A 72,089-nucleotide genomic window follows, 5' to 3' on the forward strand; every position below is an offset into this window, starting at 1 on the left:
CATGCGTGAGTTTTTCCACGCCTGTCGGTTGCATCATTCGCCTGTGCGCAGGCTTTGAGTGAGGAGTGGTCCATCCCCCTCGTCGGATTTTCATTGTCAGGAAATTTCGGAATGATTTGGGCTTTTTTTCCATCAGAATTTTTTCAGAAACTGTTAGAGACTGGCAGCTGGAAACCATTAGAAAAATTTATCTGGCTTTCGGTGAAAATGTGACGGGCTTGGTAGAGAATAAGGAGTGTTACTGTCGCTTTAAGGACGACCCCCAGCGGCTGTGGGGCGCGCTGCGCTCTGAAGCCACCATCGACAGGCTGAACAACCAAGAGAATTTGTCATGGAAAGCCAAGCAGAGGCTTCACGCGTCACGATGGATTCACTACTGGAGCGAGACAAAACCACCTCTGTTTTGGTCTCACAGGACGGCTTTGAGATGGCGTTCAGACAGCTGTCGGTGGTTTTTCCATCGAGTGATTATCCGAGAAATTGTGGATGTGCCTGGACATGCCAGAACATGTCCTGTGAGGCTTCATCATGGCGTTGCTGTGCGCCATGCGGCACCGCTGCGACGCGCGAAGCCTCCGCTCCTCTTTCCATGACAAAAACTCCTGTAACAGTGGAATGTGCCGTTCATTTCCAAACTGGACGCTGTGCTTTATCCGGGACGTCGTCTGACTAGCACAGGAATTGTGAAAAGACGTGGACATCAGCACTTTTTCGGCACATTGAGACAGACGTGCGGAGGAATTCCTCGGATAATCACTCGATGGAAAAACCACCGACAGCTGTCTGAACGCCATCTCAAAGCCGTCCTGTGAGACCAAAATGGAGGTGGTTTTGTCTCGCTCCAGTAGCGAATCCATCGTGACACGCAAAGCCTCCGCTCGGCTTTCCATGACAAAATCTCTTGTTAAAAGTGAAATCTGCCGGAAAATGGTTGATGTCCAGCTCTTGTGATAACCAGAGAAATGGCACACGATCGTCACGGATCCAGACAGCCATCCGTTTAGAAATGAAATGGTCATTCAGCCTGTCGATGGCAGCTTCGGAGCACGGCACGCCCCACAGCCGCTGGGGGCCGTCCTTAAAGCAACAGTAACACTCCTTATTCTCTACCAAGCCCGTAACATTTTCACCGAAAGCCAGATAAATTTTTCTAATGGTTTCCAGCTGCCAGTCTCTAACAGTTTCTGAAAAAATTCTGATGGAAAAAAAGCCCAAATCATTCCGCCATTTCCTGACAATGAAAATCCGACAAGGGGGCTGGACCACTCCTCACTCAAAGCCTGCTCACAGGCAAATGACTTAACCGACAGGCGTCGAAAAACTCACGCATGCGCACGAGGGTTCAAGCTGACGCAATCACACGTGATTCAAATCCATATGGTTTTTGAAAAAAATAATAAGGTCGGATACTTTTCTAATAGACCTCGTATGAGCCATCCATGACATGGCTAAGAATTATTCATATAGTCCAGTCACAATGTCTCTGGTCAGATAATCCATCTTTGCACATTGAAATACTAACAGGCCTCCTTTTTACTCTATAATCTCTAAAATATTGAATTATAAAAATGATGGTGGTTATTCCATGCCAATCTTATGGAAGGGTATATCTTAATGTAGGTCCCCCTCAATAACAATTTGATCAGCACAAACTTTCACTAATTTGGTGGTATAATCCCCCTAAAATTCCATCCACTATTTTGGTGTCCCAGGATAAATGCTAACAAGGTCCTAAACATCCCCAATAATTTTACAAATCATACTATAAGTCTCATAAGTTATTTTAACTATTGTAAAATTTGGATCTCCAGCGGTGAAGTCTGCATATTGTATCCACCGAAAATATAATCTGGATTATTCCTTTATCCAATTTGAGATGTGTGCCTTTTTATGAAGCCAATTTGCAACAATCAAACAATAAAATTAATGTAAATAGCTATTCTACACTCCCCCTTTTAGCCACACGGATAGCGTGTGGCTAACCACAGCAGCCACTTACCAGGGGACCGTCTACACGAAGTCACAGAAGCCAACGCCCAAGGCCTGGGACCCTCACAGACAGTGTCCATCTTGTGAAAGGCCCCTAAAATGAGTCATACAACACTTTTTAGTCTCACATTTCTAATGTTACTGGCTCTCACCAACAGGGGGAGATCTCCCTGTGTCTGAAACTTGGACACATGATGAAGTAAAACTTAACTTATATTTCTCAGAACTTCCAAACAAATAACACAAATAAATAGTTGATAGCTAACATAAATAAAGAATTAGCACAGAGATTATCTGGCATCTCCTTCTTGTACGGTCACTCAGTTTTGAGAACTGTCTGCTCCTCCACACAGATTTACCATAGACTACCATACTGTTTGTATTTCTTCATAACTGATATAAAGTCCAAAACATAATCAGTGACTTCTATCCATCCCCTGACGTGTGTGTGTGTGTTTTACAGGGCAAAATTACATCACTGTCCAATTACTTCTGTACATGATTTATGGTTCTCATGGAACATGAGGACAAAAGAAGAGAACAGAAGATGAAAAACAAAGAAAACTTTGTTTGCTGGGGTTGGTGGGAAGATGGTTATTATCTCACTGTAGGTTTTACAAATATGAAAGTATTTGTGGTACAAGAAGGACATCTGGTGGTTTGCCTGTGACTACAGCAGCACACTGATAAAGGACTTTTCTTTCTTTCTAACCTTTATTTAACCAGAAAATATCCCATTGAGATTAAAAACCTCTTTTTCAAAGGAGTCCTGGCCAAAATGGCAGCGACAAACACAAAATACAGTTACATATTTATACAATAAAAACAGAAGTTATAAACACATTATGAGAAACAAGTGCATATAGTACAACTGGCCTCAGTAACTCTTAGTTTGGATTTAAAAGTGCTCAAAGAAATTAATTCAGCTAGTTTCCAGTCTTTCTGTAGCATGTTCCACGCATAAGGTGCAGAATAAACAAAGGCTCTTTTGCCCAATTCCGTCCGAGCAAAGGGGACAGAAAGCAACAAATACTCTTTTGAACAAAGAGAATAGGATTCAACATTCTCAGAGTAATTAACGAGCAAATGTATGAAGGCAGCAATCCCAAACTTGCCTTATAAATAAAAGTGTAGAGGTGACTAGCCCTTCGAGTGGCCAGAGCAGACCATCCTACTGGAGTGTATAATTCACAGTGTTGAGTAGACATTTTACAGTTCGTAATGAACCTCAGGGCAGCATGATAAACAGTATCAGACTGAACTAAGACCAGGCAAAAAGACATTGTCAAGGCTCGAGGATGCATGGCACAGAATATGGGAGACCACAAAATGCAGACTCGAGTAGAAGGTGTTATCAGCAGAAAATAAGCTTTATCGTTTTCACAAGAAGGGTACGGTACACAGGAAGGCAGGCAGCAAAGCAGAGGTACAGATAAGTGCTAGGCAAAAACGTGATCAAGTGACAGGCTGGGTTCAAAAACACGGTGAGATACTGTATCAAAGCCAAAGGCAAAAACAAGGTCTGGTAAACATAGCAAGGTCGTAACACACTGAAGCAAAAACAAGACAGAATCAGGAGGCTGGAACGTGGATATGGATCACAGCGAACCGGCAGAGGAGTGGAGAAAGTGAAGGCCTTAAATACACAGGTGAGGTAATTAGCTTAACAAGGTGCATGTGTGGATGAAAGTTCCAGAAGGGAGGTGTGGTCGGGTGAATCCAAAAGGAGCGAAAAGATGCAAGAGAGTGAGGGAGTGATTCAGGGGGCCTGTGACAAAGATGAAACATACAAGTGCAAGAGAGTAAGTGAACCTACGAAGAAAACAGAGACAAAGTTCAAACAAGCACGTGCAAGAGTGTAAGTGAACACAAAGAAGCAACAGACAGGTGCAAGAGTGTACATGAAGGAAATGCAAACGGTGACCACAATCAGTGACAATAAAGGAACAAACTAAACACATGGCTAAAGTCAAAAAGATAATAAACATGGCAAAGAACCTATAAATTACAGTCTGAAGTGTAAAACAGAAAACAAAACACAAGATAACCATATAAGCTACGTGAAGAACAAAAGAGGACTGAAACAACTAAAGACTACATAATAAGAATCAGGAGAAAAACCAGAATGCCAATGGAAACAACCATAACTGGACAGAAACAATGACTGAATAAACCACATGACTAAATATGAAAACAGAAAATCCAAAATAAACAGAAAGCAAAACCAGAGACTACAGATTATAGAACAGGAAATAAATGATGAACTCGGAATGAAACTAATAACTAGAATATTGAGCTGTGGAAAGGGGAAATAAGAGAACCAACCCCACTCCGGAGACAGACATGAATTACAAACTAATAATACTGGGAGTGTTACATTTGTTTATTTTTCTTTTGCCCTTTATTAAAAATCAGAATTTAAAAAAAACAACTCATACATCCAATAATCAACCAGTCAATGAGCAATAATCAGCACTGATTGGTTGGTTGATTGAATAAAAGTAAACACATACATGTACACTCAACAAAAATAAAACGCAACACTTTTGGTTTTGCTCCCATTTTGTATGAGATGAACTCAATGATCTAAAACTTTTTCCACATACACAATATCACCATTTCCCTCAAATATTGTTCACAAACCAGTCTAAATCTGTGATAGTGAGCACTTCTCCTTTGCTGAGATAATCCATCCCACCTCACAGGTGTGCCATACCAAGATGCTGATTAGACACCATGATTAGTGCACAGGTGTGCCTTAGACTGCCCACAAAAAAGGCCACTCTGAAAGGTGCAGTTTTGTTTTATTGGGGGGATACCAGTCAGTATCTGGTGTGACCACCATTTGCCTCATGCAGTGCAACACATCTCCTTCGCATAGATTGATCAGGTTGTCCAATTGTGGCCTGTGGAATGTTGTCCACTCCTCTTCAATGGTTTGCGAAGTTGCTGGATATTGGCAGGAACTGGTACACGCTGTCTTATGCGCCGTCCAGAGCATCCCAAACATGCTCAATGGGTGACATGTCCGGTGAGTATGCCGGCCATGCAAGAACTGGGACATTTTCAGCTACCAAGAATTGTGTACAGATCCTTGCAACATGGGGCCGTGCATTATCCTGCTGCAACATGAGGTGATGTTCTTGGATGTATGGCACAACAATGGCCTCAGGATCTCGTCACGGTATCTCTGTGCATTCAAAATGCCATCAATAAAATGCACCTGTGTTCTTCGTCCATAACAGATGCCTGCCCATACCATAACCCCACCACCACCATGGGCCACTCGATCCACAACAATGACATCAGAAAACCGCTCACCCACACAACGCCACACACCGCTGTCTGCCATCTGCCCTGAACAGTGTGAACGGGGATTCATCCATGAAGAAACACCTCTCAGTGTGCCAAACGCCAGCGAATGTGAGCATTTGCCCACTCAAGTCGGTTTACGACGACGAACTGGAGTCAGGTCGAAACCCTGATGAGGACGACGGTTTCTGACAGTTTGTGCAAAATTCTTTGGTTATGCAAACCGATTGTTTCAGCAGCTGTCCGAGTAGCTGGTCTCAGACGATCTTGGAGGTGAACATGCTGGATGTGGAGGCCTGGGCTGGTGTGGTTACACGTGGTCTGCGGTTGTGAGGCTGGTTGTGTTGCCAAATTCTCTGGAACGCCTTTGGAGACGGCTTATGGTAGAGAAATGAACATTCAGACACGAGCAACAGCTCTGGTTGACATTCCTGCTGTCAGCATGCCTGCGCTCTCTCTCTCAAATCTTGCGACATCTGTGGCATTGTGCTGTGTGATAAAACTGCACCTTTCAGAGTGGCCTTTTATTGTGGACAGTCTAAGGCACACCTGTGCACTAATCAGGGTGTCTAATCAGCATCTTGATATGCGCACACCGGTGAAGGTGGGATGGATTATCTCAGGTCAAAGGAGAGTGCTTCACTATCACAGATTTAACTGGTTTGTGACAAATATTTGAGGGAAATGGTGATATTGGTGTATGTGGAAAAAGGTTTAGATCTTGAGGTCATATCATACAAAATGGGAGCAAAACCAAAAGTGTTGTGTTTATAGTTGTTGTTGAGTGTATATGGTCTTGATTTGACAAACCAATCCTTGTGAAGTGTTGAATTACATAAAATGTTCAGGGTGGCTCCGTCTGCACACTTGACAATGAGCGTATTATGTTGCTCTGAAAGCTGCTTCTTCAACATTTCCAGAGAACCAAGGTTGAAGCTCACCTACAAAGACCATATTATTTGTTTTGTTTTTTTCCTCTAAACCATTTAGCTCTGCCAACCATCGGCATGTCTAATCCGCAGAGCAGCCTGAGCCTTCAGCTTAACTGTCTACAGACTCGCTCTTTTCCAGAGAGCCAAGTGGAATAACTTTCTTACTCTTAAAAAAAGAATGAAGACGACGAAATTGATGGGTCTGGAACAAAACTTAAGCACAGGGATTGAGAAGATAAACATAAGCGCAGGACGGATTATCTGAGGCTTTTTGATCAAAGTGGGAAAATTCAACATGTCTGTATGTTTTAAATCCAACAATTCCAAGGTGAGAAAAATGAACTGTTCCCAACACCCCCAAAAACATTTTTTCCCCAAATCAAACATTCAGGACTGATGTGCAGTTCACTGTTACACCAAAACCCGATGAATAGACGAATGAGGAGCATTTGTCATTTCTGTAAGATGCTGTTTGTTCGATTATTGATTAGGGAGGTGTTCTCTCCAGATGCATCTGTTAATGTGCTTCAACTGCAATTAAAATCTCTCTCGTGTATTGTATCGAGTCCTGGTGTTTACCTTGCTCGCTGATTTAATTTCTCTGCTGACTTCATCATGAAAATTCCACAATAGGAGGTGAAGATTTAGAGATTTGGGCTCTGAACAGAGGATCCTTGTTCAATTCACTTTGAGAATCAGCAGCAGATTGGAAAAACACTATATCAATGCAGGTCACCGCATGGCACACAACCACAAGAGGCCCCGGGTTGCAGCCTAAATGAAAGGTTGTTGGTTATGATTCCCATGTCTGTGTCTCACCCAAATCAATAATCTCAAACTACTGCTGCTGGGCAAGATATGCACATGCAGAGACTCTGTGCATTATTCTAAATACTTATACTCAGGCTTTAATGTCTATTGGAATTATTGCTTTATATTATAATGCAATTATAATTATTGCTTACTTATTATTGCTGAACTTTTTTTAAAAAATCACCATCATCCACTTTCAGCCTTGTTTCATATTGTTCTAAGATGTAATGTATGTGCTGTTGCACATACAGACCCTGTGACCTTTCACAGGAAATTCATCATTTAATATTGATTAACATTCCTGAGCAATCCAGCTTATCCAAAAATATCTGCACTTGTGCTGCAACTGACGAATTAAACGAACATTGGGATATAACTTTCACGGGGTGGCATGAAGAGAAGAAGGGATGTTGGAAATTATGAGGAGGAAAGACAGAAAGAAAAGATGCACAAGGACAGGTGACATTTCGCCACTCATGTTCATACAGTAATTACACAGGGACATGGTGCAGATGTGGAAAAATGAAGCATTTAATGATTTGGTCCAACAGCATTTCAGTTCAACTTCAATTGTTTCACCAAGTTGAATGCATCGTAAAAATCTCACACTTTGGTCATGATTTGAAGAAAAAAAAAGGGTTTTTTTTGTTTGTTTGTTTGTTTTGCATTAGTGCACATTGAACTAACTACTGTAAACCTTAAACCCCCATTTATCATGTTCATGTTCAAGTCAGCAACAGGAGGAGCAACAAGTGTGAAGAACTCTGCATCTCCATGTGTTTGGAGATTACAGTAGTGTTCAGAATAATAGTAGTGCTATGTGACTAAAAATTAATCCAGGTTTTGAGTATATTTCTTATTGTTACATGGGAAACAAGGTACCAGTAGATTCAGTAGATTCTCACAAATCCAACAAGACCAAGCATTTATGATATGCACACTCTTAGGGCTATGAAATTGGGCTATTAGTTAAAAAAAAAAAAAAAAGTAGAAAAGGGGGTGTTCACAATAATAGTAGTGTGGCATTCAGTCAGTGAGTTCCTCAATTTTATGGAACAAACAAGTGTGAATCAGGTGTCCCCTATTAAAGGATGAAGTCAGCACCTGTTGAACATGCTTTTCTCTTTGAAAGCCTGAGGAAAATGGGACGTTCAAGACATTGTTCAGAAGAACAGCGTAGTTTGATTAAAAAGTTGATTGGAGAGGGGAAAACTTATACGCAGGTGCAAAAACTATTGGCTGTTCATCTACAATGATCTCCAATGCTTTAAAATGGACAAAAAAACCAGAGACGTGGAAGAAAATGGAAAACAACCATCAAAAGTGATAGAAGAATAACCAGAATGGCAAAGGCTCAACCATTGATCAGCTCCAGGATGATCAAAGACAGTCTGGAGTTACCTGTAAGTGCTGTGACAGTTAGAAGACGCCTGTGTGAAGCATATTATTTGTGAGAATCCTCTGCAAAGTCCCTCTGTTAATAAAAGACGTGCAGAAGAGGTTACAATTTGCCAAAGAACACATCAACTGGCCTAAAGAGAAATGGAGGAATATTTTGTGGATTGATGAGAGTAAAATTGTTCTTTTGGGTCCAAGGGCCACAGACAGTTTGTGGAGACGACCCCCAAACTCTGAATTCAAGCCACAGCTCACATGTAACAATAAGAAATATACTCAAAACCTGTATTAATCTTTTTTAGTCACATAGCACACGATTTATACTGAACACTACTGTATGTTCACACAGACTGAAATTTAGTTAGTCAAACTTCATCCTTTAGTGAGTCTGTCCTGTCGTGAATATAATAATTTCTGCATTTAAGCATATTTCCAACAGCTGGGGACAAATATCCTTAACATTCCAACAGACTGCGCTTATGTTTTCACAAACGTTTTAGCAGTTAAGTTCGGGGCTTCTTCACCTGTTACGACAAATACACCCTACAAAGTCCAACAAATATTCCCGTCCACCTCCTCAAAACCGCTCCTCACTTCTCAGCAACATTACCATCCGCATCTTTTACCAACCTAACCCTGCTGCAGATCCTTTTCAGCTCTGTCCCTTTGTCCCGCCAATTGATAAAAGTCCTTTTCTCCTTCCTTACTATTCGGCTCGTAATATGCCTTTTCCTTAGCTTTTGCCATTTCTCTTTTCACCTTACACCACATCTCCTTGGACTCCTGTCTACTTTCTCCATCTCTTCAACTATCCCAATTCTTTTTTGCCAACCTCTTCACATGATGCTTTCCTGGACATCTCTGGTTCCACCACCAAGTCTCCTTGGTGTCCCTTCCACTGTCCAGATGTCACACCCAGTACTGTCCTAGCTCTCTCCCTCACCACATCTGCGTACTTTACAATTGCTTCCCTCCTACAAAGAATGTAGTCCACATTACTCCACTCTTACCTGTCACCCTGTGCTCCTCTCTTTTCTTAAAGTAGGTATTCACCACAGCCATTCCCATCCTTTTTGCAAAATCAATTACCATCTACTGTTCCCACATTCCTGTCCTTGATCCCATATGTACCCATTACTTCCTGATCACCTCTGTTACCTTCACCAACATGCCCGCTGAAGTACACCCTACGAGATTACCCTCGTATTACCACTCTTTCATGCTTGGGTACACTCTCCACCACGTCATTTAACTCACTCCAGAAATAATCTTTATCCTTCATCTCGCACCTACCTGAGGGACATATGCACTGATGATATTCATCATCACCCCTTCAATTTCCACTTCACACTCATCACCCTGTCAGACACTTGTTTAACCTCCAACACACTTTTACATAATCTTCTTTAAATGACCCCAACACTATTTCTCTTCCTATACAGTAAAATCACCAGTGTAAAACAAACACTGACAGTGTTTTAAATTAACACAGCCAGTGAACATATACACTGTTAAACCGAACACTCCATTTTAATATAATAATTGAGTTAATGTAACTCAAACTTTGAAAAAAGTTATAGTCACTCATTTCCATTAATTAAACTAACTCAAAAAATTTATAGTTGTCATAACAACTCAGTTCCTTTAAGTGCATTTAAAGTTTTGGGGCATTTAAGTGTGGTGATTGCATTTCCAGTGCATTCCATTCACTCATTTAATTGAATTTATGTAATGGAGGCCAGCAGGTGTCGCTGAGCATATGTAGTGAGTAAACCTCACTCCCAACAAGTCAAAAGAATTCTCTGATCAAAAGGCCAGAAACCTGGGTTTTAGCCTTTTAGTTAGCGAGTCCGTCTTCCATGCCGGGAGATCATGAGTTCGCAACCCGAGGAGAGCGACTGGGCAGAGTCATAAAAACACAACACAGAGTCCCAACAAGTAAAGCAAAGAAGCATCAAAAAATCTAATCCAAAATGAAAATGCAAATTTTTTAGGCAGAAATTTGTCACGTTTTTTATTTAAAACACATAAACTACATTTACATAAGTTTAATTAACTATAAATTAGTTACTTAAAACTTTTAGCAATTAAATTTTTGAAAATTATTTTATGTAAGTTGGCAAACTCAAATGGTTTAAGTCAATCAGTTTCCTCAAATGGTTTGAGTTCAACTAACTCATTGTGTTTTACAGCGTAGGACCATATGTACACTGGCAGTGTTAATTTAACACTGGTGGATTTTACTGTGTATCCTCACCATGATACAACTTCAAACCACCGACTGTGCTCTTGCTCTTACTTTCCTCCCACTTGCTCTCTTGTACACACAATATGTTAACCTTTCTCCTCTCCATCATATCAGCCAGCTCTCTGCCTTTAACAGTCACACTGCAAACATTCAAAGTCCCGACTCTCACTTCCACCCTTCTCATTTTCCTCTTCTCCAAATGTCAGAATATTTTAAAATGAAATACTAAGTTCTTCTATTCACTGCCAGATAAAAGTATCAATGAATTTTTAAAAATGCTTTGCCAAAATCATGAAAAATATAAAAACTGCAAAACTGGTCAAAGTTTCTACTTTTTTTTTAACAAGATTCAAGGATTCAAGGATTCAAAAGAATTTATTGTCATATGCACAAGGAACATGTTCCCCTGCACAATGAATGTTCTGATTACTGCATTTAACCCCTCCTAATTGCCCAGTTAGGACAGAAGTCGCCTTTAGGCGCCCGGGGACCAGCTCCAGAGTATATCCTGCTTAGGTCATAGCAGGGCTGAGCAAAACCTTGACCGGCCTCATGACGACAGACGACACACCACATAAGCCACACACATAAGCCGGCCCGGTACATGAACACATATACGAGATCTGTTAGAGAAGGTATCAGAACCTTATTATTTTTTTAAAAAAACCATATGGATTTGAATCACGTGTGATTGCGTCAGACAAGCTTGACCCTCGTGCGCATGCGTGAGTTTTTTCATGCCTGTCGGTTGCGTCATTTCGCCTGTGAGCAGGCTTTGAGTGAGGTGTGGTCCACCCCTCTCATCTATTTTTTATTGCGAATAAATGAACGATTTGGAGCTTGCTGCATCAATTTTTTCCAGAAACTGTGGAGAGACCTCCAGGTGGACACCCGTTTCGAAAAAATTAATATGGCATTCAGGGACGATTTTATGGGGATTAAACAGATTACCGGGTGGTGTTACTACTGCCGCTTTAAGGACGGCCCACAACTGCTGAGACCGCGGCGCGCTCCCAGCCCCCATCGACAGGCTGACACCCCGCTGGAACAACCAGATCATTTCCAACGTGAAAGCCTTGTTGATCCGGGGACCTCGTCTGACTTTCACAAAAAGGCAGAAGATGTGGACATCAGCACTTTTCCAGCACATTCCACTGTTACAGGAGTTTTTTTCATTCTTGCCCAGGTGACCAGAATGATTCCATTTTAAACCCTTTCTGCATAAATGCATTCAACCTCCCACTGATCAGAACATGGTCGCTGCTTCATCACAAGGGAGGTGTTTGCTGCGCATCACCGTGTGACTGGGTGTGGCCGTATCACAGCGGGACGTGTTGGCTGCCGTAAAGCAGCAGGACAAAATTCCTGTTGCATCCCAGTGGGACGTATTGGCTTCCGCTTCACAGCTGGACGTGACGGCGGCTGGCTGCATCACGGCAGGGCGTGGTGGCGGCTGTTGCAATCACAGCTGGACGTGGCGGCTGCTGCATCACAGCGGTGACGTGGCGGCCTGCGGCATCACAGCGGGGCGTGGCCGCGGCTGCTGCATCACAGCGGTGCGTGGCCGCGGCTGCTGCATCACAGCGGGGCGTGGCCGCGGCTGCTGCATCAAGGCGGGGCATTGGCCACAGCTGCTGCATCACAGCGGAACGTGGCCCGCGGCTGCTGCATCAAGGCAGGGCGGGGCAGCGGCTGCTGCATCACGGCGGGGGCATGGCCACGGCTGCTGCATCACAGCGGACGGTGCAGCTGCTGCATCACAGCGGGGCGTGGCAGCTGCTGCAATCACAGCGGGGCTTGCAGCTGCTGCATCAAGGCGGGGCGTGGTGGCGGCGGCTGCTGCTTCGTTAATCTCTCTCCAGGTTGTAACTTAAATAGTGGCACAACCTCTGTGGCTGCAATGTTTCACTCTGCATGAGTGGCGGGTTCCTTGCAGCGCTCTGTGTTTCCATTTCATCAAATTCTGGGCGCACACAACGTCGCTTAGGCTCTAATAAGTCCTGTGGAAGTTCTGCAACATAACAGAAATAAAATTCAGTGGTCATTTTCCAGCAATGCCTCTTAAAAACAGCATTAGCAACATTCAGATATTTGCACAAACTAAAATGACAACTTCAACTTGAAACAACAATAGCAGAAACAAAAATGATATACATTTCTGATTTCTTTTGCTCAATCAGTCTTCAACTAAGAGCAGCTGTATTCTGCATTGAGGTCTGACTGTTATTGCCATTGTATCTTTGCGGCAGCTTAGAAAATTAATCTTTCAACAGATAAACTGAACAGAATATGAAAAAGTCACGTTTTGTATTGTTTATGACCTTGTGAGTCATGCACTGCCAGTGTTGCCGGAGTTACTTTGAAAAGTTACTTTATGAGTTACTTTTTAGCAGTGGTGGGGGCAGCTAACCAAAAAGTTAGCTTCGATAACCATTAATCAGATAACTGAAAAGTTATCTTTTATAACGATAAACCGATAAACTGCTAAAAAATTTATCTTTATTACAGATAACCGATAACTATTAGTACTGATTTGGACGCGGCCACATCAGATTACACTGTCGGATTCTGATAAACCAGTTAAACTTTAAGCGTCGCAGGGGCTGCTGGGTAAATTCAAGGATCAAAAACACAAAGAACACACAAAAAAATGAATGAATTAAAAAAAAAAAAAACACTGTCATGATCTTTCAAAAGCAGTAAAACACAGTATTAGAAGTCACAGTTTATCTCGGTATTAGATACACCGTCATTTACGAGCTAAAAGCTGCTGCTTTTTTCCACACAGTTTGAACCCTGAGGCTTAAACACCAAAATACATCCATTAATGTATTGATTGGCAGAGTAAAATACATGTAGTAAATATAAATTCTTACCCGTTTGTTTTCAGTGGGATTCATCTGAATAAATAATCCACATAAAGCGTCCTTTTTTTTTAATGCAAACAATGTCTAAACATGAAGAATAGTCCCACCCTCTGTACACCAAGCTGCTCCATGAGAGCTCCTCTCCCTCACCGAGTCTTGGCAATTAAATTACAGCCACAAAGAAATAAAATGAAATAATGTTAAAATTAGTCTGTTTTGTTTTGGTGTCGAGTGGACAAGTCACTGTCACGTCCAAAGTGACCTGAACTACACTACCCACAATGTTCCATGTGTCAATCGCCCAATCACGTTTTGGCGCTTAATGATGACGTCATTAGCAAGTGACAGGCAACCAGTCTGCTTTGTGGCTATAAACACACAACAAACGGACTTAAATGTTTGATTTTATGGTTTACAAGCGTTTTTATCTGTTAAATTTTACCAGCAAAAAAAAAAAAAATTGTTATCGGACTGAAAGTTATCGGAACGAAATTTATCGGAAGATAATTGGGCCCGAAGATGGTTTTAAAACTTTATCTGAAAAGCTAATCCGATAGCAAAAACATTAGCTTCGATAATTATCTGCTATCGGATTATCTGAACTGTGCCCACCCACTGCTTTTTAGTTACTTTATACAGTTACTTTTATTAGCAGCTGCTGACAACTTCTAACTATTAGTAATGTAACTAGTAATCTAACTTGGTTACTCTTAAGTAATCAGCAAAGTAACTAATAGCTACTTTTCTGAGTACTCAATCAACCAAGTTAGATTACTAGTTAGTTTATTAGTTAGATTCAGCACCTGCTGACAAGTTGTCTGCAGCTGCTAATGAAGTAACTAAAATGTCACTTTTCAAAGTAACTGTGGCAACATTGTGCACTGCAGGAAAAATGTATCTGGTGTTTGGTTATTATTATGGCAATACGATGAAGTGTGATCAGTTTTTACTGTTTCATCAAGTCCATAGTCTTACAGACTTCATATGGAAGTAAATCTGTGCCATCAGAGTTTGAATTTGAATTTCTAAGGTTGAATTTGTTTAGCATCAAAATATTTAGCCTCAAAAACTTTAACCTAAAATAAATTCAACCTCAAAAAATACAACCTAAAAAAAATTTAAATCTAAAAAATTCAACCTCAAACGATAGAAAAGCAGGGAGACGCAATCGATGCCTGTGTCAATCATCCAACGTTCTTCTTTTGATTTTGTCTTGGTGTCACATGACCAATGGAGCAAAATGTGATAAATATGTCGCCGATCTTAGTTTTAAGTGATCAAAACAAAGACCTTTTAACATAAAAAAAATATTCACAGTAAAACCATCGTACCTTCATTCACAGGGGGACACCCAGCACTGAGCTCCTTTAGAGTAAAAAAAAAAAACTTATTAGACTTTCTGCACATTTTCTAATATCAAGCAGTGATAGTAAAATGCAGTGTGTGTGTGTGTGTGTGAAGTGAATGTCAGCAGGGTGAACTCACTGTGTCACGTTGCTTCTGGACGGAGTCCATTTCTATGTGACGAGCCACTTTATAGTAGACTCCTTTCTCCTTCTTTGGTAAATCTTTCCACTGTGGACAGACAACAGACTTAGCACACACCGAGACCCACACCTCATTTGTGTCATGAAATAAAGAGTGATGTCTTAATCTGTTTGAGCACCATGAATTAAACAATAATCATCAAAAGAGAACATGTGTGATTGTAAAAATAAAAGTCATTCTGCCCCGCAGTGGAGTTTGTAACACTCCTGCAGGAACAGACAGACTTACTCGTTGTCTTAAAATCTCCTCCAGCTTGTTGCTGTCATCCGTGATGTGCTTTGGGAAAGCAGCGAGGACAGCAGGCTTCTGCTTCAGACTGAACAGTGTGAAAGCACTGGGCGCCTTATTCACACCAGGACTGTGCACATCTCGCCTCTCCTCTGTCAGGTCAGACGTGCTGCAAGGTTCTCTCTTACGTTTGAGATTCTGAGGCGCGGCCTGGTGTCCGGACAGAACGCCAGAGGTCCCAGCCTGAGGTGGTTCACTGACAGGTGCTACTTCAGGTTCTGCAACATGAACAGGCATGTGTCAATCATTCCGCTTGATTTGATCATTCAACTTGATGCAACTGGACAACAAAAAGACTTTTTTTTTTCATCATAAAACAAGGACAACATGGAAACAAGAAAATGCACACAAAGACCTTCAGGTCAACTTATGTTTTCTTCCCAAAATTTCTGTCAGTCTTGCATTCAGTTTGAGGTTAGTTGGTAAAATCCATGATAATCCTGAGACGTTCGCTCCACTCAAACATTTAAGGTCAGCAGATCACTTTAAATGTTTGAAAAATCTGATCAGGATTTACAGAATGAGTAAATTCCAGTTACCCTCTGCAAACCATCATCAGTAACCAGAGGTGCATCTTCAGCCACAGACTGCTCCTTCCCAAGTGCAGGACCAACAGACAGAAAAACTCCTTTGTCCCTCAGGCCATCAGACTGTACAACTCCTCACTCCAGTGGAGGAGGAGTAACAGGAAGACGGGATGGGAAGGAGAGGAACAGCAGTCGACAGTAAACCAGTAGCGAGCAGTATTTCTGGTATTCATATTTGCAAATTGTTTTTTTTTTACTTTCACTTCTGATACTCTATGTGCTTCTTACCCTGTGTGCTGCTATACAATGCTGCTGGAACCTTGATTTCCCTGAGGGAGTCTTCCCAAGGGATTAATAAAGTTCTGTCAAATCTAATCAAAATGCTGTGGTGCGACTGAGTTTGATAGCTTTGGAACAAGAGGCAGGTCTTCCTGTCTGTCATTTTGACAGGTAAGTTGAATATTACCACGGCAGAAGTGGTGACCAAGTGGGTAGTGCACTTGTTTTCAGTGTTTAAGGTTCCAGGCTTAAACCCCACCCCTGCCACATTCCATGTAATGTGGTGTTGCGTTAGGAAGGGCGTCTGGTGTAAAACCTGAGCAAATTCAATATGCAGATCCACCTTGGTTCTGCTGTTGCAACCCTCCATGGCTCAGCAGATAGGCAAAATGTGCATTTTGTAACTAAAGCATGAAATTTAGAGCACATAGTCAGTTCAGATGTGGAGGCATCCTGGAGCTGACCTGTCATGACCAACAGGGGTCAATGAAGAATTACACAGGGGTCAAAATTTTAAAATGCTCTAATCATATTGAAAAGTATACCATATTATTTGTCTGATCATAACGATTCCAAAAAGGTATAGTTTAGACTATCCTTGACTAAATGTTGTGGAGTTACAGGGTAAAAACAATGACAAAGGTCAGATTCAGTTTGTACAAGGGTCAAAAGTTGCACCAATTTTGGCAATAAAGTGATGCGAATTATTGGTTCAGCTAATAGGATTAATAAATGGAATAGTTTTGTCTGTGTTGAATGATTGGTCTGCAAAGTAAAGGTCAAACAAGGTTGATGTGCATTGGATTCTATGACATATATGTTTCCCCATAATATGATAACTAAGCATGACAGATTTTCACATGGTGTGGGAATGCCCAGGTGTTTCTATTTTTTGGAGTGTTATATGCAATAGCTTATCTATGTTACTTTCATGTAATATTCATTGTACACCACAGGTTTTACTACTTAATGACATGTCTCTCCTTGGCTTGCGGAAAGATCAGGAAAAAAATCTCCTTGCTGGTTTGACAGCTGCCAAAAAAATGATTGCTGGTAGATGGAAAAACCCCCATTGTCTTTCTCACCATCAATGGGTTCTAACTTTTATTGACATTGCTTATCTCGAATTGTCTACTGCAAGAATCCACAATGCCAAGGAGGAAACTATCAACCTGTGGAACCAAACTGTGTCTGACCTGGAAAAAGCCTTATTATAACACCTACTTGGGACCATGATGTGGCTCTCCTAATCTGAATTAATAATTATTATATACACAGATGTACATTGTCTACTCTCATCTTTTTGTTTCTCTTGCCCTGGACCGGTTTAAAAATGTTGTTCCATTTTTCATCTAATTTTCAAATTTTATATATGTAAAAAATCAATAAACAGTTGATAACAAAAAAACTCCATAAACAGATTAAAACCCCATTAATGTGTTAAATTTTGTTTTGTTATTCACAATAAAACTCACTTACCTTCAGTGTTCGTGTAACATTTGTCCGTGTTCTTCAACCTCGTTGCACCCTGCACCAAAAACAAACACATTACACTTTCTGTGTGGTGTCAACAAAGAAATATAATCTTATCTTGTCTTGCACTTCTCTAATATTATTGCATTAATATTAGAATGTAACATGTGTGAGTTGAACACTGACGTGATTGTCTTTGAATGTGCAGCTTGGATACATCTGGGAGTGGAGACGTATCTGTTTGTTTGCCTCATCGTGATATGTGGCTTGTTCCTCCTTGGTCATACTTTTCCACTGTGGACACACCACACTGTCCATTAGTATGCACACACACATGCACATTTCTGTACACTGAGCAACATGAATGAGTTCTGTGCATTTTGCACTGTGTTAGACTGAATGTGTCACTTATGAATACTGACTTTGTCTCCCAGAATCTTCAGCACCGTGGCATTATCTATCACCTCATGTTGTGCCATGATAAGTTCTCTCCGCTCCCTCACAAACATCATGAAAGCGTTTGGCGGCTTCTTTACGTATGGCTTGTCATCATGTTTTGCGGGTTTGGATTTTCTACACATAAGAAATACAGAATACATGAAATGACAAACTGTCAGGACAGACGTCTCACTGAACCATAAAAATGAGCAGTTGGAGGCAATTATCTGATATAATACAAATCAATCCAATAAAAATAAAAGTGCATATTCATCAAAGCTGGCGGTAGTTCACGTACGGTGAGGCTGAAGGTGGCGTTGGTGTAGTTGGTGCCTGCAGTTGAGCCGTACAGGTGGGCTGCTCCACTGGGACATTGGAAACCTGCAAGAACACATAGTAAGTGATTACAAACTGACATAGTGCTGCTTATCAACCAGGCACCATTAATACCCCGATCTGAGTTATAATAACTTTCAGTAAATCATATTTGTCATAAAGCTGTCTTCTGCTTGTCCTCTGGTGGCGGTCTACACCGGACCTGAACATGGTGTGTTGGGTTGGCTGAGCCCAGCCAACCCAACACACTTTTTTGGTAAAGAATTGGAAATCCTATTCTTTTTACTTAGTTTTGGAGCGCCCTCATTTGGCGGGTAGTGGTAAATACATTGACAATCATCAGCCACTTTGAATGGTGACAATCTCCTAAAAGGTATTGAAACCAGCTCCATTTAAATAATAATAAAGTGGTTATTAATAAGGTGTGTTGGGGGAGGAGCTGTGTATTTCACCATCACCACCAACAGTGTTATATTCATTTGTAACGCATTAGTGTAATCACATTACATTTGTTTGTAACGCAGTGATGTAACGTGTTACTGCTCTAAATTCGGTAATCACACTACAGTTCCGAAGACCGCTTGCCTCATTGAATTTCCTTGAATGCAGCACAAAGATGCAGTGTGATACTTTATTTGTTATTGTTAGTGACTGTAGCTGAGATGGTTCTGGTGAGTTTTATCTGTTTAATAAGGGCAGTAAAATCCCACTAATACTAGTGTGTGTGTGTGTGTGTGGGTGTGTGTGTGTGTGTGTGTGTGTGTGTGTGTGTGTGTGTGTGTGTGTGTGTGTGTGTGTGTGTGTGTGTGTGTGTGTGTGTGTGTGTGTGTGTGTGTGTCTCCTCTACTTGCAAACAGACTTACCTGGCTCTGGTTGTATTTGTCTAGAGGGAATGTAATCAGTGACAGAAATTCTTCCTCCGTCTCTGTCAAAGTTTGTTCTGGGTTGAGTTGTTTTTGTCCGTTCAGTTCAGAAGACGTCTGCAACTTGACGCTTTCGTGCTGATAAGTAGATAATTTAAAAAAAAAATCATCAATCAAATTGCTATTTTACATTGTACATAGTGTTTATCGACATTCAAGAGATTACAGTTTCACACAGAAATTAGAAGTGCCTTGAAAGTCATCCCAAAAGCAGGTTTAAATGTTGGTAGTCCAACTCTTTATCCTACTGTACCTGCTTGACATTTTAGACACTGAGGTTAATCTGAATAGCAGTTTAAAAACTAATCTATGCTAGATCATCGTCTTCTGATGAGAGTGTTTTCTCTATATTCTATCATAGTTTACGTCCTTGCCTGTACCTTTGCCTGTGTTGGGGGATTCAGTTTCTTATCCTGCAGGCCCAGGCGTGACACCAACGTACGCAAAAATAACTGAACTGTGAAAAGACATTGTGCAAAAAGTATGTCTTGGTCAATCTTCTAGAAACTTAGCCAAAAGTGGACATATTATAGTCACTTCATCACATTTTACCACTCACGCAGGAAGCTTTTTGCACCAGATTTATCATTAGTGACTAGCTGATATGATATTGATAAACTATATGAGTACAGGGTTAGGGTTAGCTAACCCTTCCTCCCACATCCAAAGACATGCGGGTTAGGTGGATTGGAATCTTTAAATTGTCCGTAGGTGTGTGTGTGGGTGTGTCTGTGTTTGTTTGTCTGTTTGTGGCCCTGCGACAGACTGGCGTCCTGTCCTTGGGTGTACCCCGCCTCGCGCTCTATGGCTGCTGGGATAGGCTCCAGCACCCCGTGACCCTTAAATGGACTAAGCGGTAGAAGATGAATGAATGAATGAATGAAATCCTAATGATCACCATCCACATTCACTACTTGCAAACAGGCTTACCTGGTCTTGCTTGGGTCTGTGTGGGGGGGGCGAAAGCAAAGACGGAAAATCTTTTTTCTGCTTTGACGCTAGCTTCTTCAGACGAAAGCAGTACATTTAGAAATTCCTCCCAGATTCTCATAGCATCTTCTGGCTTGATTTTGTCTTGTGCCGTCAGTGAGGGATCATACTGCTGTATTTGGCTTGTTGTCATGTCTGCTGCTTGGATCTGTGGATGGGTGATAAAGATATGGTCATTTATCAGATTAGCCTGATGTCTACATACCTGTGGACACCACCACCACCACTCCGATGTAGATGTGTCAACGTGCTCACCTCCCAGAAGCTGAGCTTCCATGGGTCATGAAACATGTCGAAATACACAACATCACTGAGAAGAGAATTCAGGTCTTTGTTGGAGGTGCCTTCAATCAGTTCATCTAGTCGTTCTAGTTCTAACAGGAAATTGTCACTGGTGCTGGTCAAGCCTTCTTCTGGGTTGACATTTTTCCAAGTTGATCTCTGTGAAGACTGAGACCTGAAGAGTGGAGAACAACACAGTTAGTTATTTGACATTGGTTTGATTGACACAATATCAGTTTTTAAATTTGTTTCAGTAACATCCCAGCACTTAAATTCAATGGACTTTTGTACTAAAACAAAGAATGAAATATTGGTATGTATTTATTTAGAACATTTTATCTGTAAATTTTGTTCTGGAATGGCTGATTTAAGGTAAACATGCAGCCATGCTGTTCACAGATGCTTTCTTAAAATATATTTGTCCAGTACTCACTATTATGGCAACTTGTACAAGCACAGATTATAATTTTAAAACATTGATGTCACTATCACAGTGCAGACTGCATAAATGTAGATTATTTTTTCAGACAACATATAAAAATTACCTGAAGATGTGCAGTTAAATTTTCTGAAGCAAATTTATCTCTCTAAAATATTAAAATTTTCTTATATTAACCCAGAAGCATTTTACAGAAAGAACCAAATCATAAAAGTCAACATGATTACTGTTGTGTAATAATTTGTAGGGGAGAGTGGGGTAAGTAGTGCCAATTTTTACTTATAGTGCCCTTAAAGCAAGGGGATAGCAGTAATGCCTCCAGCTAACATACCAGTATCTACATATAGTTTAGGATGTTGTGCATCCCTGGGAACAATTACTTTGGATCTTAAACAAACTGTTTGAGAAATATGGCTTTAGGAAAAGAAAGTGGTTTTGTGGCACAACTTGCCCCCGTACGGTGTAAGTTGTGCCAATAGAGAAATACTGGGGTAAATTGTGCTATTGATAATTGAAGTAAAAAAAGATCATTTTAATCTCACAAATAATAATGCTATATAAAAGCAATTCAAATTCAATACAAAGTACTTATTTAATGTTTAAAGTTTTAGCAACACCAAAGGCCACTTTTCTATAACAAGGCCTATACTGTCACATGAACCACATGAATTTGGACTAAAAGCTGTTTTCTTTGCAGGAGCTCATGAAATGCTGCAACTCAAAGAAGTTCTGAACTGACTGAAAGACGTTTCACGTGTAGAAAACAACAGAATTTGACGTCACTGTTAAAATCAGGCAGATTACTGTCCATTTTGCCAGTGTGTGTCTGAAACTAAGTTAAATGTTAATCTGTCACAAATCCATCTCGTCCCTGATGACAGTGTCTGTGTCTGTCACAGTGTCCAACCCTGCCTGGACCTCTGCTTGTTTTGGAGGATGTAGAAGAAGAGGTTCTTATTTAACATGGGCAGTCAACAAAAGCCCTTATCTTATTTCCACAGTGCAGGTCTCTCACTCCTCCCCAGCACATCTCTTCAAAGTGCCAGTCGGGAGCTTGGCTGTAATCGAGAGGCGAACTGTGAGCGCTGGCATCCCAGTCCAACGTGGAAACCATTGCGCCACAACCACCTCCCGATGATGATGTGTCCATGTGCTCACCTGTGCAGACTGCATACACGTAGATTTTTTTTTTTCAGACAACATATAAAATTACCTGAAGATGTGCAGTTAAATTTTCCAAAGCAAAATTATCATTCTGCCTGTCTTTCTTAATGAAAAAAATATAAAAAATTCTTATATTATCCATGAAGCATTTACAGAAACAACCAAATAATAAAAGTCAACATGATTACTGTTGTGTTGCATCATAACTTGTACTTACTTGCAATCTGTTAATTTCAGGTGGTGACGAAAATATGAATTTGGACTAAAAGCTGTTTTCTTTGCAGGAGCTCTCATGAAATTCTGCAACTCGAAGAAGTTCTGAACTGACTGAAAGAGGTTTCACATGTCACCATTTACACTTTGTCATCTTTAGGGCTTTATGACAAAGCTTGCTTTAATGATCTCCCTGCAATGGCTGAAAAACGTATCACACGTGACGTCATCATTTACTTTGCTTTATACAGCCTTCTGGTCTTTATGACAAAGCTTGTTTACCGTTGCCCAGGCAACAGCAGCTCTTTGTCAGCGTCTCCACAGACATTATATTCTTTATGAGTCTAAATGAACAAGAGCATTTAAAATTAACAGAACTTCAGAACAAATTAGATGATATACAAAGTCAAAGCTGAAGGAGCTTTTATAAGATCATGACAAAAATGGTTAGAGCAAGGAGAACAAATGACAGCTTACTTCTTTAAACTTGAAAAGTCAGGCAAAATTTAACTCAGTTTGAACTAAAAATAAATGGAACGGTTACAAATGATAAAAAGGACATATCAAAATTCTGTTATAAATTTTATTCTGAATTATACAAAACTAAATTTAGTAAGGATGCAATGTTTACTTTCTGTAATTATTTAACCAGTCTTGATATAATTAGTGAAGAGGACCAATCAACTTCTGATTCTTTAATTACTGTACAAGAAGTAGCAGATGGTATTTGTCATTTAAAATATAATAAATCACCTGGCAACGATGGAATTACGTTAGAATTTTATAAACTATTTTAAGAATTATTAGCTCCATTTCTAAATAAGGTTTATGTAGAAAGTATTATAAATATGACTCTTCCTGCCAGTATGACTCAAAGTGTCATTTCCTTAATACCTAAACCTCAAAAAGATACTCTTGTAATAGACAACTGGAGACCAATCAGTCTGCTAAACAACGATTACAAGATTTTTACAACGTTAGCCAAAAGATTAAAGAGAGTACACAGTTATAGATGAAAATCAATCAGGGTTTATGAAAAACAGATGCATCACAAAAAACATAAGACTGATTTTTGACTTAATAGATTATTCCGATTTGGTTAATGATGATAGTTTTATTTTATTTCTTGACTTCTTTAAGGCATTCGATACTGTCGAGCACCCATTCATGTTTTACTGTCTTGAAAAGTTAGGTTTTGGAGGATACTTTTGTGATGCTGTTAAAACACTCTATGCAAATGGGAATAGCTCTGTTAAATTAAGTAATGGCACTACCACTAGATTCTCTATTGAAAGGGGGATAAGAGAAGGATGCCCTGTCTCTGCTTATCTCTTCCGTTTAGTTGCACAGGTTTTTGTCGTTATTAAAAACAAGCACTATTGATGGCATTTCTATTGCTGGAGAAAATGTTCTAATAAGTCAGCTAGCAGATGACACTGCACTATTTTAAGAAATTATTTACAAGTCCCAAAACCACTACAAAATATTACATTTTTTCAAAAGCCTCAGGTCTATGTTTAAACTTAAAAAAATGTGAATTATTTCCCCTCAAAAAATGTAATGTGACCCATTTAGATAATATTGCAATAAAGGAAAATGTAACTTATTTAGGAGTACAAATAATCAAAGACCAGCAAGAAAGAGAATCTATCAATTTTAACCCTATGATTAAAAAACAGGAAATAAGTTTAATCGCTGGCTACAAAGAGATTTGTCATTAAAAGGTCGCAGTCTTTTAGCCAAGGCTGAAGGTATGTCTAGGCTTGTTTACGTTGCATCCTCACTTTCTTCATCACGTAAAAATAACAAAGCTATATGATCTCTTTTTCATGGTAACTGCTATGAAACCTCATGTCATTTCCTACTGGAGTCAATTTGCTTGCAATGTTAATTGGAAAATTTTGGCATTACCTCATAAATATTTCATAACAAACAAAACTAAAGAAATCTCTTTCAAAATTATTCACAAATTCTACTCTGCAAAACATTTCTCGAGCAGATTTTAAAAAGATATATACATATTGTTCATTTTGTTCCTTTCTCCCAGAAACTGTACCACATCTTTTTTGGCATTGCTCATTTACCAATAACTTTTGGAAGGACATTACCCATTTCATAACAACCCACTTTTATAAAAACTTTAGAATATTTTATTAACTTTTTTTTTTTTTTTTTTTTTTTTGCAAAAGACAACAGAAAATGAAGTTTATATTATTACTCTACTCATTATTATGGCAAAGTTTTACATACACAAATGTAAATTCTCAAACAAAAAAAACATTCTCTGTCTTTTATAAGGACTTTGAAATTTATATGAATCGCATTGAACCCTGTACAAATACAAAGGCTATAAAAACATTGTCAGCATGGAAACACTGTATGAACTGTACAGCTCCATGACTGTACCTAACTTGTCATTTATTTTATTTTATTTTTATTTTTATTTTTATTTTTATCATTGTTACCCCCTGGCAAATGTTTGTTCAGTTTTCTAAATACACTGTGTTGTGCAACTTCTCAATCAAAAAAAGAAAGAAAAGTTACAAATGTAAAGAAGGTGTGAAGCGAAAATAAACAATTTTGGTGAACACAAAAATTGCTGACGCCTTCTCCATAAGGAACTTTTTTTACATTATTTTTCTTCTGTATTGTTTGTCCTTGTGTTTTGTTCGTTTGTTTGCTGTTGTATTTGTTGCAATAAAGTTTTGAGGAAAAAAATACTTTTACAATCGCGAATATATATATACTTTATGAGTGGCTCAGTGTTACGGTTTCCTTTGTGTGTCCTCCCCTTTGGATGGAAAATGAGGCCCATCGGCCAGTCATCAGCGGCGAGTTACTCCATTTCATTGGCTGGAGCGCTTTATAGTGAATGCTTTTGATTGGCTCGCACAGATACATGCTATTTATAGCACTGGCTGGTTCCCTCCATTCACTGTTGCCAGATGTACGATAATTATCGTATTTGTACGATAGTTTTGCGCTCTGTACGATGTACGATCAATAATGGGAAAAAATCCAAAATGTACGAAAATTTCAGTTGGTTGCCCAAACACGCATCTCTCTCTGACACCCAAGAATCATTTCGCAGGCATTGCACTCAGGCGGCATCAAAGACACACCACACACAGGGCTGCTGCTAGCTTTGGCCGGCCCGGGACAAAGTAATTTGAAAGCCCACCCCCTCTCCATACAAAGTAATGAGTTCCCATTCTCTGCCCTGCCCCTCCCTCCCTGGGCTCGAGAAAACTGACCTGTAATGTAGACTGTTTTAGCTGCACATGCGCACATACGTAGCTTAGCCCACCCCGTCACCATCACTACACACACACAACTTTTGAGCCTAGCAGCTAGTCTGGTAATTAACACGTTTGTGGCCCTTCACAGAAAAAAAAAAATCTTTCTAGTCTGGTAGTGCATTTGCTTGTGCATTTGCGTTCTTTTTGTGCCATAGTTTCCCCATTACTATAGGGATATTGTGAATTACTGTTTTAAAATGTGACATAAAATTCTTTGGAAATTTAAAAAAACGCTAAAATGGCTACATTGTATGCGTTTTGTGTACGATAATTTCTCCCAAAATACGAGAGGTTTTGGTACGATAGTTGCATATTTCCTATCTGGCAACACTGCCTCCATTTCCTTTGGAGGAATTGTTTACGTTGCTCGTGCTCATGTTTTATGGGTGTTTTTTTTTTTGTTTTTTTTTTTTTTTACCACATGTTAGGATGCAGAAAACAGCAGAATTTTGCAAAATTGAAGCAGAACATCTAAAATAAATAAATAAATGTCCTCACTTCCTGCATGTGACGTCACTGTTAAAATCAGGCAGATTACTGCCTGTTTTGCCAGTGTGTGTCTGAATCTTTACCTGTCCTTGTGGAGAAGGCTGGAACCAGCCGGTTCAGGAGCTTTCTTTCTCCACGAGCTCATCGAGTTAGCATCACAGTAGCAATCCGTTCCAATCCATGCCTTCAAGTCCACAAATTCAGCTTCATCTGTATACTGTTCAACTCCATTCAACTGTATAGGTGCTTGTGTAAATGTTGTTTATTTCATACACTTAAGAATATTCATGTTCTGAGTTTATAAAAAACTTGTTCTGTAAAATAGTTCTTTTACTATTGTGATCAAAAACACTGACTCTCAATTCTGAGGCTGTTCTGTAAATAGTTTTCAAATAAACAGTAAATATAGCAACTTCTGGTCAATCCATATCAATTTCAGACTTAAAATAATGTACTGATTTAAGCCCCAGCCATTTCGGTTTAAACTACGCCCACTTCCGGTTTAGGCCCCGCCCACTACGAGTACAGATACAGATAATTTAGATGGTTGAACAGATACAGATACAGATAGTGGTGTTCTCACTCATCCCTAGTGGAGAGTGTACCCAAGCATGAAAGAGTGGTAATAGGGTGGACTTCAGTGGGCATGATGGTGGAGGGAACAGAGGTGATCAGGAAGTAATGGGTACATATGGTATCAAGGACAGGAATGTGGAAGGGCAGATGGTAACTGATTTTGCAAAAAGAATGGAAATGGCTGTAGTGAATACCTACTTTAAGAAAAGAGAGGAGCACAGGGTGACAGGTAAGAGTGGAGGAAGGTGGACTACATTCTTTGTAGGAGGGAAGCAATTTGTAAAAGTACTGCAGATGTGGTGAGGGAGCTAAAAGAAATCACAGACTGTAAGGTGGTAGCAGGAGAGAATGTCACTAGACAGCATAGGATGGTTGTTTGTAGGATGACTTTAGAGGTAAAGAAGAAGAAGAGAGTGAAAGCTCAACCAAGGATCAGATGGTGGAAGCTGAAGGAGGAAGACTGTTGTGTGAAATTTAGCAAGCAGGTGAGAGCAGCACTAGTTGGAGGGGAAGCAATTTTGGACAATTGGAAGAGTACTGCAGATGTGGTGAGGGAGACAGCTAGGGCAGTACTGGGTATGACATCTGGACAGTGGAAGGAAGACAAGGAGACTTGGTGGTGGAATGAAGAGGTCCGGAAAGCATAAGGAGAAAGAGGTTGGCGAAAAAGTTTTGGGATAGTCGGAGAGATGAAGAAAGTAGACAGGAGTACAAGGAGATGCAGCGTAAGGCGAGAAGAGAAGTGGCAAAAGCAAAGGAAAAGGCATATTGCGAGCTGTACAAGAAGTTGAATAGTATGAAAGGAGAAAAGGACGTGTACCGATTGGTAAGATAAAGGGACAGAGCTGGAAAGGATGTGCAGCAGGTTAGGGTGGTAAAAGATGCACATGGTAATGTGCTGACAAGTGAGGAGTGTGTGCTGAGAAGGTGGAGGGAATATTTCGAAGAGTTGATGAATAAAGAAAATGAGCAAGAGAAAAGGCTGGATGATGTGGTGAGAGTAAATCAGGAAGTAAAGAGATTAGCAAGGAAGAAGTGAGGGCTGCTATGAAGAGGATGAAGAGTGGAAAGGCAGTTGGTCCAGATGACATTCCAATGGAGGCATGGAAATGTCTAGGAGAGATGGCAGTAGAGTTTCTAACCAGATTGTTTAATAAAATCTTGGAGTAGAAGTGGTGAAAGTAGATGAGTTTAAATATTTGGGGTCAACTGTTCAAAGTAATGGAGAGTGTGGTAGAGAGGTGAAGAAGAGAGTGCAGGCAGGGTGGAGTGGGTGGAGAAAGGTGGCAGGAGTGATTTGTGACCGAAGAATATCAGCAAGAGTGAAGGGGAAAGTTTACAAAACAGTAGTGAGACCAGCTATGTTGTATGGTTTAGAGACAGTGGCACTAACAAAAAGACAGGAGGCAGAGCTGGAGGTGGCAGAGCTGAAGATGTTGAGATCTCTTTGGGAGTGACAAGAATGGACAAGATTAGGAATGAACATATCAGAGGGACAGCTCAGGTGGGACGGTTTGGAGACAAAGTCAGAGGCGAGATTGAGATGGTTTGGACATGTGCAGAGGAGGGACCCAGGGTATATAGGGAGAAGGATGCTGAGGATGGAGCCACCAGGTAGGAGGAGAAGAGGGAGACCAAAGAGGAGGTTCATGGATGTGCTGAGAGAGGACATGCAGGTGGTTGGTGTGACAGAGGAAGATACAGAGGACAGGGTGAGATGGAAACGATTGATCTGCTATGGCGACCCCTAACGGGAACAGCCGAAAGACAAAGAAGATGTGGTGAGGGAGAGAGCTAGGACAGTACTGGGTGTGACATCTGGACAGCGGAAGGAAGACAAGGAGACTTGGTGGTGGAACAGAGATGTCCAGGAAAGCATCATGTGAAAGAGGTTAGAGGTTGGTTAGGAAGGAGAAAAGGACTTTTATCAATTGGCGGGACAAAGGGACAGAGCTGAAAAGGATCTGCAGCAGGTTAGATTGGTAAAAGATGCAGATGGTAATGTGCTGAGAAGTGAGGAGTGTGTTTTGAGGAGGTGGACAGAATATTTGTTGGACTTTGTTGGGTGTATTTGTCGTAACAGGTGAAGAATCCCCGAACTTAACTGCTAATGAGTTTTCACCTGTTAAAAAGGTTTGTGAAAAATAAGTGTAGTTGTTGGAATGTTAAGGATATTTGTCCCCAGCTGTTGGAATATTGCTTAAATGCAGAAATGATTATATTCACGACAGGGACAGACTCACTAAAAGGATGAAGTTTGACTAAATAAATTTCAGTCTGTGTGAACATAATCTCCAAACACATGGAGATGCAGAGTTCTTCACAGTTGCTGCTCCTCCTGTTGCTGACTTGAACATGAACATGATGACAGGGGGATTAAGGTTTACACCAGTTAGTTCAATGTGCACTAATGCAAAAAATAAACAAAAAAAAAAAAAAAAAAAACTGGGCTACTTTTTTTTCTTCAAATCATGAGCAAAGTGTGATATTTTTACGATGCATTCAACTGTTGGTGAAACAACTGAAGTTGAACTGAAATGCTGTTGGACCAAATCGTGCAGCCGCGACAAGGAAAAGGCCAATTAAATGCTTCATTTTTCCACATCTGCACCGTGTCCCTGTGTAATTACTGTATGAACACGAGGGGCGAAATGTCACCTGTCCTTGTGCATCTTTTCTTTCTGTCTCTCCTCATAATTTCGCACATCCCTTCTTTCCCTTCACGCCACCCCGTGAAGGTTATATCCCACCGTCCGTTTAATTTGTCAGTTGCACCACAAGTGTGGATATTTTATTGATATGCTGGATTGCTCAAGAATGCTAATCAATATTAAATTATGAATTTCCTATGAAAGGTCACAGGCTCTGTATGTGCAAAAGAACATAGTGTTCAGAATAATAGTAGTGCTATGTGACTAAAAAATTCCACAACAGGAGGTGAAGATTTGAGCACTGAGCTTCTGAACAGAGAATCCTTGTGTTGGGAAAGTGTCGTGACACGGACCCACAACAGGGGGCGTAAATGAACGGACAATGATAGAGTCAAAAATGAACACTTTTACTGTTGTGAATGAGCACAACCACAATACAACAGATTACAGAATGTAAGACAATAGTCAATCACAAAGGTGACGTGTGGGCAGGCTCGAGGATAGAAGACGTCTGTCCTGAGAAGAACCGGAACCACACGATTTCCTCCGCCACTGAACCTGGAGAATACTGGAGCCGCCAAGTCCCGAGTCCCCAGGTGGCCACCGTCTCCGAGCGTCGAATCTGGTACTGCTGGCGAAGAGCAGAAACAATCAAAGGTGGGTGTGTGCACACCCAGTAATAACAAATGGTGGGAATTCCACCTCCACCTCCATCCACATGTGCAGCTCCTGTCACAAAGCACTTATCTGCGGGGTGTGAAGCGAAGCTGTCGCCGGTCACGCCAATCTCCAGACATGCACTCCACAGAAAAACAGCTGCAAAAATGAGTTCAGACTAAACACAGTTAGTTACAACTGAGAATATTACCTCTACTGGTAGATGATATCTCGGCAACGAGGTGGAGATGAAGTCCGGTTTTTATGGAGGAGAATGAAGAAGTGTAGATGGGTGACAGCTGTCACCCCCGGCTGTGTCCGTGGCGGCAGCGCCCTCTTGAGCCTGAAGCCTGCACTCCAGGCAGGGCGCCATCTGGTGTGGTGGGCCAGCAGTACCTCCTCTTCTGGCGGCCCACACAAACACATTGGTTCAATTCACTTGGAGAATCAGCAGCAGATTGGAAAACACTATAGCAATGCAGGTCACCCCATGGCACACAACCACAAGAGGTCCCTGGGTTGCAGCCTAAATGAAAGGTTGTTGGTATGATTCCCATGTCTGTGTCTCACCCAAATCAATAAATCTCAAACTACTGCTGCTGTGCAAATATGCACATGCAGAGATTTTGTGCATTATTCTGAATACTTATACTCAGGCTTTAATGTCTGTTAAATTATTGCTTTTTATTATAATAACAATTATAATTATTGCTTACTTAATTATTGCTGAACTTTTTTGTGGGCCGTCCTTAAAGCGGCAGTAACACCCCTGAATCTGAAAAAACCCATCAGCACAATGAACAATGATCACACACAACAACAGGACGAGAGACGACGACCGAGATTTGTAAGAGTCCAGTTATCAGACAGAACACCCAGAGGCCGCCTTTAGGCGCCATCAACGGCCTTGTTCGTCCACTCTGGAGGGAGGAGGGGCCCGGGAGACAAGTATGTCCACTTTGTTATGAAGAAGGTGACAAGAATGATTTCATTTTTAACCCTTTCTGCGTAAATGCATTCAACCTCCCCACTGATCAGAACATGGTCGCTGCTTCATCACAAGGGAGGTGTTTGCTGCTGCATCACCGTGTGACGTGGTGGTGGCCGTATCACAGCGGGACGTGTTGGCTGCCGTAAAGCAGCAGGACAAAATTCCTGTTGCATCCCAGTGGGACGTATTGGCTTCCCCGCTTCACAGCGGGACGTGGCGGCGGCTGCTGCATCACAGCGGGGCGTGGCGGCGGCTGCTGCATCACAGCGGGGCGTGGCGGCGGCTGCTGCATCACAGTGGGACGTGGCCGCGGCTGCTGCATCACAGCGGGGCGTGGCCGCGGCTGCTGCATCACAGCGGGGCGTGGCCGCGGCTGCTGCATCAAGGCGGGGCATGGCCACGGCTGCTGCATCACAGCGGAACGTGGCCGCGGCTGCTGCATCAAGGCGGGGCGGGGCAGCGGCTGCTGCATCACAGCGGAACGTGGCCACGGCTGCTTCATCACAGCGGGACGTGGCAGCTGCTGCATCAGCGGGACGTGGCAGCTGCTGCATCAAGGCGGGGCGTGGCAGCTGCATCACAGCGGGACATGGCAGCTGCTGCATCACAGCGGGACGTGGCAGCTGCTGCATCAAGGCGGGGCGTGGTGGCGGCGGCTGCTGCTTCGTTAATCTCTCTCCAGGTTGTAACTTAAATGTGGCACAACTCTGTGGCTGCAATGTTTCACTCTGCATGAGTGGCTGGTTCCTTGCAGCGCTCTGTGTTTCCATTTCATCAAATTCTGGGCGCACACAACGTCGCTTAGGCTCTAATAAGTCCTGTGGAAGTTCTGCAACATAACAGAAATAAAATTCAGTGGTCATTTTCCAGCAATGCCTCTTAAAACATCATTAACAACATTCAGATATTTGCACAAGTTAAAATGACAACTTCAACTTGAAACAGCAATAGCAGAAACAAAAATTATATACATTTCTGATTTCTTTTGCTCAATCAGTCTTCAACTAAGAGCAGCTGTATTCTGCATTGAGGTCTGACTGTTATTGCCATTGTATCTTTGTGGCAGCTTAGAAAATTAATCTTTCAACAGATAAACTGAACAGAATATGAAAAAAGTCACGTTTTGTATTGTTTATGACCTTGTGAGTCATGCACTGCCAGTGTTGCCGGACTTTGAAAAGTTACTTTAGATTTACTTTTTAGCAGTGGTGGGGGCAGCTAACCAAAAAGTTAGCTTCGATAACCATTAATCAGATAACTGAAAAGTTATCTTTTATAACGATAACCGATAAACCTGCTAAAAAAAATTTATCTTTTACAGATAACCGATAACTATTAGTATATTTGGACGCGGCCACATCATTACGGATTATGGAAGTAAATCTGTGCCATCAGAGTTTGAATTTGAATTTCTAAGGTTGAATTTGTTTAGCATCAAAATATTTAGCCTCAAAAACTTTAACCTAAAATAAATTCAACCTCAAAAAATACAACCTAAAAAAAATTTAAATCTAAAAAAATTCAACCTCAAACGATAGAAAAGCAGGGAGACGCAATCGATGCCTGTGTCAATCATCCAACGTTCTTCTTTTGATTTTGTCTTGGTGTCACATGACCAATGGAGCAAAATGTGATAAATATGTCGCCGATCTTAGTTTTAAGTGATCAAAACAAAGACCTTTTAACATAAAAAAAATATTCACAGTAAAACCATCGTACCTTCATTCACAGGGGGACACCCAGCACTGAGCTCCTTTAGAGTAAAAAAAAAAAACTTATTAGACTTTCTGCACATTTTCTAATATCAAGCAGTGATAGTAAAATGCAGTGTGTGTGTGTTGTGTGTGAAGTGAATGTCAGCAGGGTGAACTCACTGTGTCACGTTGCTTCTGGACGGAGTCCATTTCTATGTGACGAGCCACTTTATAGTAGACTCCTTTCTCCTTCTTTGGTAAATCTTTCCACTGTGGACAGACAACACACTTAGCACACACCGAGACCCACACCTCATTTGTGTCATGAAATAAAGAGTGATGTCTTAATCTGTTTGAGCACCATGAATTAAACAATAATCATCAAAAGAGAACATGTGTGATTGTAAAAATAAAAGTCATTCTGCCCCGCAGTGGAGTTTGTAACACTCCTGCAGGAACAGACAGACTTACTCGTTGTCTTAAAATCTCCTCCAGCTTGTTGCTGTCATCCGTGATGTGCTTTGGGAAAGCAGCGAGGACAGCAGGCTTCTGCTTCAGACTGAACAGTGTGAAAGCACTGGGCGCCTTATTCACACCAGGACTGTGCACATCTCGCCTCTCCTCTGTCAGGTCAGACGTGCTGCAAGGTTCTCTCTTACGTTTGAGATTCTGAGGCGCGGCCTGGTGTCCGGACAGAACGCCAGAGGTCCCAGCCTGAGGTGGTTCACTGACAGGTGCTACTTCAGGTTCTGCAACATGAACAGGCATGTGTCAATCATTCCGCTTGATTTGATCATTCAACTTGATGCAACTGGACAACAAAAAGACTTCTTTTTTTTTCATCATAAAACAAGGACAACATGGAAACAAGAAAATGCACACAAAGACCTTCAGGTCAACTTATGTTTTCTTCCCAAAATTTCTGTCAGTCTTGCATTCAGTTTGAGGTTAGTTGGTAAAATCCATGATAATCCTGAGACGTTCGCTCCACTCAAACATTTAAGGTCAGCAGATCACTTTAAATGTTTGAAAAATCTGATCAGGATTTACAGAATGAGTAAATTCCAGTTACCCTCTGCAAACCATCATCAGTAACCAGAGGTGCATCTTCAGCCACAGACTGCTCCTTCCCAAGTGCAGGACCAACAGACAGAAAAACTCCTTTGTCCCTCAGGCCATCAGACTGTACAACTCCTCACTCCAGTGGAGGAGGAGTAACAGGAAGACGGGATGGGAAGGAGAGGAACAGCAGTCGACAGTAAACCAGTAGCGAGCAGTATTTCTGGTATTCATATTTGCAAATTGTTTTTTTTTTACTTTCACTTCTGATACTCTATGTGCTTCTTACCCTGTGTGCTGCTATACAATGCTGCTGGAACCTTGATTTCCCTGAGGGAGTCTTCCCAAGGGATTAATAAAGTTCTGTCAAATCTAATCAAAATGCTGTGGTGCGACTGAGTCTGATAGCTTTGGAACAAGAGGCAGGTCTTCCTGTCTGTCATTTTGACAGGTAAGTTGAATATTACCACGGCAGAAGTGGTGACCAAGTGGGTAGTGCACTTGTTTTCAGTGTTTAAGGTTCCAGGCTTAAACCCCACCCCTGCCACATTCCATGTAATGTGGTGTTGCGTTAGGAAGGGCGTCTGGTGTAAAACCTGAGCAAATTCAATATGCAGATCCACCTTGGTTCTGCTGTTGCAACCCTCCATGGCTCAGCAGATAGGCAAAATGTGCATTTTGTAACTAAAGCATGAAATTTAGAGCATAGTCAGTTCAGATGTGGAGGCATCCTGGAGCTGACCTGTCATGACCAACAGGGGTCAATGAAGAATTACACAGGGGTCAAAATTTTAAAATGCTCTAATCATATTGAAAAGTATACCATATTATTTGTCTGATCATAACGATTCCAAAAAGGTATAGTTTAGACTATCCTTGACTAAATGTTGTGGAGTTACAGGGTAAAAACAATGACAAAGGTCAGATTCAGTTTGTACAAGGGTCAAAAGTTGCACCAATTTTGGCAATAAAGTGATGCGAATTATTGGTTCAGCTAATAGGATTAATAAATGGAATAGTTTTGTCTGTGTTGAATGATTGGTCTGCAAAGTAAAGGTCAAACAAGGTTGATGTGCATTGGATTCTATGACATATATGTTTCCCCATAATATGATAACTAAGCATGACAGATTTTCACATGGTGTGGGAATGCCCAGGTGTTTCTATTTTTTGGAGTGTTATATGCAATAGCTTATCTATGTTACTTTCATGTAATATTCATTGTACACCACAGGTTTTACTACTTAATGACATGTCTCTCCTTGGCTTGCGGAAAGATCAGGAAAAAAATCTCCTTGCTGGTTTGACAGCTGCCAAAAAAATGATTGCTGGTAGATGGAAAAACCCCCATTGTCTTTCTCACCATCAATGGGTTCTAACTTTTATTGACATTGCTTATCTCGAATTGTCTACTGCAAGAATCCACAATGCCAAGGAGGAAACTATCAACCTGTGGAACCAAACTGTGTCTGACCTGGAAAAAGCCTTATTATAACACCTACTTGGGACCATGATGTGGCTCTCCTAATCTGAATTAATATTATATACACAGATGTACATTTGTCTACTCTCATCTTTTTGTTTCTCTTGCCCTGGACCGTTGAAAAATGTTGTTCCATTTTTCATCTAATTTTCAAATTTTATATATGTAAAAAATCAATAAACAGTTGATAACAAAAAAACTCCATAAACAGATTAAAACCCCATTAATGTGTTAAATTTTGTTTTGTTATTCACAATAAAACTCACTTACCTTCAGTGTTCGTGTAACATTTGTCTGTTCTTCAACCTCGTTGCACCCTGCACCAAAAACAAACACATTACACTTTCTGTGTGGTGTCAACAAAGAAATATAATCTTATCTTGTCTTGCACTTCTCTAATATTATTGCATTAATATTAGAATGTAACATGTGTGAGTTGAACACTACGTGATTGTCTTTGAATGTGCAGCTTGGATACATCTGGGAGTGGAGACGTATCTGTTTGTTTGCCTCATCGTGATATGTGGCTTGTTCCTCCTTGGTCATACTTTTCCACTGTGGACACACACCACACTGTCCATTAGTATGCACACACACATGCACATTTCTGTACACTGAGCAACATGAATGAGTTCTGTGCATTTTGCACTGTGTTAGACTGAATGTGTCACTTATGAATACTGACTTTGTCTCCCAGAATCTTCAGCACCGTGGCATTATCTATCACCTCATGTTGTGCCATGATAAGTTCTCTCCGCTCCCTCACAAACATCATGAAAGCGTTTGGCGGCTTCTTTACGTATGGCTTGTCATCATGTTTTGCGGGTTTGGATTTTCTACACATAAGAAATACAGAATACATGAAATGACAAACTGTCAGGACAGACGTCTCACTGAACCATAAAAATGAGCAGTTGGAGGCAATTATCTGATATAATACAAATCAATCCAATAAAAATAAAAGTGCATATTCATCAAAGCTGGCGGTAGTTCACGTACGGTGAGGCTGAAGGTGGCGTTGGTGTAGTTGGTGCCTGCAGTTGAGCCGTACAGGTGGGCTGCTCCACTGGGACATTGGAAACCTGCAAGAACACAGTAAGTGATTACAAACTGACATAGTGCTGCTTATCAACCAGGCACCATTAATACCCCGATCTGAGTTATAATAACTTTCAGTAAATCATATTTGTCATAAAGCTGTCTTCTGCTTGTCCTCTGGTGGCGGTCTACACCGGACCTGAACATGGTGTGTTGGGTTGGCTGAGCCCAGCCAACCCAACACACTTTTTTGGTAAAGAATTGGAAATCCTATTCTTTTACTTAGTTTTGGAGCGCCCTCATTTGGCGGGTAGTGGTAAATACATTGACAATCATCAGCCACTTTGAATGGTGACAATCTCCAAAAGGTATTGAAACCAGCTCCATTTAATAATAATAATAAAGTGGTTATTAATAAGGTGTTTGGGGGAGGAGCTGTGTATTTCACCATCACCACCAACAGTGTTATATTCATTTGTAACGCATTAGTGTAATCACATTACATTTGTTTGTAACGCAGTGATGTAACGTGTTACTGCTCTAAATTCGGTAATCACACTACAGTTCCGAAGACCGCTTGCCTCATTGAATTTCCTTGAATGCAGCACAAAGATGCAGTGTGATACTTTATTTGTTATTGTTAGTGACTGTAGCTGAGATGGTTCTGGTGAGTTTTATCTGTTTTAAGGGCAGTAAAATCCCACTAATACTAGTGTGTGTGTGTGTGTGTGTGTGTGTGTGTGTGTGTGTGTGTGTGTGTGTGTGTGTGTGTGTGTGGTGTGTGTGTGTGTGTGTGTGTGTGTTGTGTGTGTGTGTGTGTGTGTGTGTGTGTCTCCTCTACTTGCAAACAGACTTACCTGGCTCTGGTTGTATTTGTCTAGAGGGAATGTAATCAGTGACAGAAATTCTTCCTCCGTCTGTCAAAGTTTGTTCTGGGTTGAGTTGTTTTTGTCCGTTCAGTTCAGAAGACGCCTGCAACTTGACGCTTTCGTGCTGATAAGTAGATAATTTAAAAAAAAAAATCATCAATCAAATTGCTATTTTACATTGTACATAGTGTTTATCGACATTTAAGAGATTACAGTTTCACACAGAAATTAGAAGTGCCTTGAAAGTCATCCCAAAAGCAGGTTTAAATGTTGGTAGTCCAACTCTTTATCCTACTGTACCTGCTTGACATTTTAGACACTGAGGTTAATCTGAATAGCAGTTTAAAAACTAATCTATGCTAGATCATCGTCTTCTGATGAGAGTGTTTTCTCTATATTCTATCATAGTTTACGTCCTTGCCTGTACCTTTGCCTGTGTTGGGGGATTCAGTTTCTTATCCTGCAGGCCCAGGCGTGACACCAACGTACGCAAAAATACTGAACTGTGAAAAGACATGTGCAAAAAGTATGTCTTGGTCAATCTTCTAGAAACTTTGCCAAAAGTGGACATATTATAGTCCTTCATCACATTTTTTACACTCACGACAGGAGCTTTTTGCACCAGATTTATCATTAGTGACTAGCTGATATGATATTGATAACTATATGAGTACAAGGGTTAGGGTTAGCTAACCCTTCCTCCCCATCCAAGACATGCGGGTTAGGTGGAATTGGAATCTTTAAATTGTCCGTAGTGTGTGTGTGGGTGTGTCTGTGTTTGTTTGTCTGTTTGTGGCCCTGCGACAGACTGGCGTCCTGTCCTTGGGTGTACCCCGCCTCGCGCTCTATGGCTGCTGGGATGGCTCCAGCACCCCGTGACCCTTAAATGGACTAAGCGGTAGAAGATGAATGAATGAATGAAGAATCCTAATGATCACCATCCACATTCACTACTTGCAAACGGTTACCCTGGTCTTGCTTGGGTCTGTGTGGTGGGGGCGAAAGCAAAGACGGAAAATCTTTTTTCTGCTTTGACGCTAGCTCTTCTTCAGACGAAAGCAGTACATTTAGAAATTCCTCCAGATTCTCATGCATCTTCTGGCTTGATTTTGTCTTGTGCCGTCAGTGAGGGATCATACTGCTGTATTTTGCTTGTTGTCATGTCTGCTGCTTGGATCTGGGATGGGTGATAAAGATATGGTCATTTATCAGATTAGCCTGATGTCTACATACCTGTGGACACCACCACCACCAACTCCTGATGTAGATGTGTCAACGTGCTCACCTCCCAGAAGCTGAGCTTCCATGGGTCATGAAACATCTAGTCGTTCTAGTTCTAACAGGAAATTGTCACTGGTGCTGGTCAAGCCTTCTTCTGGGTTTGACATTTTTCCAAGTTGATCTCTGTGAAGACTGAGACCTGAAGAGTGGAGAACAACACAGTTAGTTATTTGACATTGGTTGGTTACTTATAGTGCCCTTAAAGCAAGGGGATAGCATTAATGCCTCCAGCTAACATACCAGTATCTACATATAGTTTAGGATGTTGTGCATCCCTGGGAACAATTACTTTGGATCTTAAACAAACTGTTTGAGAAATATGGCTTTAGGAAAAGAAAGTGGTTTTGTGGCACAACTTGCCCCCGGTACGGTGTAAGTTGTGCCAATAGAGAGAATACACTGGGGTAAATTGTGCTATTGATAATTGAAGTAAAAAAAAGATCATTTTAATCTCACAAATAATGCTATATAAAAGCAATTCAAATTCAATACAAAGTACTTATTTAATGTTTAAAGTTTTAGCAACACCAAAGGCCACTTTTCTATAACAAGGCCTATACTGTCACATGAACCACATGAATTTGGACTAAAAGCTGTTTTCTTTGCAGGAGCTCATGAAATGCTGCAACTCAAAGAAGTTCTGAACTGACTGAAAGACGTTTCACGTGTAGAAAACAACAGAATTTGACGTCACTGTTAAAATCAGGCAGATTACTGTCCATTTTGCCAGTGTGTGTCTGAAACTAAGTTAAATGTTAATCTGTCACAAATCCATCTCGTCCCTGATGACAGTGTCTGTGTCTGTCACAGTGTCCAACCTTGCCTGGACCTCTGCTTGTTTTGGAGGATGTAGAAGAAGAGGTTCTTATTTAACATGGGCAGTCAACAAAAGCCCTTATCTTATTTCCACAGTGCAGGTCTCTCACTCCTCCCCAGCACATCTCTTCAAAGTGCCAGTCGGGAGCTTGGCTGTAATCGAGAGGCGAACTGTGAGCGCTGGCATCCCAGTCCAACGTGGAAACCATTGCGCCACAACCACCTCCCGATGATGATGTGTCCATGTGCTCACCTGTGCAGACTGCATACACGTAGATTTTTTTTTTCCAGACAACATATAAAATTACCTGAAGATGTGCAGTTAAATTTTCCAAAGCAAAATTATCATTCTGCCTGTCTTTCTTAATGAAAAAAAATATAAAAAATTTCTTATATTATCCATGAAGCATTTACAGAAACAACCAAATAATAAAAGTCAACATGATTACTGTTGTGTTGCATCATAACTTGTACTTACTGCAATCTGTTAATTTCAGGTGGTGACGAAAATATGAATTTGGACTAAAAGCTGTTTTCTTTGCAGGAGCTCTCATGAAATTCTGCAACTCGAAGAAGTTCTGAACTGACTGAAAGAGGTTTCACATGTCACCATTTACACTTTGTCATCTTTAGGGCTTTATGACAAAGCTTGCTTTAATGATCTCCCTGCAATGGGCTGAAAAACGTATCACACGTGACGTCATCATTTACTTTGCTTTATACAGCCTTCTGGTCTTTATGACAAAGCTTGTTTACCGTTGCCCAGGCAACAGCAGCTCTTTGTCAGCGTCTCCACAGACATTATATTCTTTATGAGTCTAAATGAACAAGAGCATTTAAAATTAACAGAACTTCAGAACAAATTAGATGATATACAAAGTCAAAGTTGAAGGAGCTTTTATAAGATCATGACAAAAATGGTTAGAGCAAGGAGAACAAATGACAGCTTACTTCTTTAAACTTGAAAAGTCGCAGGCAAAATTTAACTCAGTCTTTGAACTAAAAATAAATGGAACGGTTACAAATGATAAAAAGGACATATCAAAATTCTGTTATAAATTTTATTCTGAATTATACAAAACTAAATTTAGTAAGGATGCAATGTTTACTTTCTGTAATTATTTAACCAGTCTTGATATAATTAGTGAAGAGGACCAATCAACTTCTGATTCTTTAATTACTGTACAAGAAGTAGCAGATGGTATTTGTCATTTAAAATATAATAAATCACCTGGCAACGATGGAATTACGTTAGAATTTTATAAACTATTTTAAGAATTATTAGCTCCATTTCTAAATAAGGTTTATGTAGAAAGTATTATAAATATGACTCTTCCTGCCAGTATGACTCAAAGTGTCATTTCCTTAATACCTAAACCTCAAAAAGATACTCTTGTAATAGACAACTGGAGACCAATCAGTCTGCTAAACAACGATTACAAGATTTTTACAACGTTAGCCAAAAGATTGAGAGTACACAGTTATAGATGAAAATCAATCAGGGTTTATGAAAAACGATGCATCACAAAAAACATAAGACTGATTTTTGACTTAATAGATTATTCCGATTTGGTTAATGATGATAGTTTTATTTTATTTCTTGACTTCTTTAAGGCATTCGATACTGTCGAGCACCCATTCATGTTTTACTGTCTTGAAAAGTTAGGTTTTGGAGGATACTTTTGTGATGCTGTTAAAACACTCTATGCAAATGGGAATAGCTCTGTTAAATTAAGTAATGGCACTACCACTAGATCTCTCTTGAAAGGGGGATAAGAGAAGGATGCCCTGTCTCTGCTTATCTCTTCCGTTTAGTTGCACAGGTTTTTGTCGTTATATAAAAACAAGCACTATTGATGGCATTTCTATTGCTGGAGAAAATGTTCTAATAAGTCAGCTAGCAGATGACACTGCACTATTTTAAGAAATTATTTACAAGTCCCAAAACCACTACAAAATATTGACATTTTTTCAAAAGCCTCAGGTCTATGTTTAAACTTAAAAAAATGTGAATTATTTCCCCTCAAAAAATGTAATGTGACCCATTTAGATAATATTGCAATAAAGGAAAATGTAACTTATTTAGGAGTACATAATCAAAGACCAGCAAGAAAGAGAATCTATCAATTTTAACCCTATGATTAAAAAACAGAAAATAAGTTTAATCGCTGGCTACAAAGAGATTTGTCATTAAAAGGTCGCAGTCTTTTAGCCAAGGCTGAAGGTATGTCTAGGCTTGTTTACGTTGCATCCTCACTTTCTTCATCACGTAAAAATAACAAAGCTATATGATCTCTTTTTCAGTGGTAACTGCTGTGAAACCTCATGTCATTTCCTACTGGAGTCAATTTGCTTGCAATGTTAATTGGAAAATTTTTTTGGCATTACCTCATAAATATTTCATAACAAACAAAACTAAAGAAATCTCTTTCAAAATTATTCACAAATTCTACCCTGCAAAACATTTCTCGAGCAGATTTTAAAAAGATATATACATATTGTTCATTTTGTTCCTTTCTCCCAGAAACTGTACCACCATCTTTTTTGGCATTGCTCATTTACCAATAACTTTTGGAAGGACATTACCCATTTCATAACAACCCAGTTTTATAAAAACTTTAGAATATTTTATTAACATTTTTTTTTTTTTTTTTTTTTTTTTTTGGCAAAAGACAACAGAAAATGAAGTTTATATTATTACTCTACTCATTATTATGGCAAAGTTTTACATACACAAATGTAAATTCTCAAACAAAAAAAAACATATTCTCTGTCTTTTATAAGGACTTTGAAATTTATATGAATAGCATTGAACCCTGTACAAATACAAAGGCTATAAAAACATTGTCAGCATGGAAACACTGTATGAACTGTACCCATGGAGCTGTATACAGCTCCATGACTGTACCTAACTTGTCAGTTTATTTTATTTTTATTTATTTATTTTTATCATTGTTACCCCCTGGCAAATGTTTGTTCAGTTTTCTAAATACACTGTGTTGTGCAACTTCTCAATCAAAAAAAAAGAAAAGTTACAAATGTAAAGAAGGTGTGAAGCGAAAATAAACAATTTTGGCGAACACAAAAATTTGCTGACGCCTTCTCCATAAGGAACTTTTTTTACATTATTTTTCTTCTGTATCTGTTTGTCCTTGTGTTTTGTTCGTTTGTTTGCTGTTGTATTTGTTGCAATAAAGTTTTGAGGAAAAAAACACTTTTACAATCGCGAATATATATATACTTTATGAGTGGCTCAGTGTTACGGTTTCCTTTGTGTGTCCTCCCCTTTGGATGGAAAATGAGGCCCATCGGCCAGTCATCAGCGGCGAGTTACTCCATTTCATTGGCTGGAGCGCTTTATAGTGAATGCTTTTGATTGGCTCGCACAGATACATGCTATTTATAGCACTGGCTGGTTCCCTCCATTCACTGTTGCCAGATGTACGATAATTATCGTATTTGTACGATAGTTTTGCGCTCTGTACGATGTACGATCAATAATGGGAAAAAATCCAAAATGTACGAAAATTTCAGTTGGTTGCCCAAACACGCATCTCTCTCTGACACCCAAGAATCATTTCGCAGGCATTGCACTCAGGCGGCATCAAAGACACACCACACACAGGGCTGCTGCTAGCTTTGGCCGGCCCGGGACAAAGTAATTTGAAAGCCCACCCCCTCTCCATACAAAGTAATGAGTTCCCAATCTCTGCCCTGCCCCTCCCTCCCTGGGCTCGAGAAAACTGACCTGTAATGTAGACTGTTTTAGCTGCACATGCGCACATACGTAGCTTAGCCCACCCCGTCACCATCACTACACACACACAACTTTTGAGCCTAGCAGCTAGTCTGGTAATTAACACGTTTGTGGCCCTTCACAGAAAAAAAAAAATCTTTCTAGTCTGGTAGTGCATTTGCTTGTGCATTTGCGTTCTTTTTGTGCCATAGTTTCCCCATTACTATAGGGCTATTGTGAATTACTGTTTTAAAATGTGACATAAAATTCTTTGGAAATTTAAAAAAACGCTAAAATGGCTACATTGTATGCGTTTTGTGTACGATAATTTCTCCCAAAATACGAGAGGTTTTGGTACGATAGTTGCATATTTCCTATCTGGCAACACTGCCTCCATTTCCTTTGGAGGAATTGTTTACGTTACTCGTGCTCATGTTTTATGGGTGTTTTTTTTTTGTTTTGTTTTTTTTTTACCACATGTTAGGATGCAGAAAACAGCAGAATTTTGCAAAATTGAAGCAGAACATCTAAAATAAATAAATAAATGTCCTCACTTCCTGCATGTGACGTCCCTGTTAAAATCAGGCAGATTACTGCCTGTTTTGCCAGTGTGTGTCTGAATCTTTACCTGTCCTTGTGGAGAAGGCTGGAACCAGCCGGTTCAGGAGCTTTCTTTCTCCACGAGCTCATCGAGTTAGCATCACAGTAGCAATCCGTTCCAATCCATGCCTTCAAGTCCACAAATTCAGCTTCATCTGTATACTGTTCAACTCCATTCAACTGTATAGGTGCTTGTGTAAATGTTGTTTTTATCATACACTTAAGAATATTCATGTTCTGAGTTTATAAAAAACTTGTTCTGTAAAATAGTTCTTTTACTATTGTGATCAAAAACACTGACTCTCAATTCTGAGGCTGTTCTGTAAATAGTTTTCAAATAAACAGTAAATATAGCAACTTCTGGTCAATCCATATCAATTTCAGACTTAAAATAATGTACTGATTTAAGCCCCAGCCATTTCGGTTTAAACTACGCCCACTTCCGGTTTAGGCCCCGCCCACTACGAGTACAGATACAGATAATTTAGATGGTTGAACAGATACAGATACAGATAGTGGTGTTCTCACTCATCCCTAGTGGAGAGTGTACCCAAGCATGAAAGAGTGGTAATAGGGTGGACTTCAGTGGGCATGATGGTGGAGGGAACAGAGGTGATCAGGAAGTAATGGGTACATATGGTATCAAGGACAGGAATGTGGAAGGGCAGATGGTAACTGATTTTGCAAAAAGAATGGAAATGGCTGTAGTGAATACCTACTTTAAGAAAAGAGAGGAGCACAGGGTGACAGGTAAGAGTGGAGGAAGGTGGACTACATTCTTTGTAGGAGGGAAGCAATTTGTAAAAGTACTGCAGATGTGGTGAGGGAGCTAAAAGAAATCACAGACTGTAAGGTGGTAGCAGGAGAGAATGTCACTAGACAGCATAGGATGGTTGTTTGTAGGATGACTTTAAGGTAAAGAAGAAGAAGAGAGTGAAAGCTCAACCAAGGATCAGATGGTGGAAGCTGAAGGAGGAAGACTGTTGTGTGAAATTTAGCAAGCAGGTGAGAGCAGCACTAGTTGGAGGGGAAGCAATTTTGGACAATTGGAAGAGTACTGCAGATGTGGTGAGGGAGACAGCTAGGGCAGTACTGGGTATGACATGTGGACAGTGGAAGGAAGACAAGGAGACTTGGTGGTGGAATGAAGAGGTCCCGGAAAGCATAAGGAGAAAGAGGTTGGCGAAAAAGTTTTGGGATAGTCGGAGAGATGAAGAAAGTAGACAGGAGTACAAGGAGATGCAGCGTAAGGCGAGAAGAGAAGTGGCAAAAGCAAAGGAAAAGGCATATTGCGAGCTGTACAAGAAGTTGAATAGTATGAAAGGAGAAAAGGACGTGTACCGATTGGTAAGATAAAGGGACAGAGCTGGAAAGGATGTAGCAGGTTAGGGTGGTAAAAGATGCACATGGTAATGTGCTGACAAGTGAGGAGTGTGTGCTGAGAAGGTGGAGGGAATATTTCGAAGAGTTGATGAATAAAGAAAATGAGCAAGAGAAAAGGCTGGATGATGTGGTGAGAGTAAATCAGGAAGTAAAAGAGATTAGCAAGGAAGAAGTGAGGGCTGCTATGAAGATGAAGAGTGGAAAGGCAGTTGGTCCAGATGACATTCCAATGGAGGCATGGAAATGTCTAGGAGAGATGGCAGTAGAGTTTCTAACCAGATTGTTTAATAAAATCTTGGAGTAGAAGTGGTGAAAGTAGATGAGTTTAAATATTTGGGGTCAACTGTTCAAAGTAATGGAGAGTGTGGTAGAGAGGTGAAGAAGAGAGTGCAGGCAGGGTGGAGTGGGTGGAGAAAGGTGGCAGGAGTGATTTGTGACCGAAGAATATCAGCAAGAGTGAAGGGGAAAGTTTACAAAACAGTAGTGAGACCAGCTATGTTGTATGGTTTAGAGACAGTGGCACTAACAAAAAGACAGGAGGCAGAGCTGGAGGTGGCAGAGCTGAAGATGTTGAGATTCTCTTTGGGAGTGACAAGAATGGACAAGATTAGGAATGAACATATCAGAGGGACAGCTCAGGTGGGACGGTTTGGAGACAAAGTCAGAGGCGAGATTGAGATGGTTTGGACATGTGCAGAGGAGGGACCCAGGGTATATAGGGAGAAGGATGCTGAGGATGGAGCCACCAGGTAGGAGGAGAAGAGGGAGACCAAAGAGGAGGTTCATGGATGTGCTGAGAGAGGACATGCAGGTGGTTGGTGTGACAGAGGAAGATACAGAGGACAGGGTGAGATGGAAACGATTGATCTGCTATGGCGACCCCTAACGGGAACAGCCGAAAGACAAAGAAGATGTGGTGAGGGAGAGAGCTAGGACAGTACTGGGTGTGACATCTGGACAGCGGAAGGAAGACAAGGAGACTTGGTGGTGGAACAGAGATGTCCAGGAAAGCATCATGTGAAAGAGGTTAGAGGTTGGTTAGGAAGGAGAAAAGGACTTTTATCAATTGGCGGGACAAAGGGACAGAGCTGAAAAGGATCTGCAGCAGGTTAGATTGGTAAAAGATGCAGATGGTAATGTGCTGAGAAGTGAGGAGTGTTTTTGAGGAGGTGGACAGAATATTTGTTGGACTTTGTTGGGTGTATTTGTCGTAACAGGTGAAGAATCCCCGAACTTAACTGCTAATGAGTTTTCACCTGTTAAAAAGGTTTGTGAAAAATAAGTGTAGTTGTTGGAATGTTAAGGATATTTGTCCCCAGCTGTTGGAATATTGCTTAAATGCAGAAATGATTATATTCACGACAGGGACAGACTCACTAAAAGGATGAAGTTTGACTAAATAAATTTCAGTCTGTGTGAACATAATCTCCAAACACATGGAGATGCAGAGTTCTTCACAGTTGCTGCTCCTCCTGTTGCTGACTTGAACATGAACATGATGACAGGGGGATTAAGGTTTACACCAGTTAGTTCAATGTGCACTAATGCAAAAAATAAACAAAGCAAAAAAAAAAAAAAAAAACTGGGCTACTTTTTTTTTCTTCAAATCATGAGCAAAGTGTGATATTTTTACGATGCATTCAACTGTTGGTGAAACAACTGAAGTTGAACTGAAATGCTGTTGGACCAAATCGTGCAGCCGCGACAAGGAAAAGGCCAATTAAATGCTTCATTTTTCCACATCTGCACCGTGTCCCTGTGTAATTACTGTATGAACACGAGGGGCGAAATGTCACCTGTCCTTGTGCATCTTTTCTTTCTGTCTCTCCTCCTCATAATTTCGCACATCCCTTCTTTCCCTTCACGCCACCCCGTGAAGGTTATATCCCACCGTCCGTTTAATTTGTCAGTTGCACCACAAGTGTGGATATTTTATTGATATGCTGGATTGCTCAAGAATGCTAATCAATATTAAATTATGAATTTCCTATGAAAGGTCACAGGCTCTGTATGTGCAAAAGAACATAGTGTTCAGAATAATAGTAGTGCTATGTGACTAAAAAATTCCACAACAGGAGGTGAAGATTTGAGCACTGAGCTTCTGAACAGAGAATCCTTGTGTTGGGAAAGTGTCGTGACACGGACCCACAACAGGGGGCGTAAATGAACGGACAATGATAGAGTCAAAAATGAACACTTTTACTGTTGTGAATGAGCACAACCACAATACAACAGATTACAGAATGTAAGACAATAGTCAATCACAAAGGTGACGTGTGGGCAGGCTCGAGGATAGAAGACGTCTGTCCTGAGAAGAACCGGAACCACACGATTTCCTCCGCCACTGAACCTGGAGAATACTGGAGCCGCCAAGTCCCGAGTCCCCAGGTGGCCACCGTCTCCGAGCGTCGAATCTGGTACTGCTGGCGAAGAGCAGAAACAATCAAAGGTGGGTGTGTGCACACCCAGTAATAACAAATGGTGGGAATTCCACCTCCACCTCTCATCCACATGTGCAGCTCCTGTCACAAAGCACTTATCTGGCGGGGGTGAAGCGAAGCTGTCGCCGGTCACGCCAATCTCCAGACAATACACTCCACAGGAAAAACAGCTGCAAAAATGAGTTCAGACTAAACACAGTTAGTTACATGGCTGAGAATATTACCTCTACTGGTAGATGATATCTCGGCAACGAGGTGGAGATGAAGTCCGGTTTTTATGGAGGAGAATGAAGAAGTGTAGATGGGTGACAGCTGTCACCCCCGGCTGTGTCCGTGGCGGCAGCGCCCTCTTGAGCCTGAAGCCTGCACTCCAGGCAGGGCGCCATCTGGTGGTGGTGGGCCAGCAGTACCTCCTCTTCTGGCGGCCCACACAAACACATTGGTTCAATTCACTTGGAGAATCAGCAGCAGATGGAAAACACTATAGCAATGCAGGTCACCCCATGGCACACAACCACAAGAGGTCCCTGGGTTGCAGCCTAAATGAAAGGTTGTTGGTATGATTCCCATGTCTGTGTCTCACCCAAATCAATAAATCTCAAACTACTGCTGCTGTGCAAATATGCACATGCAGAGATTTTGTGCATTATTCTGAATACTTATACTCAGGCTTTAATGTCTGTTAAATTATTGCTTTTTATTATAATAACAATTATAATTATTGCTTACTTAATTATTGCTGAACTTTTTTGTGGGCCGTCCTTAAAGCGGCAGTAACACCCCTGAATCTGAAAAAACCCATCAGCACAATGAACAATGATCACACACAACAACAGGACGAGAGACGACGACCGAGATTTGTAAGAGTCCAGTTATCAGACAGAACACCCAGAGGCCGCCTTTAGGCGCCATCAACGGCCTTGTTCGTCCACTCTGGAGGGAGGAGGGGCCCGGGAGACAAGTATGTCCACTTTGTTATGAAGAAGGTGACAAGAATGATTTTATTTTTAACCCTTTCTGCGTAAATGCATTCAACCTCCCCACTGATCAGAACATGGTCGCTGCTTCATCACAAGGGAGGTGTTTGCTGCTGCATCACCGTGTGACGTGGTGGTGGCCGTATCACAGCGGGACGTGTTGGCTGCCGTAAAGCAGCAGGACAAAATTCCTGTTGCATCCCAGTGGGACGTATTGGCTTCCGCTTCACAGCGGGCGTGGCGGCGGCTGCTGCATCACAGCGGGGCGTGGCCGCGGCTGCTGCATCACAGCGGGACGTGGCGGCTGCTGCATCACAGCGGGACGTGGCGGCTGCTGCATCACAGCGGGGCGTGGCCGCGGCTGCTGCATCACAGCGGGACGTGGCGGCTGCTGCATCACAGCGGGGCGTGGCCGCGGCTGCTGCATCAAGGCGGGCGTGGCCACGGCTGCTGCATCACAGCGGAACGTGGCCGCGGCTGCTTCCATCGGCGGGGTGGGGCAGCGGCTGCTGCATCACAGCGGGACGTGGCAGCTGCTGCTGCATCACAGCGGGACGTGGCAGCTGCTGCATCAAGCGGGGCGTGTGGCGGCGGCTGCTGCTCTCGTTAATCTCTCTCCAGGTTGTAACTTAAATGTGGCACAACTCTGTGGCTGCAATGTTTCACTCTGCATGAGTGGCTGGTTCCTTGCAGCGCTCTGTGTTTCCATTTCATCAAATTCTGGGCGCACACAACGTCGCTTAGGCTCTAATAAGTCCTGTGGAAGTTCTGCAACATAACAGAAATAAAATTCAGTGGTCATTTTCCAGCAATGCCTCTTAAAACATCATTAAACAACATTCAGATATTTGCACAAGTTAAAATGACAACTTCAACTTGAAACAACAATAGCAGAAACAAAAATTATATACATTTCTGATTTCTTTTGCTCAATCAGTCTTCAACTAAGAGCAGCTGTATTCTGCATTGAGGTCTGACTGTTATTGCCATTGTATCTTTGCGGCAGCTTAGAAAATTAATCTTTCAACAGATAAACTGAACAGAATATGAAAAAAGTCACGTTTTGTATTGTTTATGACCTTGTGAGTCATGCACTGCCAGTGTTGCCGGAGTTACTTGAAAAGTTACTTTATGAGTTACTTTTTAGCAGTGGTGGGGGCAGCTAACCAAAAAGTTAGCTTCGATAACCATTAATCAGATAACTGAAAAGTTATCTTTTATAACGATAAACCGATAAACTGCTAAAAAATTTATCTTTATTACAGATAACCGATAACTATTAGTACTGATTTGGACGCGGCCACATCAGATTACACTGTCGGATTCTGATAAACCAGTTAAACTTTAAGCGTCGCAGGGGCTGCTGGGTAAATTCAAGGATCAAAAACACAAAGAACACACAAAAAATGAATGAATTAAAAAAAAAACACTGTCATGATCTTTCAAAAGCAGTAAAACACAGTATTAGAAGTCACAGTTTATCTCGGTATTAGATACACCGTCATTTACGAGCTAAAAGCTGCTGCTTTTTTTCCACACAGTTTGAACCCTGAGGCTTAAACAACCAAAATACATCCATTAATGTATTGATTGGCAGAGTAAAATACATGTAGTAAATATTTCTTACCCGTTTGTTTCAGTGGGATTCATCTGAATAAATAATCCACATAAAGCGTCCTTTTTTTTTAATGCAAAACAATGTCTAAACATGAAGAATAGTCCCACCCTCTGTACACCAAGCTGCGCCATGAGAGCTCCTCTCCCTCACCGAGTCTTGGCAATTAAATTACAGCCACAAAGAAATAAAATGAAATAATGTTAAAATTAGTCTGTTTTGTTTTGGTGTCGAGTGGACAAGTCACTGTCACGTCCAAAGTGAACCTGAACTACACTACCCACAATGTTCCCTGCGTCGATCGCCCAATCACGTTTTGCGCTTAATGATGACATCATTAGCAAGTGACAGGCAACCAGTCTGCTTTGTGGCTATAAACACACAACAAACGGACTTAAATGTTTGATTTTATGGTTTACAAGCGTTTTTATCTGTTAAAATTTACCAGCAAAAAAAAAAAAAAATTGTTATCGGACTGAAAGTTATCGGAACGAAATTTATCGGAAGATAATTGGCCCAAGATGGTTTTAAACTTTATCTGAAAAGCTAATCCGATAGCAAAAACATTAGCTTCGATAATTATCTGCTATCGGATTATCTGAACTGTGCCCACCACTGCTTTTTAGTTACTTTATACAGTTACTTTATTAGCAGCTGCTGACAACTTCTAACTATTAAGTAATGTAACTAGTAATCTAACTTGGTTACTCTTAAGTAATCAGCAAAGTAACTAATAGCTACTTTTCTGAGTACTCAATCAACCAAGTTAGATTACTAGTTAGTTTATTAGTTAGATTCAGCACCTGCTGACAAGTTGTCTGCAGCTGCTAATGAAGTAACTAAAATGTCACTTTTCAAAGTAACTGTGGCAACATTGTGCACTGCAGGAAAAATGCTGGTGTTTGGTTATTATTATGGCAAATACGATGAAGTGTGATCAGTTTTTACTGTTTCATCAAGTCCATAGTCTTACAGACTTCATATGGAAGTAAATCTGTGCCATCAGAGTTTGAATTTGAATTTCTAAGGTTGAATTTGTTTAGCATCAAAATATTTAGCCTCAAAAACTTTAACCTAAAAAATTCAACCTCAAAAAATACAACCTAAAAAAAATTTAAATCTAAAAAAATTCAACCTCAAACGATAGAAAAGCAGGGAGACGCAATCGATGCCTGTGTCAATCATCCAACGTTCTTCTTTTGATTTTGTCTTGGTGTCACATGACCAATGGAGCAAAATGTGATAAATATGTCGCCGATCTTAGTTTTAAGTGATCAAAACAAAGACCTTTTAACATAAAAAAAAATTCACAGTAAAACCATCGTACCTTCATTCACAGGGGGACACCCAGCACTGAGCTCCTTTAGAGTAAAAAAAAAAAACTTATTAGACTTTCTGCACATTTTCTAATATCAAGCAGTGATAGTAAAATGCAGTGTGTGTGTGTGTGTGTGTGAAGTGAATGTCAGCAGGGTGAACTCACTGTGTCACGTTGCTTCTGGACGGAGTCCATTTCTATGTGACGAGCCACTTTATAGTAGACTCCTTTCTCCTTCTTTGGTAAATCTTTCCACTGTGGACAGACAACACACTTAGCACACACCGAGACCCACACCTCATTTGTGTCATGAAATAAAGAGTGATGTCTTAATCTGTTTGAGCACCATGAATTAAACAATAATCATCAAAAGAGAACATGTGTGATTGTAAAAATAAAAGTCATTCTGCCCCGCAGTGGAGTTTGTAACACTCCTGCAGGAACAGACAGACTTACTCGTTGTCTTAAAATCTCCTCCAGCTTGTTGCTGTCATCCGTGATGTGCTTTGGGAAAGCAGCGAGGACAGCAGGCTTCTGCTTCAGACTGAACAGTGTGAAAGCACTGGGCGCCTTATTCACACCAGGACTGTGCACATCTCGCCTCTCCTCTGTCAGGTCAGACGTGCTGCAAGGTTCTCTCTTACGTTTGAGATTCTGAGGCGCGGCCTGGTGTCCGGACAGAACGCCAGAGGTCCCAGCCTGAGGTGGTTCACTGACAGGTGCTACTTCAGGTTCTGCAACATGAACAGGCATGTGTCAATCATTCCGCTTGATTTGATCATTCAACTTGATGCAACTGGACAACAAAAAGACTTCTTTTTTTTTCATCATAAAACAAGGACAACATGGAAACAAGAAAATGCACACAAAGACCTTCAGGTCAACTTATGTTTTCTTCCCAAAATTTCTGTCAGTCTTGCATTCAGTTTGAGGTTAGTTGGTAAAATCCATGATAATCCTGAGACGTTCGCTCCACTCAAACATTTAAGGTCAGCAGATCACTTTAAATGTTTGAAAAATCTGATCAGGATTTACAGAATGAGTAAATTCCAGTTACCCTCTGCAAACCATCATCAGTAACCAGAGGTGCATCTTCAGCCACAGACTGCTCCTTCCCAAGTGCAGGACCAACAGACAGAAAAACTCCTTTGTCCCTCAGGCCATCAGACTGTACAACTCCTCACTCCAGTGGAGGAGGAGTAACAGGAAGACGGGATGGGAAGGAGAGGAACAGCAGTCGACAGTAAACCAGTAGCGAGCAGTATTTCTGGTATTCATATTTGCAAATTGTTTTTTTTTTACTTTCACTTCTGATACTCTATGTGCTTCTTACCCTGTGTGCTGCTATACAATGCTGCTGGAACCTTGATTTCCCTGAGGGAGTCTTCCCAAGGGATTAATAAAGTTCTGTCAAATCTAATCAAAATGCTGTGGTGCGACTGAGTCTGATAGCTTTGGAACAAGAGGCAGGTCTTCCTGTCTGTCATTTTGACAGGTAAGTTGAATATTACCACGGCAGAAGTGGTGACCAAGTGGGTAGTGCACTTGTTTTCAGTGTTTAAGGTTCCAGGCTTAAACCCCACCCCTGCCACATTCCATGTAATGTGGTGTTGCGTTAGGAAGGGCGTCTGGTGTAAAACCTGAGCAAATTCAATATGCAGATCCACCTTGGTTCTGCTGTTGCAACCCTCCATGGCTCAGCAGATAGGCAAAATGTGCATTTTGTAACTAAAGCATGAAATTTAGAGCACATAGTCAGTTCAGATGTGGAGGCATCCTGGAGCTGACCTGTCATGACCAACAGGGGTCAATGAAGAATTACACAGGGGTCAAAATTTTAAAATGCTCTAATCATATTGAAAAGTATACCATATTATTTGTCTGATCATAACGATTCCAAAAAGGTATAGTTTAGACTATCCTTGACTAAATGTTGTGGAGTTACAGGGTAAAAACAATGACAAAGGTCAGATTCAGTTTGTACAAGGGTCAAAAGTTGCACCAATTTTGGCAATAAAGTGATGCGAATTATTGGTTCAGCTAATAGGATTAATAAATGGAATAGTTTTGTCTGTGTTGAATGATTGGTCTGCAAAGTAAAGGTCAAACAAGGTTGATGTGCATTGGATTCTATGACATATATGTTTCCCCATAATATGATAACTAAGCATGACAGATTTTCACATGGTGTGGGAATGCCCAGGTGTTTCTATTTTTGGAGTGTTATATGCAATAGCTTATCTATGTTACTTTCATGTAATATTCATTGTACACCACAGGTTTTACTACTTAATGACATGTCTCTCCTTGGCTTGCGGAAAGATCAGGAAAAAAATCTCCTTGCTGGTTTGACAGCTGCCAAAAAAATGATTGCTGGTAGATGGAAAAACCCCCATTGTCTTTCTCACCATCAATGGGTTCTAACTTTTATTGACATTGCTTATCTCGAATTGTCTACTGCAAGAATCCACAATGCCAAGGAGGAAACTATCAACCTGTGGAACCAAACTGTGTCTGACCTGGAAAAAGCCTTATTATAACACCTACTTGGGACCATGATGTGGCTCTCCTAATCTGAATTAATAATTATTATACACAGATGTACATTCGTCTACTCTCATCTTTTTGTTTCTCTTGCCCTGGACCGGTTTAAAAATGTTGTTCCATTTTTCATCTAATTTTCAAATTTTATATATGTAAAAAATCAATAAACAGTTGATAACAAAAAAACTCCATAAACAGATTAAAACCCCATTAATGTGTTAAATTTTGTTTTGTTATTCACAATAAAACTCACTTACCTTCAGTGTTCGTGTAACATTTGTCCGTGTTCTTCAACCTCGTTGCACCCTGCACCAAAACAAACACATTACACTTTCTGTGTGGTGTCAACAAAGAATATAATCTTATCTTGTCTTGCACTTCTCTAATATTATTGCATTAATATTAGAATGTAACATGTGTGAGTTGAACACTGACGTGATTGTCTTTGAATGTGCAGCTTGGATACATCTGGGAGTGGAGACGTATCTGTTTGTTTGCCTCATCGTGATATGTGCTTGTTCCTCCTTGGTCATACTTTTCCACTGTGGACACACACCACACTGTCCATTAGTATGCACACACACATGCACATTTCTGTACACTGAGCAACATGAATGAGTTCTGTGCATTTTGCACTGTGTTAGACTGAATGTGTCACTTATGAATACTGACTTTGTCTCCCAGAATCTTCAGCACCGTGGCATTATCTATCACCTCATGTTGTGCCATGATAAGTTCTCTCCGCTCCCTCACAAACATCATGAAAGCGTTTGGCGGCTTCTTTACGTATGGCTTGTCATCATGTTTTGCGGGTTTGGATTTTCTACACATAAGAAATACAGAATACATGAAATGACAAACTGTCAGGACAGACGTCTCACTGAACCATAAAAATGAGCAGTTGGAGGCAATTATCTGATATACAAATCAATCCAATAAAAATAAAAGTGCATATTCATCAAAGCTGGCGGTAGTTCACGTACGGTGAGGCTGAAGGTGGCGTTGGTGTAGTTGGTGCCTGCAGTTGAGCCGTACAGGTGGGCTGCTCCACTGGGACATTGGAAACCTGCAAGAACACATAGTAAGTGATTACAAACTGACATAGTGCTGCTTATCAACCAGGCACCATTAATACCCCGATCTGAGTTATAATAACTTTCAGTAAATCATATTTGTCATAAAGCTGTCTTCTGCTTGTCCTCTGGTGGCGGTCTACACCGGACCTGAACATGGTGTGTTGGGTTGGCTGAGCCCAGCCAACCCAACACACTTTTTTGGTAAAGAATTGGAAATCCTATTCTTTTTACTTAGTTTTGGAGCGCCCTCATTTGGCGGGTAGTGGTAAATACATTGACAATCATCAGCCACTTTGAATGGTGACAATCTCCTAAAAGGTATTGAAACCAGCTCCATTTAATAATAATAATAAAGTGGTTATTAATAAGGTGTGTTGGGGGAGGAGCTGTGTATTTCACCATCACCACCAACAGTGTTATATTCATTTGTAACGCATTAGTGTAATCACATTACATTTGTTTGTAACGCAGTGATGTAACGTGTTACTGCTCTAAATTCGGTAATCACACTACAGTTCCGAAGACCGCTTGCCTCATTGAATTTCCTTGAATGCAGCACAAAGATGCAGTGTGATACTTTATTTGTTATTGTTAGTGACTGTAGCTGAGATGGTTCTGGTGAGTTTTATCTGTTTAATAAGGGCAGTAAAATCCCACTAATACTAGTGTGTGTGTGTGTGTGTGTGTGTGTGTGTGTGTGTGTGTGTGTGTGTGTGTGTGTGTGTGTGTGTGTTGTGTGTGTGTGTGTGTGTGTGTGTGTGTGTGTGTGGGTGTGTGTGTGTGTGTGTCTCCTCTACTTGCAAACAGACTTACCTGGCTCTGGTTGTATTTGTCTAGAGGGAATGTAATCAGTGACAGAAATTCTTCCTCCGTCTCTGTCAAAGTTTGTTCTGGGTTGAGTTGTTTTTGTCCGTTCAGTTCAGAAGACGCCTGCAACTTGACGCTTTCGTGCTGATAAGTAGATAATTTAAAAAAAAAATCATCAATCAAATTGCTATTTTACATTGTACATAGTGTTTATCGACATTTAAGAGATTACAGTTTCACACAGAAATTAGAAGTGCCTTGAAAGTCATCCCAAAAGCAGGTTTAAATGTTGGTAGTCCAACTCTTTATCCTACTGTACCTGCTTGACATTTTAGACACTGAGGTTAATCTGAATAGCAGTTTAAAAACTAATCTATGCTAGATCATCGTCTTCTGATGAGAGTGTTTTCTCTATATTCTATCATAGTTTACGTCCTTGCCTGTACCTTTGCCTGTGTTGGGGGATTCAGTTTCTTATCCTGCAGGCCCAGGCGTGACACCAACGTACGCAAAAATAACTGAACTGTGAAAAGACATTGTGCAAAAAGTATGTCTTGGTCAATCTTCTAGAAACTTAGCCAAAAGTGGACATATTATAGTCACTTCATCACATTTTACCACTCACGCAGGAAGCTTTTTGCACCAGATTTATCATTAGTGACTAGCTGATATGATATTGATAAACTATATGAGTACAGGGTTAGGGTTAGCTAACCCTTCCTCCCACATCCAAAGACATGCGGGTTAGGTGGATTGGAATCTTTAAATTGTCCGTAGGTGTGTGTGGGGTGTGTCTGTGTTTGTTTGTCTGTTTGTGGCCCTGCGACAGACTGGCGTCCTGTCCTTGGGTGTACCCCGCCTCGCGCTCTATGGCTGCTGGGATAGGCTCCAGCACCCCGTGACCCTTAAATGGACTAAGCGGTAGAAGATGAATGAATGAATGAATGAAATCCTAATGATCACCATCCACATTCACTACTTGCAAACAGGCTTACCTGGTCTTGCTTGGGTCTGTGTGGGGGGGGCGAAAGCAAAGACGGAAAATCTTTTTTCTGCTTTGACGCTAGCTCTTCTTCAGACGAAAGCAGTACATTTAGAAATTCCTCCCAGATTCTCATAGCATCTTCTGGCTTGATTTTGTCTTGTGCCGTCAGTGAGGGATCATACTGCTGTATTTGGCTTGTTGTCATGTCTGCTGCTTGGATCTGTGGATGGGTGATAAAGATATGGTCATTTATCAGATTAGCCTGATGTCTACATACCTGTGGACACCACCACCACCCTCCGATGTAGATGTGTCAACGTGCTCACCTCCCAGAAGCTGAGCTTCCATGGGTCATGAAACATGTCGAAATACACAACATCACTGAGAAGAGAATTCAGGTCTTTGTTGGAGGTGCCTTCAATCAGTTCATCTAGTCGTTCTAGTTCTAACAGGAATTGTCACTGGTGCTGGTCAAGCCTTCTTCTGGGTTCGACATTTTTCCAAGTTGATCTCTGTGAAGACTGAGACCTGAAGAGTGGAGAACAACACAGTTAGTTATTTGACATTGGTTTGATTGACACAATATCAGTTTTTAAATTTGTTTCAGTAACATCCCAGCACTTAAATTCAATGGACTTTTGTACTAAAACAAAGAATGAAATATTGGTATGTATTTATTTAGAACATTTTATCTGTAAATTTTGTTCTGGAATGGCTGATTTAAGGTAAACATGCAGCCATGCTGTTCACAGATGCTTTCTTAAAATATATTTGTCCAGTACTCACTATTATGGCAACTTGTACAAGCACAGATTATAATTTTAAAACATTGATGTCACTATCACAGTGCAGACTGCATAAATGTAGATTATTTTTTCAGACAACATATAAAAATTACCTGAAGATGTGCAGTTAAATTTTCTGAAGCAAATTTATCTCTCTAAAATATTAAAATTTTCTTATATTAACCCAGAAGCATTTTACAGAAAGAACCAAATCATAAAAGTCAACATGATTACTGTTGTGTAATAATTTGTAGGGGAGAGTGGGGTAAGTAGTGCAATTTTTACTTATAGTGCCCTTAAAGCAAGGGGATAGCAGTAATGCCTCCAGCTAACATACCAGTATCTACATATAGTTTAGGATGTTGTGCATCCCTGGGAACAATTACTTTGGATCTTAAACAAACTGTTTGAGAAATATGGCTTTAGGAAAAGAAAGTGGTTTTGTGGCACAACTTGCCCCCGGTACGGTGTTGTGCCAATAGAGAGAATACACTGGGGTAAATTGTGCTATTGATAATTGAAGTAAAAAAAGATCATTTTAATCTCACAAATAATAATGCTATATAAAAGCAATTCAAATTCAATACAAAGTACTTATTTAATGTTTAAAGTTTTAGCAACACCAAAGGCCACTTTTCTATAACAAGGCCTATACTGTCACATGAACCACATGAATTTGGACTAAAAGCTGTTTTCTTTGCAGGAGCTCATGAAATGCTGCAACTCAAAGAAGTTCTGAACTGACTGAAAGACGTTTCACGTGTAGAAAACAACAGAATTTGACGTCACTGTTAAAATCAGGCAGATTACTGTCCATTTTGCCAGTGTGTGTCTGAAACTAAGTTAAATGTTAATCTGTCACAAATCCATCTCGTCCCTGATGACAGTGTCTGTGTCTGTCACAGTGTCCAACCCTGCCTGGACCTCTGCTTGTTTTGGAGGATGTAGAAGAAGAGGTTCTTATTTAACATGGGCAGTCAACAAAAGCCCTTATCTTATTTCCACAGTGCAGGTCTCTCACTCCTCCCCAGCACATCTCTTCAAAGTGCCAGTCGGGAGCTTGGCTGTAATCGAGAGGCGAACTGTGAGCGCTGGCATCCCAGTCCAACGTGGAAACCATTGCGCCACAACCACCTCCCGATGATGATGTGTCCATGTGCTCACCTGTGCAGACTGCATACACGTAGATTTTTTTTTTTAGACAACATATAAAATTACCTGAAGATGTGCAGTTAAATTTTCCAAAGCAAAATTATCATTCTGCCTGTCTTTCTTAATGAAAAAAATATAAAAAATTTCTTATATTATCCATGAAGCATTTACAGAAACAACCAAATAATAAAAGTCAACATGATTACTGTTGTGTTGCATCATAACTTGTACTTACTGCAATCTGTTAATTTCAGGTGGTGACGAAAATATGAATTTGGACTAAAAGCTGTTTTCTTTGCAGGAGCTCTCATGAAATTCTGCAACTCGAAGAAGTTCTGAACTGACTGAAAGAGGTTTCACATGTCACCATTTACACTTTGTCATCTTTAGGGCTTTATGACAAAGCTTGCTTTAATGATCTCCCTGCAATGGCTGAAAAACGTATCACACGTGACGTCATCATTTACTTTGCTTTATACAGCCTTCTGGTCTTTATGACAAAGCTTGTTTACCGTTGCCCAGGCAACAGCAGCTCTTTGTCAGCGTCTCCACAGACATTATATTCTTTATGAGTCTAAATGAACAAGAGCATTTAAAATTAACAGAACTTCAGAACAAATTAGATGATATACAAAGTCAAAGTGAAGGAGCTTTTATAAGATCATGACAAAAATGGTTAGAGCAAGGAGAACAAATGACAGCTTACTTCTTTAAACTTGAAAAGTCGCAGGCAAAATTTAACTCAGTCTTTGAACTAAAAATAAATGGAACGGTTACAAATGATAAAAAGGACATATCAAAATTCTGTTATAAATTTTATTCTGAATTATACAAAACTAAATTTAGTAAGGATGCAATGTTTACTTTCTGTAATTATTTAACCAGTCTTGATATAATTAGTGAAGAGGACCAATCAACTTCTGATTCTTTAATTACTGTACAAGTAGCAGATGGTATTTGTCATTTAAAATATAATAAATCACCTGGCAACGATGGAATTACGTTAGAATTTTATAAACTATTTTAAGAATTATTAGCTCCATTTCTAAATAAGGTTTATGTAGAAAGTATTATAAATATGACTCTTCCTGCCAGTATGACTCAAAGTGTCATTTCCTTAATACCTAAACCTCAAAAAGATACTCTTGTAATAGACAACTGGAGACCAATCAGTCTGCTAAACAACGATTACAAGATTTTTACAACGTTAGCCAAAAGATTAAAGAGAGTACACAGTTATAGATGAAAATCAATCAGGGTTTATGAAAAACAGATGCATCACAAAAAACATAAGACTGATTTTTGACTTAATAGATTATTCCGATTTGGTTAATGATGATAGTTTTATTTTATTTCTTGACTTCTTTAAGGCATTCGATACTGTCGAGCACCCATTCATGTTTTACTGTCTTGAAAAGTTAGGTTTTGGAGGATACTTTTGTGATGCTGTTAAAACACTCTATGCAAATGGGAATAGCTCTGTTAAATTAAGTAATGGCACTACCACTAGATTCTCTTTGAAAGGGGGATAAGAGAAGGATGCCCTGTCTCTGCTTATCTCTTCCGTTTAGTTGCACAGGTTTTTGTCGTTATATAAAAACAAGCACTATTGATGGCATTTCTATTGCTGGAGAAAATGTTCTAATAAGTCAGCTAGCAGATGACACTGCACTATTTTAAGAAATTATTTACAAGTCCCAAAACACTACAAAATATTGACATTTTTTCAAAAGCCTCAGGTCTATGTTTAAACTTAAAAAAAATGTGAATTATTTCCCCTCAAAAAATGTAATGTGACCCATTTAGATAATATTGCAATAAAGGAAAATGTAACTTATTTAGGAGTACAAATAATCAAAGACCAGCAAGAAAGAGAATCTATCAATTTTAACCCTATGATTAAAAAACAGAAAATAAGTTTAATCGCTGGCTACAAAGAGATTTGTCATTAAAAGGTCGCAGTCTTTTAGCCAAGGCTGAAGGTATGTCTAGGCTTGTTTACGTTGCATCCTCACTTTCTTCATCACGTAAAAAAACAAAGCTATATGATCTCTTTTTCAGTGGTAATGCTGTGAAACCTCATGTCATTTCCTACTGGAGTCAATTTGCTTGCAATGTTAATTGGAAAATTTTTTTGGCATTACCTCATAAATTTTCATAACAAACAAAACTAAAGAAATCTCTTTCAAAATTATTCACAAATTCTACCTGCAAAACATTTCTCGAGCAGATTTTAAAAAGATATATACATATTGTTCATTTTGTTCCTTTCTCCCAGAAACTGTACCACCATCTTTTTTGGCATTGCTCATTTACCAATAACTTTTGGAAGGACATTACCCATTTCATAACAACCCAGTTTTATAAAAACTTTAGAATATTTTATTAACATTTTTTTTTTTTTTTTTTTTTTTTTTGGCAAAAGACAACAGAAAATGAAGTTTATATTATTACTCTACTCATTATTATGGCAAAGTTTTACATACACAAATGTAAATTCTCAAACAAAAAAAAACATTCTCTGTCTTTTATAAGGACTTTGAAATTTATATGAATCATTGAACCCTGTACAAATACAAAGGCTATAAAAACATTGTCAGCATGGAAACACTGTATGAACTGTACAGCTCCATGACTGTACCTAACTTGTCAGTTTATTTATTTTATTTTTATTTATTTATTTTTATCATTGTTACCCCCTGGCAAATGTTTGTTCAGTTTTCTAAATACACTGTGTTGTGCAACTTCTCAATCAAAAAAAGAAAGAAAAGTTACAAATGTAAAGAAGGTGTGAAGCGAAAATAAACAATTTTGGCGAACACAAAAATTGCTGACGCCTTCTCCATAAGGAACTTTTTTTACATTATTTTTCTTCTGTATTGTTTTCCTTGTGTTTTGTTCGTTTGTTTGCTGTTGTATTTGTTGCAATAAAGTTTTGAGGAAAAAAAACTTTTACAATCGCGAATATATATACTTTATGAGTGGCTCAGTGTTACGGTTTCCTTTGTGTGTCCTCCCCTTTGGATGGAAAATGAGGCCCATCGGCCAGTCATCAGCGGCGAGTTACTCCATTTCATTGGCTGGAGCGCTTTATAGTGAATGCTTTTGATTGGCTCGCACAGATACATGCTATTTATAGCACTGGCTGGTTCCCTCCATTCACTGTTGCCAGATGTACGATAATTATCGTATTTGTACGATAGTTTTGCGCTCTGTACGATGTACGATCAATAATGGGAAAAAATCCAAAATGTACGAAAATTTCAGTTGGTTGCCCAAACACGCATCTCTCTCTGACACCCAAGAATCATTTCGCAGGCATTGCACTCAGGCGGCATCAAAGACACACCACACACAGGGCTGCTGCTAGCTTTGGCCGGCCCGGGACAAAGTAATTTGAAAGCCCACCCCCTCTCCATACAAAGTAATGAGTTCCCAATTCTCTGCCCTGCCCCTCCCTCCCTGGGCTCGAGAAAACTGACCTGTAATGTAGACTGTTTTAGCTGCACATGCGCACATACGTAGCTTAGCCCACCCCGTCACCATCACTACACACACACAACTTTTGAGCCTAGCAGCTAGTCTGGTAATTAACACGTTTGTGGCCCTTCACAGAAAAAAAAAAATCTTTCTAGTCTGGTAGTGCATTTGCTTGTGCATTTGCGTTCTTTTTGTGCCATAGTTTCCCCATTACTATAGGGCTATTGTGAATTACTGTTTTAAAATGTGACATAAAATTCTTTGGAAATTTAAAAAAACGCTAAAATGGCTACATTGTATGCGTTTTGTGTACGATAATTTCTCCCAAAATACGAGAGGTTTTGGTACGATAGTTGCATATTTCCTATCTGGCAACACTGCCTCCATTTCCTTTGGAGGAATTGTTTACGTTACTCGTGCTCATGTTTTATGGGTGTTTTTTTTGTTTTGTTTTTTTTTTTACCACATGTTAGGATGCAGAAAACAGCAGAATTTTGCAAAATTGAAGCAGAACATCTAAAATAAATAAATAAATGTCCTCACTTCCTGCATGTGACGTCACTGTTAAAATCAGGCAGATTACTGCCTGTTTTGCCAGTGTGTGTCTGAATCTTTACCTGTCCTTGTGGAGAAGGCTGGAACCAGCCGGTTCAGGAGCTTTCTTTCTCCACGAGCTCATCGAGTTAGCATCACAGTAGCAATCCGTTCCAATCCATGCCTTCAAGTCCACAAATTCAGCTTCATCTGTATACTGTTCAACTCCATTCAACTGTATAGGTGCTTGTGTAAATGTTGTTTTTTCATACACTTAAGAATATTCATGTTCTGAGTTTATAAAAAACTTGTTCTGTAAAATAGTTCTTTTACTATTGTGATCAAAAACACTGACTCTCAATTCTGAGGCTGTTCTGTAAATAGTTTTCAAATAAACAGTAAATATAGCAACTTCTGGTCAATCCATATCAATTTCAGACTTAAAATAATGTACTGATTTAAGCCCCAGCCATTTCGGTTTAAACTACGCCCACTTCCGGTTTAGGCCCCGCCCACTACGAGTACAGATACAGATAATTTAGATGGTTGAACAGATACAGATACAGATAGTGGTGTTCTCACTCATCCCTAGTGGAGAGTGTACCCAAGCATGAAAGAGTGGTAATAGGGTGGACTTCAGTGGGCATGATGGTGGAGGGAACAGAGGTGATCAGGAAGTAATGGGTACATATGGTATCAAGGACAGGAATGTGGAAGGGCAGATGGTAACTGATTTTGCAAAAAGAATGGAAATGGCTGTAGTGAATACCTACTTTAAGAAAAGAGGGAGCACAGGGTGACAGGTAAGAGTGGAGGAAGGTGGACTACATTCTTTGTAGGAGGGAAGCAATTTGTAAAAGTACTGCAGATGTGGTGAGGGAGCTAAAAGAAATCACAGACTGTAAGGTGGTAGCAGGAGAGAATGTCACTAGACAGCATAGGATGGTTGTTTGTAGGATGACTTTAGAGGTAAAGAAGAAGAAGAGAGTGAAAGCTCAACCAAGGATCAGATGGTGGAAGCTGAAGGAGGAAGACTGTTGTGTGAAATTTAGCAAGCAGGTGAGAGCAGCACTAGTTGGAGGGGAAGCAATTTTGGACAATTGGAAGAGTACTGCAGATGTGGTGAGGGAGACAGCTAGGGCAGTACTGGGTATGACATGTGGACAGTGGAAGGAAGACAAGGAGACTTGGTGGTGGAATGAAGAGGTCCCAAAGCATAAGGAGAAAGAGTTGGCGAAAAAGTTTTGGGATAGTCGGAGAGATGAAGAAAGTAGACAGGAGTACAAGGAGATGCAGCGTAAGGCGAGAAGAGAAGTGGCAAAAGCAAAGGAAAAGGCATATTGCGAGCTGTACAAGAAGTTGAATAGTATGAAAGGAGAAAAGGACGTGTACCGATTGGTAAGATAAAGGGACAGAGCTGGAAAGGATGTGCAGCAGGTTAGGGTGGTAAAAGATGCACATGGTAATGTGCTGACAAGTGAGGAGTGTGTGCTGAGAAGGTGGAGGGAATATTTCGAAGAGTTGATGAATAAAGAAAATGAGCAAGAGAAAAGGCTGGATGATGTGGTGAGAGTAAATCAGGAAGTAAAGAGATTAGCAAGGAAGAAGTGAGGGCTGCTATGAAGAGGATGAAGAGTGGAAAGGCAGTTGGTCCAGATGACATTCCAATGGAGGCATGGAAATGTCTAGGAGAGATGGCAGTAGAGTTTCTAACCAGATTGTTTAATAAAATCTTGGAGTAGAAGTGGTGAAAGTAGATGAGTTTAAATATTTGGGGTCAACTGTTCAAAGTAATGGAGAGTGTGGTAGAGAGGTGAAGAAGAAGTGCAGGCAGGGTGGAGTGGGTGGAGAAAGGTGGCAGGAGTGATTTGTGACCGAAGAATATCAGCAAGAGTGAAGGGGAAAGTTTACAAAACAGTAGTGAGACCAGCTATGTTGTATGGTTTAGAGACAGTGGCACTAACAAAAAGACAGGAGGCAGAGCTGGAGGTGGCAGAGCTGAAGATGTTGAGATTCTCTTTGGGAGTGACAAGAATGGACAAGATTAGGAATGAACATATCAGAGGGACAGCTCAGGTGGGACGGTTTGGAGACAAAGTCAGAGGCGAGATTGAGATGGTTTGGACATGTGCAGAGGAGGGACCCAGGGTATATAGGGAGAAGGATGCTGAGGATGGAGCCACCAGGTAGGAGAGAAGAGGGAGACCAAAGAGGAGGTTCATGGATGTGCTGAGAGAGGACATGCAGGTGGTTGGTGTGACAGAGGAAGATACAGAGGACAGGGTGAGATGGAAACGATTGATCTGCTATGGCGACCCCTAACGGGAACAGCCGAAAGACAAAGAAGATGTGGTGAGGGAGAGAGCTAGGACAGTACTGGGTGTGACATCTGGACAGCGGAAGGAAGACAAGGAGACTTGGTGGTGGAACAGAGATGTCCAGGAAAGCATCATGTGAAAGAGGTTAGAGGTTGGTTAGGAAGGAGAAAAGGACTTTTATCAATTGGCGGGACAAAGGGACAGAGCTGAAAAGGATCTGCAGCAGGTTAGATTGGTAAAAGATGCAGATGGTAATGTGCTGAGAAGTGAGGAGTGTGTTTTGAGGAGGTGGACAGAATATTTGTTGGACTTTGTTGGGTGTATTTGTCGTAACAGGTGAAGAATCCCCGAACTTAACTGCTAATGAGTTTTCACCTGTTAAAAAGGTTTGTGAAAAATAAGTGTAGTTGTTGGAATGTTAAGGATATTTGTCCCCAGCTGTTGGAATATTGCTTAAATGCAGAAATGATTATATTCACGACAGGGACAGACTCACTAAAAGGATGAAGTTTGACTAAATAAATTTCAGTCTGTGTGAACATAATCTCCAAACACATGGAGATGCAGAGTTCTTCACAGTTGCTGCTCCTCCTGTTGCTGACTTGAACATGAACATGATGACAGGGGGATTAAGGTTTACACCAGTTAGTTCAATGTGCACTAATGCAAAAAATAAACAAAGCAAAAAAAAAAAAAAAAACTGGGCTACTTTTTTTTTCTTCAAATCATGAGCAAAGTGTGATATTTTTACGATGCATTCAACTGTTGGTGAAACAACTGAAGTTGAACTGAAATGCTGTTGGACCAAATCGTGCAGCCGCGACAAGGAAAAGGCCAATTAAATGCTTCATTTTTCCACATCTGCACCGTGTCCCTGTGTAATTACTGTATGAACACGAGGGGCGAAATGTCACCTGTCCTTGTGCATCTTTTCTTTCTGTCTCTCCTCCTCATAATTTCGCACATCCCTTCTTTCCCTTCACGCCACCCCGTGAAGGTTATATCCCACCGTCCGTTTAATTTGTCAGTTGCACCACAAGTGTGGATATTTTATTGATATGCTGGATTGCTCAAGAATGCTAATCAATATTAAATTATGAATTTCCTATGAAAGGTCACAGGCTCTGTATGTGCAAAAGAACATAGTGTTCAGAATAATAGTAGTGCTATGTGACTAAAAAATTCCACAACAGGAGGTGAAGATTTGAGCACTGAGCTTCTGAACAGAGAATCCTTGTGTTGGGAAAGTGTCGTGACACGGACCCACAACAGGGGGCGTAAATGAACGGACAATGATAGAGTCAAAAATGAACACTTTTACTGTTGTGAATGAGCACAACCACAATACAACAGATTACAGAATGTAAGACAATAGTCAATCACAAAGGTGACGTGTGGGCAGGCTCGAGGATAGAACGTCTGTCCTGAGAAGAACCGGAACCACACGATTTCCTCCGCCACTGAACCTGGAGAATACTGGAGCCGCCAAGTCCCGAGTCCCCAGGTGGCCACCGTCTCCGAGCGTCGAATCTGGTACTGCTGGCGAAGAGCAGAAACAATCAAAGGTGGGTGTGTGCACACCCAGTAATAACAAATGGTGGGAATTCCACCTCCACCTCTCATCCACATGTGCAGCTCCTGTCACAAAGCACTTATCTGGCGGGGTGTGAAGCGAAGCTGTCGCCGGTCACGCCAATCTCCAGACAATGCACTCCACAGGAAAAACAGCTGCAAAAATGAGTTCAGACTAAACACAGTTAGTTACATGGCTGAGAATATTACCTCTACTGGTAGATGATATCTCGGCAACGAGGTGGAGATGAAGTCCGGTTTTTATGGAGGAGAATGAAGAAGTGTAGATGGGTGACAGCTGTCACCCCCGGCTGTGTCCGTGGCGGCAGCGCCCTCTTGAGCCTGAAGCCTGCACTCCAGGCAGGGCGCCATCTGGTGGTGGGCCAGCAGTACCTCCTCTTCTGGCGGCCCACACAAACACATTGGTTCAATTCACTTGGAGAATCAGCAGCAGATTGGAAAACACTATAGCAATGCAGGTCACCCCATGGCACACAACCACAAGAGGTCCCTGGGTTGCAGCCTAAATGAAAGGTTGTTGGTATGATTCCCATGTCTGTGTCTCACCCAAATCAATAAATCTCAAACTACTGCTGCTGTGCAAATATGCACATGCAGAGATTTTGTGCATTATTCTGAATACTTATACTCAGGCTTTAATGTCTGTTAAATTATTGCTTTTTATTATAATAACAATTATAATTATTGCTTACTTAATTATTGCTGAACTTTTTTGTGGGCCGTCCTTAAAGCGGCAGTAACACCCCTGAATCTGAAAAAACCCATCAGCACAATGAACAATGATCACACACAACAACAGGACGAGACGACGACCGAGATTTGTAAGAGTCCAGTTATCAGACAGAACACCCAGAGGCCGCCTTTAGGCGCCATCAACGGCCTTGTTCGTCCACTCTGGAGGGAGGAGGGGCCCGGGAGACAAGTATGTCCACTTTGTTATGAAGAAGGTGACAAGAATGATTTTATTTTTAACCCTTTCTGCGTAAATGCATTCAACCTCCCCACTGATCAGAACATGGTCGCTGCTTCATCACAAGGGAGGTGTTTGCTGCTGCATCACCGTGTGACGTGGTGGTGGCCGTATCACAGCGGGACGTGTTGGCTGCCGTAAAGCAGCAGGACAAAATTCCTGTTGCATCCCAGTGGGACGTATTGGCTTCCGCTTCACAGCGGGCGTGGCGGCGGCTGCTGCATCACAGCGGGGCGTGGCCGCGGCTGCTGCATCACAGCGGGACGTGGCGGCTGCTGCATCACAGCGGGACGTGGCGGCTGCTGCATCACAGCGGGGCGTGGCCGCGGCTGCTGCATCACAGCGGGACGTGGCGGCTGCTGCATCACAGCGGGGCGTGGCCGCGGCTGCTGCATCAAGGCGGGGCGTGGCCACGGCTGCTGCATCACAGCGGAACGTGGCCGCGGCTGCTTCATCAAGCGGGGTGGGGCAGCGGCTGCTGCATCACGGCGGGGCATGGCACGGCTGCTGCATCACAGCGGGACGTGGCAGCTGCTGCATCACAGCGGGACGTGGCATGCTGCATCAAGGCGGGGCGTAGTGGCGGCGGCTGCTGCTTCGTTAATCTCTCTCCAGGTTGTAACTTAAATGTGGCACAACTCTGTGGCTGCAATGTTTCACTCTGCATGAGTGGCTGGTTCCTTGCAGCGCTCTGTGTTTCCATTTCATCAAATTCTGGGCGCACACAACGTCGCTTAGGCTCTAATAAGTCCTGTGGAAGTTCTGCAACATAACAGAAATAAAATTGGTCATTTTCCCCAGCAATGCCTCTTAAAACATCATTAAACAACATTCAGATATTTGCACAAGTTAAAATGACAACTTCAACTTGAAACAACAATAGCAGAAACAAAAATTATATACATTTCTGATTTCTTTTGCTCAATCAGTCTTCAACTAAGAGCAGCTGTATTCTGCATTGAGGTCTGACTGTTATTGCCATTGTATCTTTGCGGCAGCTTAGAAAATTAATCTTTCAACAGATAAACTGAACAGAATATGAAAAAAGTCACGTTTTGTATTGTTTATGACCTTGTGAGTCATGCACTGCCAGTGTTGCCGGAGTTACTTGAAAAGTTACTTTATGAGTTACTTTTTAGCAGTGGTGGGGGCAGCTAACCAAAAAGTTAGCTTCGATAACCATTAATCAGATAACTGAAAAGTTATCTTTTATAACGATAAACCGATAAACTGCTAAAAAATTTATCTTTATTACAGATAACCGATAACTATTAGTACTGATTTGGACGCGGCCACATCAGATTACACTGTCGGATTCTGATAAACCAGTTAAACTTTAAGCGTCGCAGGGGCTGCTGGGTAAATTCAAGGATCAAAAACACAAAGAACACACAAAAAATGAATGAATTAAAAAAACAAACACTGTCATGATCTTTCAAAAGCAGTAAAACACAGTATTAGAAGTCACAGTTTATCTCGGTATTAGATACACCGTCATTTACGAGCTAAAAGCTGCTGCTTTTTTTCCACACAGTTTGAACCCTGAGGCTTAAACAACCAAAATACATCCATTAATGTATGATTGGCAGAGTAAAATACATGTAGTAAATATAAATTCTTACCCGTTTGTTTCAGTGGGATTCATCTGAATAAATAATCCACATAAAGCGTCCTTTTTTTTTAATGCAAAACAATGTCTAAACATGAAGAATAGTCCCACCCTCTGTACACCAAGCTGCGCCATGAGAGCTCCTCTCCCTCACCGAGTCTTGGCAATTAAATTACAGCCACAAAGAAATAAAATGAAATAATGTTAAAATTAGTCTGTTTTGTTTTGGTGTCGAGTGGACAAGTCACTGTCACGTCCAAAGTGAACCTGAACTACACTACCCACAATGTTCCCTGCGTCGATCGCCCAATCACGTTTTGCGCTTAATGATGACATCATTAGCAAGTGACAGGCAACCAGTCTGCTTTGTGGCTATAAACACACAACAAACGGACTTAAATGTTTGATTTTATGGTTTACAAGCGTTTTTATCTGTTAAAATTTACCAGCAAAAAAAAAAAAATTGTTATCGGACTGAAAGTTATCGGAACGAAATTTATCGGAAGATAATTGGCCCAAGATGGTTTTAAACTTTATCTGAAAAGCTAATCCGATAGCAAAAACATTAGCTTCGATAATTATCTGCTATCGGATTATCTGAACTGTGCCCACCACTGCTTTTTAGTTACTTTATACAGTTACTTTATTAGCAGCTGCTGACAACTTCTAACTATTAAGTAATGTAACTAGTAATCTAACTTGGTTACTCTTAAGTAATCAGCAAAGTAACTAATAGCTACTTTTCTGAGTACTCAATCAACCAAGTTAGATTACTAGTTAGTTTATTAGTTAGATTCAGCACCTGCTGACAAGTTGTCTGCAGCTGCTAATGAAGTAACTAAAATGTCACTTTTCAAAGTAACTGTGGCAACATTGTGCACTGCAGGAAAAATGTATCTGGTGTTTGGTTATTATGGCAAATACGATGAAGTGTGATCAGTTTTTACTGTTTCATCAAGTCCATAGTCTTACAGACTTCATATGGAAGTAAATCTGTGCCATCAGAGTTTGAATTTGAATTTCTAAGGTTGAATTTGTTTAGCATCAAAATATTTAGCCTCAAAAACTTTAACCTAAAATAATTCAACCTCAAAAAATACAACCTAAAAAAAATTTAAATCTAAAAAATTCAACCTCAAACGATAGAAAAGCAGGGAGACGCAATCGATGCCTGTGTCAATCATCCAACGTTCTTCTTTTGATTTTGTCTTGGTGTCACATGACCAATGGAGCAAAATGTGATAAATATGTCGCCGATCTTAGTTTTAAGTGATCAAAACAAAGACCTTTTAACATAAAAAAAAATATTCACAGTAAAACCATCGTACCTTCATTCACAGGGGGACACCCAGCACTGAGCTCCTTTAGAGTAAAAAAAAAAACTTATTAGACTTTCTGCACATTTTCTAATATCAAGCAGTGATAGTAAAATGCAGTGTGTGTGTGTGTGTGTGAAGTGAATGTCAGCAGGGTGAACTCACTGTGTCACGTTGCTTCTGGACGGAGTCCATTTCTATGTGACGAGCCACTTTATAGTAGACTCCTTTCTCCTTCTTTGGTAAATCTTTCCACTGTGGACAGACAACACACTTAGCACACACCGAGACCCACACCTCATTTGTGTCATGAATAAAGAGTGATGTCTTAATCTGTTTGAGCACCATGAATTAAACAATAATCATCAAAAGAGAACATGTGTGATTGTAAAAATAAAAGTCATTCTGCCCCGCAGTGGAGTTTGTAACACTCCTGCAGGAACAGACAGACTTACTCGTTGTCTTAAAATCTCCTCCAGCTTGTTGCTGTCATCCGTGATGTGCTTTGGGAAAGCAGCGAGGACAGCAGGCTTCTGCTTCAGACTGAACAGTGTGAAAGCACTGGGCGCCTTATTCACACCAGGACTGTGCACATCTCGCCTCTCCTCTGTCAGGTCAGACGTGCTGCAAGGTTCTCTCTTACGTTTGAGATTCTGAGGCGCGGCCTGGTGTCCGGACAGAACGCCAGAGGTCCCAGCCTGAGGTGGTTCACTGACAGGTGCTACTTCAGGTTCTGCAACATGAACAGGCATGTGTCAATCATTCCGCTTGATTTGATCATTCAACTTGATGCAACTGGACAACAAAAACTTCTTTTTTTTTCATCATAAAACAAGGACAACATGGAAACAAGAAAATGCACACAAAGACCTTCAGGTCAACTTATGTTTTCTTCCCAAAATTTCTGTCAGTCTTGCATTCAGTTTGAGGTTAGTTGGTAAAATCCATGATAATCCTGAGACGTTCGCTCCACTCAAACATTTAAGGTCAGCAGATCACTTTAAATGTTTGAAAAATCTGATCAGGATTTACAGAATGAGTAAATTCCAGTTACCCTCTGCAAACCATCATCAGTAACCAGAGGTGCATCTTCAGCCACAGACTGCTCCTTCCCAAGTGCAGGACCAACAGACAGAAAAACTCCTTTGTCCCTCAGGCCATCAGACTGTACAACTCCTCACTCCAGTGGAGGAGGAGTAACAGGAAGACGGGATGGGAAGGAGAGGAACAGCAGTCGACAGTAAACCAGTAGCGAGCAGTATTTCTGGTATTCATATTTGCAAATTGTTTTTTTTTTTCTTTCCTTCTGATACTCTATGTGCTTCTTACCCTGTGTGCTGCTATACAATGCTGCTGGAACCTTGATTTCCCTGAGGGAGTCTTCCCAAGGGATTAATAAAGTTCTGTCAAATCTAATCAAAATGCTGTGGTGCGACTGAGTCTGATAGCTTTGGAACAAGAGGCAGGTCTTCCTGTCTGTCATTTTGA

Source organism: Thalassophryne amazonica, chromosome 12, assembly GCF_902500255.1.
Source record: "Thalassophryne amazonica chromosome 12, fThaAma1.1, whole genome shotgun sequence".
NCBI classification, from domain to species: domain Eukaryota; kingdom Metazoa; phylum Chordata; class Actinopteri; order Batrachoidiformes; family Batrachoididae; genus Thalassophryne; species Thalassophryne amazonica.